At 35.3% G+C, this 72089-nt stretch overlaps 1 long non-coding RNA gene across 1 annotated transcript; it reads left to right on the plus strand.

Annotated features, from left to right (window-relative positions):
• Positions 1-8013: 8013 nt before the first annotated feature.
• Positions 8014-34971, plus strand: LOC125692810 (uncharacterized). Its single transcript, XR_007376856.1, has 3 exons — positions 8014-8029; positions 23186-23268; positions 34904-34971. It is a non-coding gene; the product is annotated as an uncharacterized LOC125692810 (long non-coding RNA).
• The last annotated feature ends 37118 nt before the right edge of the window (positions 34972-72089 follow it).

Here is a 72089-nt window from a genome sequence, read left to right on the forward strand (position 1 = left end):
AAGAAGCAAGGAGTCTTTATAGGAAGCAAGAGGGACATAGTCACCACCATGGATCCAGCGAGGTTCGTAGTTCAGTCTTTGATCCTCAGTAGCGGTGGGTCATCAGGCAGAGTTGTCCTGTTGCCAATGACTACGAAGCACGACGAGAGACGACCATGGTGATGATGGCCCCTTTTCAATGGTTTCAAAGTGGTGAAGTCAGCTATCTTTGGAGTGACAGCTCACATCCAAAGTGGTCGAGTCAGCTCTCCTTTGAGTGGCAGCTTCTGGCTCTGGGGCCTCAGCAGGAAACTCCTTTGTTCTTATCTTCCTGGCCTTGCCAGCAGATAAGAGGAAGCAGGGAGGCACCAACTTGCATCTTGCCTTCGCAGGATACAATGGTATCATCCCTCAGCCTTCCATACTTAGCTGGAGCGGTTTAGTCACAGGCCAGATCTTCCGCCAGTGAACACTCCTGAGCACTCTCTTCCGCTCTTCTACAGAGCAAGCAGCTCTGGGGGAAGGGGCTTGCAAATGTTCCCAAAGCGATATCGACTGTCACACAGTTAGCACCCATCAGTTGCCTCCTTGACAAGTCACTCAGAGTCTTATCACAAGAAAAACCTCAGGAAGCAAGCTTTGAGCCAAAAAAAAACTAAGAAGGATTCTCACAACTGGGGTAGGCTTGAAGGTTAAATTAATCATCAGTAGGGATCAGGTAAGTTTTATGAAACAGCACAGGAAAACTATTAAAAAAAACACACTAAAAATCTGTAAGATTCTTACTTGTTACTGTAGATTTTTAATCACCTTCTTAGGAAACAAACAAACAAACAAACAAAAAAACCATCAACAAAAAAACCCACAAAAAATATAAGTTAATACATACAAATGACTATGCTTAAAATATTTTTCCAGCAATCTACTAACCCAGTTTCCCTTCTCAACATAGAGTTTCAAAGGTGGTGAATGCTTCTATCTCCACCATTTTGTGCAACTAAGCAAGGTAAACTCCTCTGAGAATCTCCTGACTTTATATTTTATTTATTTGCACTATTTCTAAGACAGTGTTTTGGACTGTTCTTTTCTTTTCTGGTCAATTGTTTACTATAATGTTGTATCTATACATATCTACTGTATGCAAAATGATTGCCTTTTGGTTAGCTGTATGCCTACCTGGCATTTTCTGCCCATTTCTCTCATTCAGTACAGTCTTTTTGTTTGTTTGTTTGTTTGTTTTTCCCCACCCCTCATCCTTCAACATCGATGATTTGAAACTGTGGTTATATTACCATCTTATCAGTCATCATGAAATACTCTCGTTTGTCAGTTTACTTCCTCGTTTCCTTTTACCCTTATCATCAAGCACAAGAATTAACATAACAGACAGCCCTGTATATCCATCTTGTTTTTGTCTTTCATTTTGACATCTTTACTGCAGAAGACAAGTATTTTTTGTGCCAGTGCATTCTTGTCACTGTTAAAAATAAGCCTTTTCAAGGAATAGCAAGTCTGACAGCCTGCTCTAAAATCATCAGATCTAACCACCTCCAGTTATATTTATTACACAAATACAGACAGTGCTCAAGGGCCCAGGATCCTCAATCTTGATTGTGCTGGATTGATTTTTTTAAAAAGGTACTGCAAAAATAAAGTAGACCTTCTATGAAGTCCTAAGATTAGCATTACAGGAACGTACACACATCCATACCTATATAATCAAAATGAAAGTAATCATGAAGAAAAGGCAAGAGCAAACAGACCCCGCTAGCACAGTCAAACTTTTTTCTTAGAAACACCCCATGTTACAGAGAGGCAGAGCTCTCGGCAGAGGAGGCAAGCTGAATACAAGCCCTTCACACATTTCATACAGCAAAAAGAGCTTGTGGTTCTTTTCTTCCTATCTCAGCCTACTTAAAATTCAGAGTAGAGTAGTGGTAGATAACTTTTGGAGAGCAGGCCATTTGCTGCTATGTGAGAAAAAAAAAGCCAACCTTCCTACTTTCCTACTTTTCTAATGGCTTCCTCTCCAGACAATGCAATGAAAAACAGTAGTTGAAGTATCAGTGGGTGCCTAAAACTAGGAGACATACTGGTAGAAGTGCTAATAAAATAGAAGAATGAAGGTAATTCCCGATTCTAAAATTATTGGTCTAAAGAATAAGAGCTGATTGGTAAAAACTAAAAAGAAAATACAAAATAGAGAAATGCCAAAGGTCAAATTAATTAGCAGTAGAATAAATCCATAATAGCTCTGCTGAAGAAAAACAGCACATTAGCTTCCTGGATGTTTAATTTCATAATACTAGCTGGCCAGATGAAAAGATCAGCCATCTGATGATGGACAATAATTTTCAGATTTTATCTTATTTTTTCTTTTGTGACTGAGGAAAAATAGGGTTCTTACCTTCAAAACTCAAAAATGTTTCTTTAAATAATAAAATTCAGATGTCACGTTGATTCCCTTTGCAGGTTAATCTAAATTTGACCTTTGTTCTTCCATCACATCCCAGCTGATGCATCTGCGCTTACACTGGCAGCTGGGCTGTTTTGTGTTGTTTGTGTGACAAGAGAGACACATATCCCAGCTGTCAAAGATGTACAACTTCAGAAGGCAGCAGAGGTCCCTCTGTTCCTGTGCTAGCCAAAGCTCCTCAGGAAGCCTCTACCATGTGTGTTTAAAGGTATGCTTATGAATATTAAGAATTTTATGACCATTTTTTAATGATTTATCAGAAATTGTCTTGTGCCGTTCTATAACTTTTAGTTGATTGCGTTGGTATGTCTGAAATTAATACTACTTATTAGTCTTCCTTTTGATACTATGCTGGTTTCAGCTCAGACAGAGCTGATTTTCTTCATAGTGTCTGCTATGATGCAATGTTTTGGCCTTAGGAGAAAAACTGTTGATAGCACACTGCTGTTTTATTTGTTGCTGAGCAGTGCTACACAGAGCTGAGGTTGTTTCAGCTTCTCGTGCTGCATAGCTAGCAAGGGGGCTGGAGGACACAAGCAGCTGGAAGGAGACAGAAGCAGAACAGCTGACCTAAACTGGCCAAGGGAATATCCCATACCATATGTCATCATGCTGAACAATAACACTGAGGGGAGTTTGGCAGGGTGGAGTCTGCTGCTCAGGGACTGGCTGGGCATCGTTTAGTGGGTGGTGAGTAATTGTGTTGTACGTGACTTCTTTTGTAAATATATACATATAATCGTGGATATGATTATCATTACTATTTATCTTTTATGTCTTAGTAAATAGTTTTTATCTCCACTCACAAGCTCTACTTTTTTTTTCCTGATTCTCATCCCGCTGGGAGGAGGGGAAGTGAGTGAATGGCTGTGTGGTGCAGGACTGCTGCTAGGTTAAATCACAACAGACCTTTTAGTAGTCAATGTGGGCCCGAAGGACTGAGATAACAACAGATCTGACCAGAATAAGTTAAAAGCAAACTGTTACAAGCATTTTAGTACCTTAATAGCTGCCAACCACAATGCTGATTTTTTTTTTCGTTCACAATGTGATTTTATTTGCTTTCAAGGTTATTTTTCTTAATTCCTTTTGGGTTGTTTATCATCTCTGAGGGCTGGCCTAAGCTCATTTATGGTTTTGCTAGTTTGTATACAGCCCATGTTACACTGACCTTGGATTTAATTTGGTACTTTTACTCAGCATGAACATTTTCTCGCACTTCAGGAAGCCTACTGTGAAAACTCTTAGCAAGTACACTCTTCAGTCCAGGCAAGTTAAAATAGTTTTTGAAAATTTTGGATATTCTTGGGATGCTCAAACCAGAATGATCTTATTGCTATGTCTTTGCATGTGTTTCCATGCAAAGTTTTATTTATGTTAAGAAACTATTTAAAAATCAAACCCAGAAATCTACTCCAAAGCAGAATGGTTGTGGGTGGCAAGGTGTATGGACAGGTATTTGTTGTGATTGCCACCTCTGAGAGGTCTGGAACTCACCCCCGAACAAGTGAAGAATCCTAAAAAGCTGACAATGCTTTAAAAAGGTATGCCCTGGTCCTGGCAATGCTAGACAGTTTCAGCTGGCTATACTGTGCTGGGGTTTGGTTTGTACCTATCAAACACTATTCAACAGTATTTAGCACTCTCAAGAGGAAGAAAACGCCCAACGTCAAAATGATCCAACCCCTGTGACTGACAGGCTCTGAGGCTGAACCAGAGAATCAACCCCGTGCTGGTATTTGTCACCCCTGTCCATGAGAATAAATAATGGATTCAAAAGTCATCTCATTTAGGAAGTGAAGAAGAAGAAGCAAACTCATCTTGAGAACAGGAGGAAAAGCCAGAAGTCATAAAAGGGTCAGTAACCACCTGGTGCCTATCCCTAGATTAGCTGCAAAATATGAGGAAAGATTTCAGCTGTTGTCTAGAAGAGCACATTGTAACCTGGCTGCTCTGATGCTGCCGTAACAGGTGTGGTAGTCCAAATTCAGTGGGCATGGAAGCCAAGAAGCAGGGATTCTTCTCTAGGGAAGCGAGCATCAACAAAGTTATTGCAAAAAAATGGAAAATCTCTTCCCCTCTGGGTACAATTCCTCTCGGTTGTGAAGGAAAGATATCCTTACAAAGAAGATATTACGTGTCAGCCATATAAGTGGATCTTCATGCACAGAGGTATCCAATATCTGAGGAAATTAGCTGTGCTAGAAGACATGTATAATATTGATCTGAAAAACAATCAATTGTTCCCAAGTGCAGATGGCATCAAGCAGATGTGATCCATGTGGAGGAACAACAATTGTTGTATGCCAGCATACTGGCAATAATGACCTGTAAAGGTGGAGAGGAATAAATGGTGGATGAATTGGCAGTCCAACTTTAGCAATGTGAATATCCTTCCTGCAGGCCTATATCTCAACTATGGAAAAATTGATTCAGCATCAGAGGAGAGTAACTTTTCTCCCCAGCATGTGTGAACTGGTATTTCAGCTATTAGAAGTAAGCATTCCAGTGCTTGAGAGGGAGGATATAGTGGGTACACACCATGTATCATCTTGTGTTATAGTCATAGTCATACCTGCATGGAGAGGATATGTGGAATTGAAATGGAAAACCCATCGTGACCATAGTGTCACGGTGTGTAAGATGCAAGGGAAAGCAATCAGAAGAGAGAGTTCTTGCAGAAAAATGGTCACTACAGTTTCCAGTTCTCTAAAAAGAGTAGGTGATCTGATCTTGCTTCTGAGTTTGACAATGAGTCTTTTGGTTCGCATTCAGAAGAAATGAGTAACGAATACAATAACCAAAACTATAGGGGCCTTGCCTCCAGCCAGGTGGAGAAAAGGGACAGTCAGGCTTATTGGACTGTGAAGATTCAATAGCCTGTCATATCAAAATCACAGGAGTATAAGTCTTTAGTGAGCACTGGTGCACAATGTACTCTAACAGCATTGAGTTATAAAGGAGTCAGCACACCTGGAGTGCAGGGGATGAGTCTAGCCCTGGGAAAACCATCTGCCTGATAATGGTGCCTCTTCTACCCAGAAGTATAAAAATAAAAGGACATTTACTTTCATTTCTCAGTTACCCATAAGCAAATACACTGTAAACTGTAGCTGTGTTATAAATAAATAAGTAAAATAGATTCAAGTGAAACAAGTAAATAAGTCTAATCACTTGCTGTCACGTTACATCCATCTAATCAGAATTATAGTTCAATAATATAGAATATTATGGCTGTCATACAAATCTTTAAGTAAAAATAAAATAAAATCATACTTAAACAAAAAATGAGGTCTTGCAGAAGAAAGGTATACAACAGATATCTCTTTTCGATGTGCTCTTTACATACATAAAAGATGATTTGATCTAAACTCATATCTGCCTAGATCTGAGCTTAGAATGAATTCAGAACTGAAATCCAGTTATAAGTTATCAAAGGACCTCCATTTTTAATAGATCATTTTCAGATCTGAATATTTCCATTCTAAGTACAGTATCTTCTCTCTTCAGGGCAACTGAGGCTATATTTAATATGTGTATATCAGATAAACTTACAACAGGAGCAGCACTCCTGGGGTATGCTGTACTTCAGATAACAAGCATAAGGACATCAAGGTACTGAGTGGTAGCTTGTACACCAAATAGATTCTGGTCTGCATTAACTATTCTCTGTACAAATACTAGCAAGCTAAGACAGGCTAACAGAGGCAAAACACTGAAAAACTGAAATAACTGTGCATCCCATAAGCCGCATACCCTACTGGTTTAAATTAACATCCTAGCCCTTCATAGATGGTTTTTCCATTCACTGAGTTACCAAACATCATCTTCTTCTATTTTCAGGTAGGTCTGAGTTTTGTCTATGCTAGAAAAAGTGCCTGCATATATAGACCTGACTGCAGATACGTATTCAATAGGAGAGGTGGAGAAAGGTGAAAAAAGTTTTACTTTTCTCCTTCCAGCAGTGCATCATATTCATCAATGTACATTCCCAGCACAGGATTGTAGTTCCTCTTCTTAGCTCCTTTACATTGAGAGAGGAACAGTAACATTTCAGGTTTTCAGAAAGGACGTATCTATCCTCAGCTAAAAGATTACAGCAGAGCCCTGTCCCCATCACAAGAGCAATGCAAAATAGTACAAAGCCCCTCCATTCACAGCAAGGCCATCATGTTGCCAGGTTTAATACATTATATTAGAAATGTGAGATGATAACACAGTGGGGAAAAAGTTGTTAGGCTACAACATCATGTTCTGGAGAGGCTGAGAAAAGGAAAGATAATTAGATGCAGGAGTGATGCTGTACACTGTTTAGCAGAGAGTTATCACAAATATACACAAAAAAGAAGGGCATGGTAAAATGACCACTGATGAAATCGATTCCATTAAAAAAAAAAAAAAAGAAAACTGAAAGATAACAAAATAAAGAAATATAAAAGGAAACAAAAATTACTAGTAACTTTAATTCTCCAGCTCAGTTTTGGTTCCAAGTGCTAGCATTTTAAGAGATTGTGACTAAAACACTTCCAAACTGAAATAAGCACGTATATAAAATCACCAGGAGGAGCTTAAGAGATTCAGGAAGAGATCTCTTAAGCTCTTGAAAGAGAGATAGGCAGTACATTTTTTTTATGACTTATTATTGTGAAAGGACTATTTATAAACTAAATACTCACCCAAGCAAATGACTATTATAAAAATAAACCACTTTAGTTCAGAAGGACAATGGTTTCTTTGGGTATTTCTCCTGAGTCTATTATTAGATCCAGTGTGAAGTCAAAACAGATACTGTATACAATACCTATATATATTTTTTCAAATATTTACATAATCCAAACATTCATAACAGACTTTAGTCTTACCTATTTTAACTGTAGTAAATAGAAGTGCTTTATTATGTGTTTACTACTTCAAACTCATTCTGTCTACTGTTGTCACAGAGTTGACTAGATCAATCTATGTCTGTGACAGGGGCGACAGGCCTTTGCCCTCCCCCCCCCCACCCCAGTCCCACAAAATGGGAAGGAAGGAAGGGAGGAAAAGAACAGCGGCAACAATCTATGGAGGAAAACTTATTTTACTATAATATCGGAATACAAGATAACAAAATATAATACACTTTAATTGAAATTGAGATTAATAAACCAGACAAGATGAGAGAGTTCCCGGGACCGAGTCAAACCTGAAAAAGCTTGGAACGGCTAGGAAAGCACCCTCCAGCACCCACTGCCAGGCAGCAAGAGAGCGCCCCCCCCCCCCCCCCCACCCGGAAGGGCCAGATCCCATGACTGCTGTAATGTACAGGGATAGGTACATGGGATTGGAGCAGTGTCACTTTCATGCCCCGTACACTACATGATGTTTTGATGTGGAATACTGAAACTCAAAAACAAAAAACAAAAACAAAAACATAGAACCATGACAACTGTTCATAGTCAAATTGCATTATTGTAAAGTTTTGGCGCAATATATTCCATTGTTATTAATGCAGTCATTTCTATGTAGCTGTACTTGAATGGAGTTGTTTTGCATCCAGTATAAGAGAAGAAAAATGGTGTCACAGCATGACCATATGTAAGTATTTCTCAAGTTTATAAAATTCATTAGTCAGCCACATTCCCTTTGAAATGACTCTGTAAAATTATTTATTAGTAGAATTTCTGTGATAGTAAAAAATACTAAACACAGCTGTCAGATTCCACCACCTAATCTTTTTTTGGTCAGAAAATGGCTACAGTATGACCTTCTTTTTCCAAAGAAGAAAAGTATGTTGAGAAGACCCAAGAAAAAGAAAGAAAATTTCCCTTTAAGAGCTCACATTTTTTGTTTGCAAACTTAATGTAGCCTGTGTGATTGTATTCTTGTTAATTGTTACATATACCTCATTTTTAACACTATGCTGCACATATACTATTCCACTTGTGATTCATTATCTTACTATTTGAAATTGATGTATTGATCCTTTTACACTAAAATCTACGAAACAATGAATATTAAAGAATTTGTAATAAACTAACTTGAAATGACATTCTAACAGATTGTAATTGGCATGTAGGAATGTATTCTGCAGGAGTGGCAAGTTTTACAAGACTGAGATATTAATCATTAGCACAATGATCCATGTCAGAAGCACCTCTGTTTATCATAATCTCATTTCCTTAATGACACATGTAAGCATTTTAATTCAGCAGATACTCCAATATATCAGCATGATACTGCATCTGAATGGTGTCAGAAAGAGCATTACTTTTTTGGAGGAAAAGTTAAAACAGTTTCAGTAAACGCTATGAGAACAACAGAAGACTGTGCCATGATCTTGGTAGCATGATACAGTTAATAAATTAACTTCTAAGTTTTCTTCTTTACTTTTTACTCTTCATAGATTCACCTGAAGTGGTATAATGTATTTAATGTATTTAAACAATAACAGCAGAGCTGTATGCAAATAAGCATTTTTTCTCCTAAAATATGCTGGTCAGAGTCCTTTTGTATACTGGCTTAATGTATTGTGTGAGAAAAAAGAGCTGAGGGGAAACAAACTATCACTAAACATCAAAAGTAAGAGCTGTAGAAGGAACTGTCCATCTGCTCAGAGTCACTACGTACTCTAAAATAAGGTGAGAAGTTGCACTGGGGTCTGATGCTCAGAAAAGAAGGGACAATCAGACTGACAATTGAGATGTGCATACACAGAGCTGTATGGCTGACCAAAGTTAAGGTTTGTCACCAGTGATGCTCTGAAAAGAATCCATCATCCAAGACTGGAGAAACATCAGCCCTGCTAATAGGGCATACTCAGTGTGGGGAAAGACAAGTAGGCAAGACATGGTATGAGAGAGTGCAGGCCACAGCAAGTACAACAGACATGACTGGGGTAAAAAGCATACTTCAGTGACTCAATGAGACACTAAGGAGAGAACAGAGAGAACTATCCATCACAACGTGATGATTCTCTGAATATAATCACTTTCATATAGGTTCACACATTCTGAGATTGAATCTTTCAGCAAATAAAACTGACAAAATGTATGATAAAGGAAAATACTAATTTGGGGCTCTGAAGGGAATGTCATCTTTAGATTCTCCATTTTTATGTGTTTGGTTTTTTTATGGTTCACTATAATTGATACAATGTAGTATGATTTGTATTATTTTTTTCTTTGACTACTATGAGGATTGCTCTGAAATTAATGCCTCCTATTTTATTACGTTGGTTCAAGATGTCACAGTCAGATGTTGGTGGTGTGGCAGTAGACGCTGAACCTTCCTGCCTGTGTTCGTGCCATGTGACAAGTGGTAGCAGAGGGGCAGTCTGACAAAATGTTGTGTGACATGGAAGTGCATATGATGCAAAGGAGAGACATGGAATTCCTCCATATGGAAAAAATGTACCCCCTGATATTCAGCAATGCTTGCTTAACATGTATAGAGATCAAACAGTGGATGTGAGCACAGTGAGGTGATGCGTTGTGCATTTTAGCAGTGGTGACAGTGAGTCATTTCTGTTGCTGTAAATTTGTACTAGTGCAACATGCAGGTTCTTATCCATTGCTGGTAAAAATTCACAGCTAATGGTGGTGATTATGTTGAAAATAGTGTTTTGTAGCTGAGAATTTGCTCTATCAGATAGTGGTTTTGTGCTCTCTTGCAGATCCTTGGAAATAAATTGGAGGCATTACTTTCAGAGTAACCTGCATGAATAACAAAAACAATTTGATGGACCTGAATTGTTCCTAACCCTTTTCTTCAACTTTTTGTATTTTATATATATATATATGTATGTATACAAATCTGAAATTGTAGATTATTTACATATAGAAAAAAAAAAATCATCAGCCTGACGTATGTCAATTTGTCATTGCTATTATATATATAATATTTTTTCATCTGTCTTTACTGAGAATCATAATACCCTTTGTTTATTTCTCTTGCTTGAGAATGCATTTAATTTTGTAGTCAGAATTAAAATCAGAAAATATGTATAAGTCAGTTATTAATATCGAATGGCAGCTTGGCAGTTTCCAAAGTTGACTTACAAAAATCTTGGCTTGCAATCCTGTTGGCTTCAGTTAAGAACAAAAATTTCCTTGAGGAACCTCTAGAGATAGCCTTGTTAGGATCTCAACAGAAGATCCAAACACTACTAAAAACTTTCATACAATAAATCTCACAAATCAGGTACACACGACATCTCATGTTTTATTAAGCATGCTAAATTGTCATTGAACAGTTCCCACTGAAAAGATCAATAAGCTCTTTATATGGTCTCTCAATAATCTTATCAACAAGAAAAAACTATGTGAACAAGGATTTCCAATCTTTTGTGTCTGAAGACATGAATTTTCAAATCTCTGCATTGTATCAAATTATTTAAGCAAACTTTGCATTTCGGCTGGATGAATGCACAAGCACCAATTCTCTGTTCCTTAGAAACTAGAGTTTTAATAACAGAACTCAAACAATACATATTTTCTGCAGTATTCACATCTGTGCTCTTGGATGTTTAAACTTAGGGAGGCCATACAGACTGTCATCACAAGCTCTCCACCTGATTTTAGTACTTTGCTGGAAGCCTTGGTAAAAGTACAATCCATAAACTTTTGAGAGTACCATTTTATAAAAAACTTGTTAACTTGTAAGAAGAATAATCTTCCTGAAAATATAGTAAAATGAAATGTAGTTCAAAAACATGCCTTAACTGCTAGAGAATGAGTTAGAACACCACTAAGGTGGCACTTCCATTTTAATATGAAAATGTAAATACGAAACATCTATTTTCAATTGAGCATTATTTAAAGATTTATCTTTTTCTCTGTGTAGGTGATATTTAGCTGAACTGACTTGAAGAATAAACATGCACTTTTTTCTAAGTATGTGAAAGGAAGTAAATTATCTTTAACTATATTGTTTACCAAGTTGCCATTTTTTTCATCTACATTTTTAAAATGACTTAGATACATTGCTTTTGATACAATTTTGAATTTTAACATGTGGAAGCAGTTCTTGCTCACACTACCATTTTTTGCAAATATTTCATATAAGCTTACACAAAAATTACTGGAAATTGAACATAAATAAAATACACACAAAATAAAAAGAGATTCATTACTCTTCTCTGTACTCTCTGAAGCAACTCAGTACCCATCTTGTAAGGAGGGCCCAAAACTGAGCACAGTATTCAAGGTGCAGTCTTACCAGTGCCATATGCAAGGGGTTAATCAGACAAAGAATTTGTGATGGGATAAATGCTTATGGGATAATTCTCCCCATAAACAGTTAAGGATATTTCTTCACTGGAAAAATCTACCTGCAGCTCTTCAAATAGCAGCATCAAATAACACATTGACTGGTCAAGGTGTATTTCAGAATGTTTGTTCCTTAGAAAAAAATGTTGCATACTCAACAATCCTCTGCAATTGAGTCATAAAGTTTAACTGCATCTCAGATATCATCAGATATTTGCTAAGTGATTTCTGTTTGTTTAGAAAACTGTGAAACTAGGTAAAAAAGAATTGGGTTACAATTAACATTTTCACGAAGATAGATGAGATCTTGTTCCCCAGGAGCTGCGAGTGTACAGTCACATGTAGGAAGACCTTTCTCTTTGCAGTGCCTTTCGCCAGGCAAGTCTGTCTCTTTTTCTTCATTTCTTTTCTCTTAACTCCAGATGCATTTCATCGTGTGATTCTAACTTATTGACACTTCATTTTCAAACTGCAAAATTAACTTTTCATGTATTTGCTTTGGTCACAGGCAAGCCAGGTGTGATTGAGCCATTTAACACATAATAGCTTATTTGGTAGAGACACACAAACAAGTTACCACATTAAGCAAATTAAAAACATGCAGTTTGGGAGGTAGCCCAGAATAATAGTCAGTAATTATGCCTTGCAGGAAAAAAACAAAGTAGAAAACTCCTTTTCCAATGAACTTTTACCGTGATGTAAGAGCATATAGTTCCTATGGACTAGGTGATGTGCTGTAAACTGACGTTCTTACTTCTTGATCATGAGGTAGTTTGTTTGCATGCCCATTCCCTTAATGACTCTTAAAAAAAAACACAGTTCAACAGCTACTGCTGACAAAACAACAATAAAAAGACAACAGGCTGCTTCTGAGTGAGAACTTTCTTACTACACTTAACTATAAAACTGTTGTGTGTGACAGCTAATGGTGTTACTGTTGGCACAATGTCCTGGTTTCGTCTGATAGTTTTCTTCATGGTGACTGGTATGATGCTGTGTCGTGGAGCCAAGGACTGTTTTGTGCTGCCTTGTCAGTTGGAGTTGGAGGGGGCAGAAGGAGCTGGGAGGAGACAGAACCAGGATAGCCAAGCTAAACTGGCCAAAGGGATACTCCATACCATACAGCAGCATGCTGAACAATAAAACTGGGAGTTGGCCAGAAGTGGCTGCTGTTGCTCAGACTGGCTGGGCATTAGTTGCCCATTTCCACAGGGATTTCAGGGGGATCCAAGAGCTGGGACCAGGAAGACCTCTTTGTTTGCCCAGCCCTGCATGGGTACAATGACAGAACAGGCTTGGAAAGTGAGATTTTGGGAAACTATTTTTTTCTTTCAGTCCAGAAACTTCTTGGGTATCTAGACTGGAGTAATTCCATAATCAGATCTCATTGCCTATACCCAACATTAGTCATCAGGTGGTGAGCAGTAGCACTGTGTATCACTTCTTTCATATATTCTTGGCCCATCAGGAAAAGAAATATATATTGCCAATGACACAGTGCTTCATCAGTATGTGATTTGTATATGAAAAATGGATCCTTACATAATGTCTTTTGCTAATATAACTAACTTAAATTTTTTGCTTTAAAAATAGTCCATTCTGTTTTTGACCTCATTCTCAGTCTAATTAGAGTTCAGCTGTGAAGAAGTCTTAAAACAGTCCTGTTGTGCCAAACAGCACTTGTAGGTTGATGCTTACTGATGTCAAAACAAAGACCAGATGGTTGATTCTGGTCATGCCATTTGGGAAAAATATTATAACTGAACTGTTTTGCTACAGAAATGACTTCAATATATCTGCTCGCTACTGGCTCATTGAATAAGCAGATACTTCCTTTCCAATAGCCCCAGAAAAAGAATTAATGACCTGTGTTCAAGAAATTCAACTAAATCAAGCACTGGTCTTCAGTTATAGCTGCCAAATGTCTGAACTTTACCCTGGTTGATTTGCTAACCAAATATCATCCGATTTAAATTTAAATGTACCAAACTCCCTTGATATTCTTGCAAAGCAGAGTCCTTAAATATTAGCTGATGTATTTCCTTCTTGATAACTTCAATAAAGCAAGTAAAAATTCCATATACAATATAATAAGCTATCTGTAAGAAAAGTACATTTTCCGGAAGAAAATCTTTCATTGAATTCCAACACTCAAAGCGATAGATTTAAACCCTGTAAGGACACAGCATTTAACACCTGCAATAATCCATTGTAATCCCTTTTGTCAAGAAAATTTCTAAATACTGTTTTGGGGATTCATAATGTAAAAAACATGTTTCAAGTCAAGTGGATTAAAAAGACAAAACCATCCTTAAAACCCACTGATTTTCAAGTTATCCTAGAACAATGTTTCACATCTTGACTCTGTCATCAATTGCAAAACAAGAACGCGCCTTTGCATCCAGCAGTAACTGACAGCAAAAATGGGGAAAAAAATATACTGTATTTTATAATGTGTAATGAAGGATATTTCTAATTTACTATTCCATTCATTACTATTGCTGGCACTTCTCACTTATCTTTCTATTGCTCTCCCTTTGCTTTTCTTTTTCAACTTTTTATTCTAAGGGAAAGCTTTTTAGTTGTCGTTTATTGTTGCTGTTTCTATAAACTTTACAAGCACATTTGCCTCCTGATCCCCATAAGAAAGTATGCTTGAAATCCACTTATCTGCTTATCCCTTTTCTCTCTTTTGCCAGAGGCAATGCATAAAACAGTGAAAGAACCTTTAATTCTGACAGGTTTAGACCACATAGTGTTATTAGAATTCATATATCTTCTCTCTTTCCTTTCTGACAAGCAGAAACTTTAACAACTCAGAAGAAGTGACCCAATGCCAGTATCATAAATTCAGCCTAGTTATTCTTCCATCTTTTATGATGTTTTTTTTTTCCAAGTTTATTTGTTTGGGTCTGGTTTTTGTTTGTTTGTTTGTTTGTTTGTTCAAATTTTCCTCCCTGTGCTCCTTTTTATAAATCTGAGTTTTCTTCATGATCATCAGTTCATACTTACTGGTTTTATGCTAGGCTCTGTCAAAACTTCTGTGTATTTCCTTTCTTAGACTCATAGTTTGTACATAATCCTGTAATTTTAAGAACAATAAACAGCACTTAAACTGCATGTTTCATCTGTCTTTAAAATGTCTTCAAAATTATCGGATGGTTTTAAAAAAAGAGGAAAACTCATTTGTGAATGGTAACATGAACATTTTCTGTACCTGAAAGATCAATTTATAATGATCCTGATTCTCTCACATCTACATTTTGATAACAATATTTCCTTGCCTGTGGACTTCATATGAGAACAAATGTGTGGAGCCTTTGGGGGTTTGTTGTTATTTCAATCATTTTGATTTTCTAAATGCTATTGGGACCCACAGGCACTAACTAGAGAAAATGGAAAAAAATTCAAATAAGATCCTTTGCAGAATGATAAGGATTTTATTGATAGTAAACATAGTTCTTTACATTTTCTAGAACTCCATACTAATTCAGCCAATTTGGCTAATTTTTTTTTTTTTTTTTTTTTTTTTTAAATATCTATTGCCAATGTAGCTGTGTGTCAGGTTTCATAAAAGTCTTTTCTTGCTTATAGTTAAGGACGTACCTTAACTATATCCTTAATCCTTCTTTCCTCCCTTTTATTTTCTTTAAGCAGCAAATAGACTTTATCAAAAAGTCAGAAAATATCCAGACTAAATTTTCATTAAATAGAAGAGCTTAAAAATTTTACTGAATGACTTTTCTATCTGATTGATTGGTTTTGTTTTGTTCTTCTTTTTCTTTGTTTAAAGAGAAAACAGTATGTATGAATTAAAAATGTTGGAATTCACTTCTACAGACAAGACACATAGCTGATATCAATCAGTACAAGTAGGAGTGCTTTATCAATTTTGACCTGATAAAATGACCCCATGACGTTAAGAAAAACTTAATTTTCTCACTCTGTGCCTTGAATTCCTGCTAACAGTAATAAAGAGAATGAAAGCGTGCTTCTAACTAAGTTTTAATTTATCAGAGTTTAAAATATTTTGTAGAGATCAATGAAGAATTTTTATTTCATCTTTAAAAAGAAAAAAAGTCAACAGTGCTAGACCGTGTGTCCTAATTTTGATTTCTTTCATTGTATCTTGTCAACTTAATTCCTGTTGAATTATTTCAACAAGTACTCTACTTTCTATTGCATAGTATGACCACAGTTAGGTAAAGGATTGCTGGATTAACTGCTTTTCAGTAATTGCACATCTGCTTTGTTGAGATAATAAAACTTTACATTACTCAGTCTAGTATTAGGTTACATTGTTTCCTTTTTCTTAGAAAATTGATCAATTTCTGCAAGAACAGCAATCTTGTCCCTGTATGAACAGCTAGCCAAATCTGCCTTTGTGCTTTTAACATTATGAAAATGAAGTTAAAATTCTTAATACAATGAAATTTCACTATAAAATATGTGGGGAAAGAAATGATGACAAGACAAGCATATTTATAAGAGGGAGAAGCAGTTAACTTCACGTATATTTTTGCATTCTTCGTAACCATAATGTGTAAGCTTCCAAACAGGCTTTAAAAGTCACATATTAGCCTAATAACACTGTAATAAGTAAGTTTACATGTTGTTATTGTTTTCCATATATTTCTCATTGTCTTACACAAAGTTGAATTTCATTGGAATCAAGCATCTTTCTGAGGGTAGTTTTCTTCCCCTCTCAATCAAAATAATTTTAGTTCAAAAGATGGTCTTTAGGAGTAGTATGTATAGAAGAATCCTTTCTTCATCCTCTGCCTGGCTTTTGCTTGCCTGGTCTGCCAGGTCCTGAATCTCTTCAGATCATTCTGCAGGCTCTATGCCAGCAGAGGGTTCTGACATGCTAGTGGTGCAGTGGTGGCACAAGTGTCACTCAAGTCTCAGTTTCTTGCCAGAAACAATCAAAAAGAAGATCTGGCAAAGACTTTCTTCATTAGTCCCACTGGTGCCATTTCCCAGATAAAGTTAACTTTTTCAGTAGAATAATCTTTAAAGAACAATTTTACCCTTATTGATCTTGGTGAATTATATTCTAACTATAAAACAGTGAGTATGGAACAGTATAACAAGTCAAGCACAGCATGTAGTATTATCCTGTGCTGGTTGGTGAGACACGTAGTGAAGATTACCCTCTGGCTTTTCCTGATATTTTATAAGAAAAAGGCAATTACGATTTTACTCTACCTTCATACTTCTTCCTATTTATCAATGTCTTCCTTGCAGTGAAGTGACCAAAATCAGATGCTGTACTCTAGGTGATTGCTGAGCATGGAGGATAATTCCATCCCTCTAAGTATTAACTGGAGGGAGATTGGAGGCTGTTGGTCCTCTTTGCCTTGAAAGAACTGCTGTTTCACACTAAACTTGATGCCTGTGATATCCCCAGGAGCTTTTCTGCAAACTGCTCTCCCTAGCGCTCAGTCCTCTGTCTACATCATTACAAGGGACTCCTCCTCCTCAGGTACATCAACCGCCATTTGTCCTTGCTAAGTTTCATTAGGTTCCTGTTGGTGCATTCCAGCAGCCTGCACAAGCCTCTATATGGCTGCCTTACCTGCTGGTTGCCTCAGTTTGGTATAATCTGCAAACTCAATAAGCAAGCACTTCATTACCTCATGAATTGTAAAGCTGTTAAACAAGTCTGGTCCCAGGATAGACCTATGTGTTCATGTGCTCAAGTTCTTTTTGTCATAGATAGCAATCAGGTTAATCAGGCATGATTTAGCCCTCAAAAATCCATTATTTTGTCAGGGTATGAAAACAAAAATAGAACCGTCTCTGGTTTCCCATACTGATAAGTTGGCTTTTTGTAAAAATGTATGATATATATGCCTTTCTTCAGTCGTCTGAGACCTACCCAGTCTCTCCATTCAACTTGTTCAAAGACAGTAGAATAGAATAGAATCATATAATTGTTCGAGTTGGAAGAGACACTTAAAGGTCATCTAATCCAACTCCCCTGCAATGAACAGGCACATCTACATCTAGATCAGGATGCTCAGAGCCTGATGCAGCCTGACCTTGAATGTTTTTGAGGACAAGTAGACTTGCAAGGATCTTGTCCAATTCCCTCAATTTACTTGGATTCAGCCCATCACATTCCATCTATTTGCAGTGATCCGTGTGAATCCTACTACCAAGAACATTAACTATAGCATTAAAGTGGAAGCATTCTTATGAATATTTTCTCAAAAATATTAAATTATCTCATTTTTCTTGGTAGTTGATGACATAAATAAAACTACGAAGGTGTGACTGTTGTTGTATTCTTTGTTTTGCACTAGGACTGAAAGTGTATCAGAGTGGAATGTTGCTCCAGTATAGAGTCCCTTTTGTACTTGAGCTACTGAGGTGTATTATACTTTTTTCCTTGCTGACAGTATGTTAAGATTCATAGTTCATATTTGGATTCACTTTCTGTTATTTCTTAGTCCCTGTTTACAAGTATCAAAATAGAGATAATGCTGTGGTTCAGGAGAAAAATTACAGCAAGAGGCTGTTTTTACTGAACCGTGAACACGTATAGTATTTTTGAAATGATGGTTCTCAGTAGAAATCATCACATGCAGTACAGAGCTTGGCAGAAAATAATCGTATTTTGTAAGAACTTTCAAAACTTTCAACTTCATTTCTGCTTCACATCTCAGTAGCCGCAAATGTTCTAGCGAGAATGAAATTCTGTCAAAGATGGATCTTTTTTTTCAAATACATATATACTACCTGTGGTTTTTAATTAATCTCTTTTTCCTTTTCTTTTTCATTAGAAGTGACCAGACAGCTCTGGACGGTAGAAAACTTTCCTTTGAACGAATCACTGAAACCAATATGCCTCTCATGAGACACTTTGGTTTCTATAAAATTATATTTAGTCACAGCTGTTCCATCCGGTTTTAATATTGTAGGAATACTAATAACTGTTCAGCTTTTCTAGCATAATGATGGAGTTCTTATTTGTAAAAATTCAAAATTTTCAGACTAATGAGAGGAATAGAAGGTAGGGTAACAAGACAAAGAAGGTGGATTGAAACAGGTGAAGTTTTATCTGATTTCTAACATCAGATGTAAAAAAAAAAAAGGAAAGAAATTAATTGGTTTCTTTTTTGGGGGGGGAGTATGGGAGTGGTCTGTGGAGTATGAATGTGTTATATCTACAGGTTTATATATTCTAACTTGATTTTTCTGACATGATACAATTCTGAAGCTTTCAGCACTGAGAATTTTTATTTAATTTTTAAATGAAAAAAAGTAAGGAACAGCATCAAATACATGTTTCTTCATGTAACTGACAAAGTATTTGAACCATTAGTCTATCTGCTGCATAGAAGAAAATACCAGAATGTTTAACTATTATATGTGTAAAAGAATCTAAAAAAAACTTACCACACAACATGTTATCAGTATAGTCTAATTGAACCACTGGGAATGTTCTGTCTTATATGTATATTTGAATGTCAGTTCATACACTCATATTACTATAGCTCATTTATGCAAATGTAATTAAAATATATTTTTCTTTCTGTATCCATCATCAAAGAAAACAACTGATAAACTATACAGAATAGACACAGTGAATGATGAAATAATTATCTTGCAACTCTCCAATGAATGCCACATTTAATTCAATAAATAGTAGTAATTTTCATTAATTCTTTTTATCAGTTGTTTATTGGGAAAAATGTGCAGTTCTTTTCTAGTTATGTATTCAAATAAATACATATAAAGAAAGTAAATTCAGTAAACACTAGGGCATGACATGAATATTCTTGGCAATCAGAAATAGGAATCAGCTTGTAGTAGTCTTTTCATATAGCCACCAAAAATCTATTTTGAAGCAGAATCAAACAAATAAAAGATGGGTTTTCATCTAATGTTTTGCAAAGACAATTATGATTTCTACAATTTTTACAAGACACTCTGAGAACATTAAAAAATTGTCAGAGAGAGCCTTTGTGGAGTTACTAACAATTATCGTGCTTAGAAAATTTTCAGAGTGGACAATAATTGAAACTTGGAAAAATGCATTAAATATAGCATGTTCTCTTTGTTCCCTAGACAGTTCATAATGACCACTGTTGAATGATGAAGTCTTGGCTAGATGTACCTTCATCTGAACAACTACAACCATTTCTTGTATTTGGATATTGAATTAAAGGAATATTTCTTTTTCATTTCCTGTTTCTGAGAAATCTTTAAATATCAGTTTTATGTCATTAAGAAATAACCTTTTAGTTAAAGAATTTTTCAGGAAATGTGAATTTCACTCCATGACTTTTTTGTTTCATAGAAAACAGATTAATTCTGAAGAGAAGGGTATATTGTATATTAAACCAATGTTGCATATATATATATATATGTGTGATATTATATTGCTTTATAAGAATAAATACATTAGCTGTACAGGCTGACATCTTAGTAATCTGTGAAATTACCATAATAACCCATTAGCTAATGCTATTTAAATAGTGAACTCTACTTAGCACTAACTAGTTTACTTTTAGAATGGTAAGAAATTATGTGATTTTCCCCCATAAATTAAAAAAAAAAAAAAGAAAGAAAGAAAAAACAAGGAAGAACACTACTGTCTTACTTTGCATTCTTGAAATGAGAAATGGTGAGCACATGGTAACAATAAAACCATAACTTCAGTATCACCGAGCTTACAATGTGATAATGAAACAACATGAATGGACTGATTTGAGATTGTAGGGCTCAAGGCATGAGAAAAATTCTTCTGTGAGTATTTTGCCTTCACATTTTACACGAAAGATTGTGTAGTAAGAACCATTTTTGCCATTTTCTCCAAAAGAGAAACAACGGTGGATATGGAGGGAAAAATACTTTTTCCATATCTCTGTGTTGTGGATTTAATGACAGCCTGCAGATTTGACAAAAACATCTGAGTAGCAAATAGTATTTTTCATGATTTATTTATGAGATTGTTTTTCATTTCTGGATTATTAGTTGCCAGTAAGTCACACGCACAAAGCAAAAGTAATCTGCTTTGTCTTAAAAACTAAGATGAGTGCAGAAAACACACTGTGTTTTAAAGACCATGGTGAAACTCAGATTTCAGGAGAGCTGAAAGCAGTGGTTACGTTTTCCATCCAAGGAATATAATCCTTTTCAATTATTAATTAAAATTCAATTGTTTGGTGTAACTGATACCACCAAAGAGATATAAAAAGCCTTTTGGTAGCTATTAAATCAAGTGTGCTGTCTGGCCCTGGTTTTCAGAATAGGCTTTTTATAGTCTTTATTTCTTTTAGTCTGTAAATGTGCGATGCACAATAATGCTGTGCATATTCTGTGCTTTTCTTACAAATAGGTTTAAAATTTTAATGCCCTCCAAAAGCCATTAGAGGATCTTTTTATTAAGCAACATTTAAATAATACATTAATTCTTATTTTGAGGAAGTTTCAAGGGAAAATAAAGCCTTAATTCATTTCTACCACTCCTTCTTATAGTTTGCCACAATGTAGGATTAACTGCTTTACCATTTCTACTTTAGACACAGTAAAGAAAGGTGGAATGGTGGATGTATAAATCAGGTTTCAAGGTCAAAACTAAAAAACAAATGCATAAGAGTTTTTATCCTTCAAGGTCCTCCTCACATACACACATAAAAACAACAAAACAAAACATAAAAGTCTTCAATGTTTTGTATTTTTAAAGGAAATCTCTTCAGGTTTGAAGTATTTACTGTGACAAATCCCATTTAATGAAACCTGAGCAGAAGAGAAAAAGGTGCTAACAGTACTTTCCTTAAGGGCTCAATTGAACACCTCCCCCCCCCCCCCACAAATGTCTAAAAATCATTTTAAGATCCTGCTAGCCTGATACTGTGACTTCCTTCTGGCATGTTTATTAAATTATTTTTACAGGCACAGATTAGTTTCCAGTAGACTAGAATATTTTCTCTACATTTCAGGAATTTTGAGTGACAGGGAAGCCTGTAAGCACCCAGTAAGAGCCATCTTCTAAATAAAAGGTGGAACATGCCACTGGTGTCTAGCTGTGCTTGGTTTGTATGCAGAGCTGCAGTAAAATATCAGTACATACTCTTCTCCTGTACCACAGCTATCACCTTATGGGACAACACAGCTTACTTGCCAAGTAAGGGAGAAAAACAACATTGAGCATAACTCATTACATAATTAATGTGTTAGATAAATGATCCCACCTTTTTATGTTTTTCAGTGGAAAAAAAAGTAATTAAACAGTTCACTAGCTATGACTGTGTAGAACATCTGCAACCTTTCTGTGTCAATACACTGATGAGCAAGACACTCACTGAAAAGAATTTGCCAAATATTGCATCTAGATAGCTGCATCTTGTGAAGCATTCCTCCTGATGAAAGTCATCTTGAAAAAAGCTAGCACTAGATACACTTTTTACTGAATTGACATAAAAACATCCGCTCCTCTTGAGTATTGCAGTTTACATTTTTGTTACGGAAAATAAGAAAGTAACTCATGACCTGTACAAAAGTTTAACACTGTCTTGATACAAAACCATCACTGCTGAGATTACATTGCCATCCACAGTGGTACATGCAGAAAATTTAAAATCAGGAAAGCCTAGATGAAAAGGTAAATATGGACTCTACCAATTGTGGATTACTACTCAAATGGATGTGATTTTTGGAGGCAGATAGCATAAAATTGTTCCAGATTAATGTTTTATGGGGAAGAGGAATTAGATCTAATCTGAGAAACCTTGTAATCTACTATAATTGTCTGATTTGGAGAATGTTAATTCAGTCTGTTGCTTTACAGTGATATCCTAAACACATGCACAGTAATTCTTTGTCTGTGAAGAGAAAATAATCAGAGTTGCTAAAAGAATGGAGAGAAAACTCTACTTCTGATGTATACAAGTCTCTAGAACCTACATAGTTTAAGCAGAGCATAATTTCACCAAGCAACAGACAATGTTAAACTTTGTTGAAATTAGTTTAGTGGAGAAAGAAAAGTCGAGAAAGAAAAAATAGCAACCCGCTAACTTGTTGTGCATCCTTAGGATCACTAAATTGTGATCCTTACAAAAATCTACTTCAGGATTTGTAGCAAGTAAGAAATTATGCGACATTTGAAGATTCAAGCAACATCCTTTTGTCTAAAGAAAATAGAAGTCATTCATTTTTTAACAATCATTGTCATGGTTTTATACTTACTTCAGCTAGAAAGAAAGCTGTCAGACGCATGCAAAATTGCCAAACTGATGAATTTGCAGAAATTGCCTTATACAAGTAAATGGGATTTTATTCTGAACACAGTAAAATAAATGTTTTTTCCAGCATGTCTGTATATCCAAGAGAAGTGCTGTGAGTATAATCAAGACCTACCTATGGTGGAAATTTAATCTTGTTAAAACTTCAGAAAGTAAAAATATTTCAAGCACTCTGCTTCCTCAGTACAGCTGCTATAAGTATTACATCTTCATTTCTTCTCTTCATACAGGCACGAAAGTTCATGTTCTCCATCAGGAGATGTTTTTGAAGATCTGGTACAGCAAATGTAATAAGAAGTACTCACTGACACAAGTAATATTTGTTTTTATTTAACCCTACTTCTTAATATATTTATAGACATGTACTGTGGCATCTATAATGAAATACAGGATAGAGAGATCTTAAATTTGCAGCAGGTAAAAAATATTTAAAATAAAATATAATATTTTTAAAGAAAGTAACACAGATATTCAGTAGAGTCTATGAGGAATTTGTTGAACCCTGCAAACCATTGGAAATACTGGACTGAACTGCAAAGCTAGAGGAAAGGTTTTGCTTTTCAGGACAGTGAAGAGCAGTCTTCACTATAGATCTACCTGCAGGAAGATCTTGTTTGTTAAAATACTGAGAAGATAAATATCTTTTTTCAGCATGTTACTTATCTCAAATAAAAGATTAGCCTCACAATTTTGATGCTATGCTGTCTCTCTTTCACTCTCAAAAAAAGGAGCAAGTTTCCTTGTACAATTGAGGTGAGTGCAGATTATATATGGATATAAATAGGACTTGAATGGATTTCAGATACAGTAACATGATGAACGCTTACTACAATGGAAGGCACACAGGTGCTAAAAAGACTGTTGTTTATCACAATGATGTTAGTGATTTATGTCTTCAAGATAGGTACATTGTACTGTCAATATAATAAACACCACAATCCATGCAATTCATATTTTTAAGGAGCTAGATAGTCAGTGATGTGATCTAATATTTAACACTGAAATGCTACAGCATCATAACATCACTGTCATGACAAATGAAACATAGGTGAGAAAATAAGATTTTGTACCTGTTACACTTGAAGATGGAATTTTAATTGTTGTCAGATAGGGAGAATGAATGCAGAGCAAGAAAGTGTTTGAAGAATGAAAATATGAACATAATGAAGATGAAGAATTTGTTGGACCAAAATACATTCAGCAGCAGAGACCAAAAATAATTGTTTTAAATTATGAAAAATTATAAATTAGAATATACATAATACAGAATGGGAGAGATTATGAAATTCAAAATAAATATTTATTCTGGTGACATCTGATTTCATTTTTCAGATATCTGTAGAATTCTATAACTTGAGTCAGCCTCTGCTCTGTTCTTAAAGTTCATCTTCTCTGTTTCACTGAGGTGTAAATGTGCAAGTATTAGAAAAAGTCATCATGATTTGGAACAATCCCTTGAGACAGCATTTAGTGTCGGGAACTGTAAAACTAAAAGACCTTCTGGATCACTGAGTTCTGTTCTTATTTTACTTCTAACACTCTACCACATAATTTCTTTTATAAATGGCTACTGTTTCATCTTCAAACTAAAAAGATCATTTTTTCCTGCTGCAATGCTGGTCTGAATCCTCTCCGCTCAAATAAGTAGAATTTTTTTTCACTGTCCTTTATTAAATTTATGCACCATTACTTTATAAACTTCTACACTCTTGCTGACATTTATTTAATTTACATTTAGATAAAACATTAATATCTAAATATATCTAAATATAAACATAATCTTTTGCATGCTTCTTGAGGCATATACTGAAATAATGTGTATTTTTTTCAGTATTCACATCTCTTCTCAGTATTCCCTTTTGTAGAGTGGAAAGACTAATATCTTCATTTCTGTGTCATTTGAAAAGAACGTATGCCTGTTCAAGTGAATTATCATGATGACCAGAACAACATATAAAACTCCAGATGCCATCTTATAGAAACTTTTTCAAAGGAAAATGTCACTGGCATGTCCTTACTTATATCAGAGATACTCTGGAACATCCTAGCTTTGTCCAATGCATAATTACCTAACTTTTGAAACTGATAAACATCTTTCAATGAAATTGCATCTGTAGGTGCTTTCTTCCTTATCAATCTCCAGCATAAGGGTTTCTCAGCTTATAGAGTCTAGAACTAAGGTAAGGACATTAATGACACTCAAAAGCTTAGTCTGTTCATTCCTTGCTTGTACTTATTAGCAAATCTGTTCCGAGAAGCTGGCAGTTGTCCTCCTAATTCTTCTGTAATTTGACAGGGAGCTGGTGTCTCTTCTGATGTTCTAAAGAAACAACACAGACTTTTTTTTTTTTTTTAATTTGAATGCTCTTTTTACATATAATAGACTACTATGGTTTAATCCCATCAGGCAGCTAAGTACCACACAGACACTTGCTTACTGTCCCCAGGTGGAATTGGAAAAAGAATCAGAAACGTAAAAGGGAACTCACAGAATCACAGAATGGCCAGAGTTCGAAGGGACCTCAAGGATCATGAATCTCCAGCTCCCTTGCCACATGCAGGGCCACCAACTCCACATTTAATACTAGACCAGGCTGCCCAGGGCCCCATCCAACCTGGCCTTGAACACCTCTAGGGAAGGGGCATCCACAACCTCTCTGGGCAGCCTCACCACTCTCTCTTTAAAGAACTTCCCCCTGACATCCAACTTAAATCTTCCCTCCCTCAACTTAAAATCGTTTCCCTTCGTCCCACTGGTATCTACTCTTTCAAAGAGTTGATTCCCCTCTTGTTTATAGGCTCCCTTTAGGTACTCAGAAGTCACCCCACAGCTTCTTTCCTCCAGGCTGAACAAGCCCAACTCCCTCTGCCTGTCTTTGTAGGGGAAGAGCTTTAGTCCCCTGATCATCTTCATGGCTCTCCTCTGGATCCTCGCCAACAGCTCCCTGTCTTTCTTGTACTGGGGGCCCCAGACCTGAACTCAGTACTCCAGATGGGGGCCTCACAAGAGCAGAGTAGAGGGGGACAGTCACCTCCCTGTCCCCACTGGCCACCATTCTTCTGATGGAGCCCAGGATATCATTTGCTTTCTGAGCTGCAAGAGCACACTGCTGGCTCATGTTAAGTTTTTCATCCACCAGGACTGCCAGGTCCTTCTCCACAGGGCTGCTCTCAAGTATTGCTCCTTCCGGTCTGTATGGATGCCTGGGATTCCTCCGGCCCAAGTGTTGCACTTTCTGCACTTTGTTCCAAATTCTGCACTTTGCCGTGTTGAACCTCATTAGGTTCACCCAGGCCCACCTTTCTAGCCTAATGAAGTCCTTCTGAATGGCATCTCTTCCTTCCACCATGTCAACCGCACCACTCAGCTTGGTGTCGGCAGCAAACTTGCTGAGGGTGCACGCAATTCTGTCATCGATGTCATTGATAAAGTTGTTAAAGAGCACCAGTCCCAAGACAGACTCCTGGGAGACGCCACTTGTTAAATTACCTGCCTCCACCTGGACATAAATGTAAATTAAAAAATCGCCTAGATGTGATTTTTGGATTTTTGATGGATTTTTGGATTTTTTCCAGGTCGTTTGCAGCCTTGTGATTTTATGTATTCTATGTATTCTGTGTATATGGATGTGAATCTTCTGTGGTCTTCAGCTGATCTTGACAATGTCCAAGTAACGACAACTCAACAAACTGGTGATAATATTGCTGCATATAATGGCATGCCCTATTAAGAACCTTCTTAAAAAAAAGGAATTAACAATTTGTAACTTCTGGTCATTGCTTCCTCAGATCACTAAACGAAGACATTGAACTGATTACAGTCCTATTTTCATAAAATGTACAGATTTGTAAGAGAATTTAGTCATTGCACAATCCAAGCATTTCACAAAAGTCACAGCACTAGCCCCGCTCACCTTGAGAGTGGAAGCTTTCCAAGAAAACCTTACCCTTTTCTGTAGTCAGATAAGCCATGCTGGATACAATAACATTACTTAAGGATATGGCAGTATTCACAGACAGTCTCACAGTAAGCTGGAAACAAATCTCAGAAAAACTGCTAAAACCACTGCAGGGTTATCAAAATGGTAAATGTACCTCCTCCACGATAAGAACAGAGGTGTCCTGCACTTTTGCAGGTGTATTTAGATCTAGTAATGCAGATATTACTCACTAGTCTTGCAAGATGTGGTGTATGTATTCCCAACCATGCCATCTGAGGCAGCCTGCATGGTTCTCTGTCCTCCTTTATCACAACAATACTACAAGAATTTCTTGTTTGATTTTCAAGTTGTTCTATTCCATATCCTTTGGATGAAAAAGAAAACATTCCTTTTGCCATTAATGCTGTGTCCTTTTTTCTTCTAATATTTTCCCTGCTTTCCAATTTGAGTAAAACTGAGCTCTTGTTATCAGAGGAGAATACAGAAGCGGGCTAAGAATGCACTCCTTTTCAATAGGCTGACCATGTCAAAAGCAGTGCATATGTTTCACATGGAAGAAAAAGCAATGTCTCAAGACTTCAACATAGACTCACTCTACATGTCTTCAAAGTTGCTTCATGTAGTGAGATGATCAGCAGCATTAATTGACCCAGGAAGATACTTATTAAAAGGGAAGCTATTTCTGATCTTTCATTTGAATGATTCAGAGACTGCTTAGTCATATTTGCTCAACACTGATGGTACATACCATAACGTCACCTTAGAAATTCTGTTTGCATTAAGAAATTCATCTGAATTTTTCATCTGTTTGCATCACATTTGTGCAGCAGCAGAATTAGAAGGACACAAAGGCAATTTAAAGCACTCAACCGATATACCATCTTTGTTGCTCATTTCCACCTCATGCCATTGAGTATATTCAGCCATTTGCAGGTAAGGAAGAATATCTTTCCCATATTCCAAGTATAGGGATTATTTATATAAAACAGATTAGGAATCTCATTCTTCAGTGCTGTATTATTAATGTGTATCTACTATGGAGCATGGAATGATTGGGTGTGGCCAGAGGCAGGTTGCCTATTTGAACAAGCATCCGCATTTTCAGTGTTATTAGTAACCTAATTATATATTTAGATTTTGTTTGTGTATTGCACACAGAGGTAATAATGATTGCTCTCAAAACACCCTTTAGCATCTTTGTTTTGAATTTCAAAATTTGTTTTGAATTCCAAGCCAATTATTCATTGCTGCGGGTGATTAGACAGTTATATCATCACTTAGAAATTTTATTTGGAATATCTTTTTGTTAAAAAAAAAAAAGAGGAAATGATCACAAAACAGCATGTTTGCAGATACTGATAGATACTACAGAGACAGCATAATAAAGTGATCATAATTTTTAAAGATTTAATACAGCTCTGAGTTATCTCTAGCCAAAAACCATTCATTCTTTCTTCCCAGCAAGATTTTACCTTGGAATTCATAGCAAGCCTGACACTGATGTGGTTAGGAAGCTAAACATTGATAGAACAAGACTTTAATTCTAGAAGAACTACTGTAGTAGCATGCCGACAGTAGATTACACAGAATTTCCTTTCTTCTGTGTTTTCTTTCTCTCTAGTTCAGAAATAGTCCCAGACAGTTATAATTGTAAGAAATTAGAAAAATAGTTGTTTAAAATTCTGTAAAAGAGCATTCACTATTTCACAAGCATTATTTCACTCTGTCGTAAAAAAATTATCCAAGAACCTGGGTGATAGTATTCAACCTACAATGGCATTTTGAAAGATGGTTAAAACTGTTCAGTGGATATATTTCATTAGGTGCTTTTTTTTCCTTCTGAATCAGAACAGCAACAAAAAATCCTAACTTCTGAACCATTTTGAAAATCAAAAAGTCCATGAGGTAAAACATGCTGCTTTGAATGTTAGCCTCCTTATCATTTCTCTAGAATCATTTCTCTGTGAAAAAAAAAAAAAAAGAAAATTCTAAATAAAAACACTATCTTATCATTATGCAAATGTTCAACATATAAAAAATTCATTTCATTGACATCTTTATGACCCAGAAAATAGAAATCATTTTTGGATGTTGGCTAAAACTTATCTTGAACACTGCATCCATATCTTTGTTGGGAAAACTTTGCAAGTGAGTTTTTTTTAAAAGTAAAAATAGTTTTTCATTCAGTCCTTACATTTCTTTACAGATTGAGATTGATCATTTTAAAAATGGATTTTTAGGACTAGGATTCAACTTTATAAGTCATATTTAACTGTACTGACATCACATACGTTAAGCTTCATAAACTGGTATACTTTAAACTAATATTTAATAATATTGAACAAGAATCAGCTCTTTTTCTACTTTTCTAATTCAATTTCATTTTTGATAAGTAGATTGTTGCTCTTCTACAAATAAATAAATTTATCAGTTAATAATATTTTAAATCTGAAGCAGGTCTATGTAACCCAAATGCATCACTCTGAAATCACTGTATTATAATTTTAAAACTATTGTCAAATCCTTAGGTCTCTTGAGTCATTGATAATAATATATTCTTCAGAACTACACAGTTACACTTTATTTTCCGTGCAAATAAGAATCTAATAATTAACAGATAATTAAAAATTAACTAATAATTAAATAGAAAATAAATACAACAGGGCGTTTTAAGTGAGATGTGTGCATACAGGAATACAGACTTGGATTTCATTATTCATTGTATTATTTTAATCAGCTTTGTTGAGTATTATTAATAATTTATTTCATATTTAATTTAAAATGACATTGCTGTTGCGTTTTGTATCCTTTTCTTAAAGGCTATGTTTTACTCTGATGTTTTTACCTTTTTTTAAGGGTAAAAAACATAAGCAAAGTGAATAATTGTCTGCCCACCAATTTAGTGCCAGTGTTGCAACACAATTAAGAAAACCATCTTTCTGTGAATAGGCATACAATACAAAATACAAATACAATACAAAAACATGCACACACACAAAAAAACACGCCAGTGAAGTAAAGGGCACTAGAAAAGGTCAGGAAATTTTCCATAGAATCTTTTTTCTCTGGAAATGTCATTTTGTCAAAACTCAAATCATTTGCGTAGGGAGATTTGTTTTTATGAATCTTACATTTCAATTTTGTTATTCAATTACTTTTGACAAAGCTGAAACATCACATCTGTTTGATGAAGTGTGATATAGAAAGTTTTGGTTGTTAAATGCCGATTTCAGAATTAAAATTTTTTAGCGAAGATGAAAAAAAAAAAAAAAGAAACAAATTAGTCCCTTTTCAAATTAAAAAAGTAAAATTTTTCATTTATCTGAGGAAGTAAGTGAAGTTGATCCCCCAGATCTTCTAGACTTGAATCATAATGGAAGAAAGATCCTATGAAATGGGAGTTGCTTTTCATTTAGTCTGTGATGGATGAGAATGGATCTTAGAATCACCACTTGGTATGACTTCACTTTAAGAGAAAGAAGAGTACACACACAATTTCTATTTCAATTAGCTGATTTATTTTGTATTGATTTATTGATTTTTTATAAGGTGGAAATAAGTGAATATCACAGAAGTTAAAATAAAACAGAGAATATTGTGAGGAAATGATATCTCTTGAGAGGGCCAGGAGAAACTTAAAATCAAGAAAATTTTGGCAGTTAGGACCACAATTCATTAAAGAAATCCAAAAATCTTGTGTAATTTTTACCTAAAATTCTGAGGCACTGCAACTTAGGCTGAAAATCCATGCATCTGGCCCATAGGTCCTTTGATTCAATTATTCAAGAGGCAACATTCTCCATTTCAAATTTCCACTTTAAAATTTAAAACAACTACAGTGTTAACTTTGCATGCATAAATATTTGTATGTAGGTTGCTTCGAAAGTAATTCTTGCTTATTTTCGTGGAAACTACATCAGATACAAAGAGCACAATCACACTGTTTGGTAGCGCTACAGAAGAGCTACATAACACTTATTTTCAGCATACTCACTACTATTAGCTATGCAATTGTGCCAGCAAAGAACAAGATGCTTCATGTCACACTCATAAAAATTTACAACAGTGGAGGTGCATTGTGTCACAGCTGTGATGGCATCATTGCTGAAAAGCACTACCCACCACCTCACTGTGCTCACATCCACTGTTTGGTCTCCATAAACATTCAGCAAGTGTTCATGAATTACAATGGGTGCCATTTTTTCTACATGGAGGAATTCAGTGCCTCACCTTTGGTTCATTCACACTTCCACGTCAGACACCATTTTGTCAGCAGCCCCTCTGCTGCCAACAGTTTCGTGGCACAACGTACAATGGAATAGTGAGACAGCTCGTGGGCTGAGATAGGGAGATTTGTTATACTGCTAGTTAAAACAGATCGCAATTGGTGTAATGAGAAACAGAATGAAAACATTAAAAGAATACTTTCTCACATCTCAACTTCACCTCTTCACTCCAGATTCCTCTTTGCTTTCTCACCCTTAGTCCTGCAGGGGTATGGTGGGTCACCGTTATAAACACTGTCAGTACATATGATCAGTTCTCTGTGGTTTCTTCTGCCTCAGCATTAGGTTTTCCACTGGACTGTGGTGAATAATTGTACTGGAGCCAGGAAAGCCTCCTCCAACCTTTGTGATTTCTTTCGTTCCCTCCTTTCCTCTCTGTGACATTTCTTAAAAGCATTTTCCCCAAGGCGCTGCCATATTGGCAGTGGGTAGGTCCTGTGGTAGGCCCATTGTAGCCAACTGGAATCAGCTGCGTCAGACATGGGGCAGCCCTGGCCTCTCCTCACAGAGGCTCCAGCAGCCCCTGCTGGCATCTGAGCACAGACACACAGCGCAAACTAACAGTCTGGCTGATTTACAAAAGAGCCATCACTGCCTTTAATTTAACATTTCATGCTGCAATATGCTGTCCTGCGTACCTAGCTTAAAATCACTTTGACGATAACTTCTACTTCACTGCAGAAAGTCACAAAGAGCTCTACTATCAATAGCAATTCAACCTTGTTACCTGAATCACAGTCTGCTGTGATGGAATAGGCCACTCGCCCTTTAAAAAATGCTCAGCTGTAATGAGCTTGTTCATATGCAACACAATAGCAATTGTTCTTTCAAACCTTTGCATATAAGCATTGTGAATATGACTTTTTTTTTTTCAGGAATAAGAAAGTTTCATGTCTCATGAAAGATATGTGATAAACCTTACATAACATTTGACCATTTCCACTCCACCTAATCTGGTGCAAGAATCAGAAGACAAAGCTACTGAATGTTAAACCAAATGAAAGAGGTTTTTTTTTGTTTGTTTTGTTTTGTTTTTGTTGTTTGTTTGTTTTCATTTTTGTTTTCAGAAATGCCAGCTCATCATGGTAACAGCAAGGGGAAATAGATGTGGATTTTTTTTCCAAGAGGGCATATGATTTTTTTGATTAAAATAACTATCTCATTAACAGATATTTCCTTTTGCTGGAAAATTTCATTCTTTCTGTTTTCATCACAAAATAAATCACATGAACCAAAACCTTAAGTATGTATTTGAAAAGTAGTCTAATTTCTAGACTAGAATGCTGATAGCCCTGTAACTGCTCTTTTTGTTCTGAAATGGCATACAAATTTGAACTGCTCATTTGAACCTACTGTGCTGCAAGTTGTAAAGAATCTTATCTCAAAGCTGTCTGAATTAGAAGCTCAACATTGCATAAGATACACAGGTAGCAATGTTGCTACCTTGAGATTTTGTTTTTACTCAAAGATACCACTGAAGATGAGTAATTTTAAGACCTATTTATTTTTTTGTTACATGGAAAAGATGAAGCACTAAGCTGTGGGATACTTTTTTAATGAAGATATGGTGTCTGCCTCTTTAAGTGTGTTTCATTGTCAACCTAAAGCAGCTGCCAATCCAAATCCAATAGGCTTTTTACAGTCAAGGAAAAAAACAGATGTAGTCAGATGCCATATTTTTATTTGATTTCCTAAGCATAACCAAAGAATGATTACATATTGGAAATGTTCACAAACAAAATGTATTATTAGAAAATAATTGTTGACAAGCAGGGTAAAAAGAGATAAATTGTTTTCAGCCACAAGCATGGAGTCTTACTGTGGAATCTGCAATAAGAATATGGAAGACAAAATGTAAATATAACAGTCATTGTAACTGATTAGGGAAAAAAAAAAGAAAAAAAAAAGATATTTTTGCAAAACCACGATCCTTCTTTATTTTTCATTATTTTCTATTATGTCTGTAATCAGAAGTAATCAGCTTTTTCAGATGAAATATACCATATGTTAGATAGTTATGACTGTAATTTGTTTTCATTCAATGTATCTTAACTGCTGCTAATAAAGGATTTTTAACAAAAAAAACCTGAGAAAAGATGAGCAGTCAAGCAAATTTTGTAATGTTCATGAATAGAGTTGTAATTAGAATTATAGAGACTGATACTCTTCATTTCCTCTGTATGACATAGATTGTACTGTGATGTTTCTCTAAAAGTCTGAAACACAGAGGAGCTCACAAAGTGTGCTTTCAGTCTAAGACTTGAATTAGCCAAGTCCCAGGCTGAAACCTCTTTGAAATCAGTAGAAAGATGCTACTTATTACCTGCTGACCAGCAGTTCTGCAGAGGTTTTTGTGTGATATGGACATGTCAATTACTTTCCAGTGGCTTATGATTACTGAGTCATTACAATATTAGGTATCTAGTTTTTTACAGTGGTAGCCTGATGTCACAAGGAATTTGAAGTAGTCGGGTGGAGAAACTAGTCATGGATTCACCTGACGAATTACATGTGCTTCCATTTCTTTTAGCCATTGGATTCAGGTTTCCAATAGGAAGAAAATGAGATCTTACTACAGCGTGATTGTGCTCATCCAGATGAAAGACTTTCAATCAATTATTCTCTGAAGTTATTTATTTCTCTCAATTGATTATACTGGCGGAGTTTCAAGTTAAGAGTGATGAATTTTACTGCTGCTATCACATATCCTGTATAGTTCAACACCTTTCTAGCAAGAATTTTTTTCTTCAACTGCTTATAAATGTCAAACATTTTATAAATATTGAGAAGGGAATGAAGTGGAATGTTCCTAGAAAGTGCTTCTTGGCACTTCCTCCTGTAGGAAAGAATAGACTGGGAGGTAGATGCTTTCTACAGTAGAAATAGTTGTATGACATGGAGTTTCTAATATAGAGAGTTCAATGGTTTGCACAAGGGCAAATGGGACAAGCTCAGCATAGCAGATTTCATTGATTTTTAAGATGGGATTTACATATGAACTTAGCACATAAAGGCTGGTTGTCACCTCAGCCTCTCCAAAGAGTGGCAATTTGGCTTTCACGAACTAGGCAGTGGCTGCCTGTTCCTCTCACTTGATGGGTAAGCTTTCTCACTTTTCAGAAGGTAGTCATCTGAGTTGTAATGTCTGCCGGAGTTCTGTCTGTGCACTGCCAGTGTAATTAGCAATGGTTCCTGCACTTTTGTCCAAAAAATCTGCACATTAGCATTATGTTCCAAATAGAATGCTGCAGTATGAATAATTACATTATCCAACTTCAGCTGCTGATGGAACCTGTTGAAATTAGGAGAATTTTTCATTTCCAGTTAATCTTAATTTACTATCTATAAAATTGTCAAGTTTACAAAGGGAATGAGATAAGGTGAGGTGGCAAAGGCTAGTAGACAGGCATTTTGCTCATATACCCAGGAAGCAACTGTTTCGACGGCTGTTTTTGGCAAAGTGCACATCAGTGCATGTGACTCGTGATTGCATTAATCCAATTTATATCTGTATCATCTTAATGAAACTGATGAATTTACAACAGTGCAGAACTGGAACACTGCTGAAATGAATCATCCTCTTTGTTATGATAGCCCATCGAGGATCAGCTTCACATTACACCAGCCACTGGACAAATGAAGAATAAAAAGGAAGTTTCCACATTAAAGGAATTAAAGCAAAGACTCTGTATTAATTAATCATTGATTTATTTTTTTCCAGGGTCTAATTAGAACTTGATCTGAAGAGGCAATAGCTTTAAGATGAAAAGTAGTCTACAATAAACTGAGGTAGGTCCCTGTCTTAATCATTGTTTTACAACAACACATTTTTATTTCCCAATTTCATATTTCCTATGTAATTCATAAGGGAATAAAATAATATAAATCACCAGAGATGATCTCTTGGCCTTCATCACAATGATCACAAAACACAGATTGGATTGGAACACAGAACTGGATTTTTAGTTCATGCTGTTCACCTGTCTGCAGGAGGAAACCATCTGAACTCTGACATCACTGAGCTGGAAAGGTCTGCTCAGTCTGGAGAACTTCAGATTTATCTAAGCCACTTAAAAGATTGAAGCTGAGTTTACAAGTGAAAATGAAGATGCCTTTTTTTTTTTCCTGGAAAATTTGTGTCACAAATATCCAGAGAAATGCAGCACATATTCATAAAGCTATTAACTTTAGTAGAATTAATAGTAGTTTGCTTTGACTGCGTTGATTAGACATCACAAGATTTGTTTTCTGGCCACAGTCAGCAGTTACCTCATAAATATTTTAGACTGCTTTAACATAAATACATAACAAGGATCATTACTGACTTTTTGATAGTGTTAAAAAAAAAGAACAACTAAAATCTATTTTTAAAAGTATTATACATAATGTACACATTGAGGTGGCTTGCAGGTCTTTCTGCACATTTAACAAAGAAGCAATGGCATGCAATGTATAAAACAGCTTTTAGATGGCCACAGAGAGTAGCATGTGCTATCAATAAAAGAAAATTCAATAATGCATGCTTGAGAACAACATGAAAGTACTCTTTAAAAGCGACGTAATCTACAGAAGTCAGTAATTTTTTTTTCATTTAAAAAAAAGGAAAAAATAAGCTTTCTGTACAAAATCTTGAAGAATGCATAAGACAGCAATAGATGCATAACCAATAATAACTCCTAATGAGAGGTTACAAGGTGAGTAACAGAGCAGTTAAAAATCTAGAAGCAGTGTCTGAATTTAGGGGTATTTTATTTTACATACCCATGGAATAAACTAATGCTCTCATGACAGGAAAGACTTAAAGGGAATAAAGGTGCTCAGTTCCCCTCCTTAGAAAATAGAATTGCATAGAAATTATATATTTTGATATAGAACTAAAAGCAGATGTATTACCTTTATGTTTATTCAAAGAAATTTGAGAACATACTTATATGAACAAGGAGAGAAGCATGATTAAATCCCTGTTATTTAAATCTGAGAATTTCAGAGCGGAGACATGTAGAAAACTTAATGGTCTATATTTTTTCACATTGGTTATACTTAACTATTTTTCCTTACCTTTCCAAATACTGTTTCCTGTGATACTGTGAAGGGTATTAAAATTGTTATCCCATTATAAGGGGATACTTTTTATAATTCTTTACATGTCATAATTTCTTATGACATCTGACTTTATGATCAAGTGTTCAGAAAGAATGAAAATTCACTTTATGCTACCTGAGACATTGTATAAATAGAGTGCATTTAACATATTTTATTCCAAATAATGAGTTATAACATCAGAAGAAATGTTAGTAGTAATGCATGAAAATAAAGCTTCAATAGCAAATAATAATAATTTTTAAAAACTCTACAAAAATGCATCACATTAACAAATAGCTTTTGCTTATTGATCTGCTTAAAAGAACACATGCTAACTAGAAGCTTGAACTAAGTCTGTTAACCACATAGTGAACTCTGTTCACTGCATAGTGCTATGAAATGAAAATCAAGATAAGTACATCATTCATAATACCAGAATGTGTATATATAAAGATTTACATATCAGTGATATCTGACTGTACGGTAGATTGTAGATTAAGCAGTATGAACCTGCTGGATATCACCTTCATTGAACTGCTCTTTATTGAAGAGTTAAAAAAATTAATTCCAAAAAACAACTTGCTAAATAGAAATCTTCAGTTCATTTACATTTGATGTCTTGTATTATTTCTAAGTATTCAAACAGAGAGTTAAAATTAATTTTAAGGTGAACTGTTTAAAATATTACATGAGATGATCAACATAGAAATTCACCTTGTAATAAAAATCAGATTGGTCATTCTAAAAGTAATGCCTCCTCTTTATTTCCATGGAGACTACAACTGATACAAAGAACACAGTCAGCTTATTTGATAGATCAGATCCCAACTATATAATACTACTTTTTCATACAGTCACCACCTATGCATTTTTCCCAGTGATGAACAAAAGCCTGAATGCCATGTTTGTACAAATCTACACCAGTGGAAGTGACCCACTGTTTCACAGCTGCTATTACAGTATCATTGCTGAAAGGCACTACTCACTGCCTCACTGTTCTCACATCCAATGTTTAGTCTCCACAGATGTTCAGCAAGTGTTGATGTATGTCAGTGGGTGCCATGTTTTCCACATGGACGAATTCAATGACACACCTTTGCTCCATCCACACATTCATTCCAGACATCATTTTGTCATACTGTCCCCCTGCTGCCATCCATCACACAACAGTAAATAATGGAATATTGGTTAGAAGGTTCAGCCTCTACTGCCCTACCACCAACATCTGCCTCTGACATCGAAGGCCAGCATAATAACATTGGAGGCATTACATTCAGATCAGCCTCATACATGCTGATGTGCACAGCCATATGGTAGACACATACTCTTGTCTCTCCAGCTTCTAACATTTCAGATATATGGGTGCCTGTGTCCCACTTGAGTTGCTGGACTTCAGTGTTTGCACACACATGCATACAGAGTGAAAAGTCTCTCATCTAAGAAAATAGAAATAAAGTTTAAACAGGACAGACTGTAATGATTAGGAATAGACTATGGTGAAACAAGTGACCAGTTATATGTTTACATACAACTGATATTTTGAATCCCCTTTCTTCACTGTTTTTCCATGCTTGTTTCTCATACTTTTGATCCTTCCCCCCATATAAATCTTGTATAAGGCTCAAATGTTTTTCCCATTGCAGTCCTTATACATCCTTCTCAGACTGTCAGGTCTGAGCCTCTTCTGCTCAGGAGAGCCTCTTCTGTTATCTCCATTTGATGAGTGTCACACAGGGGATATAGGCTGAGACTTCCCTGGGATCATGTGGGGATGACCCAGCTCATGGACTCCCTTTGCTCCCATGAGGCTGTGGGTTCTCCCTCCTTTTGTTGTTCCTCCAAGCTCCTTTAGATTCAGAGATGTGCCCTAAACCAAGTAGTCTGACGCTCAGACCTCAGACTTTCTAAAATGGCTTATTCTTTCATTTCTCTATCTTACAGATGCCTATAGGGGGATAGATATACATCTATATCTAGAGATCTGTGTGATTATATGTATCATGTTTATGCAGCTGGACATACCAATACATATTCATGTGTGCACTTAAAATGTACTTGTATGCACATTTAATGTGACATATGACAAACAGTACCTGAACAATGTTCAGAAAATGATACTGCCACTTATTGATGCTGTGAAACGTGTGATGAGTCAAATCCACAGTATTCTGCAAATGTGACTCACTGTCTGCAGCCGTGGGAAGGGAGATTAAGGCATTTGGAGTGGGAAGAATGTGGTGTGTTTTAGAAAAAAATGATGAGATTAAGTCTGGAGCATGACAAGAAAAGTGATAACCATTCTGTGACACTTGGCTGACAGAAAACAGTAAAAACCATTTAGGCTGAGCAGGCTTTTCTTTTTCTTATTTGCTTTCCCTTTCCTTCTGAGTAAGAAAAATACCAACCTGCAATACAGGAAAGGAAAGAATTTGGGTCATGGATCCATCTTCCCAAACTATAAACTAAAAATGTAAAAACAGAAAATGTTAAAATTCAGTCTACTTGATTCAAATCACAAATCTAAACTCTTCCATCACCTTTTCTTTTTTTTCCTGTTTTTCTTCTTCTTTCCCTTCTTTTCCCTTCCCTTTTCCCCTAAGATGCCAGGAAAGAGTCAGATATACCACCAATTTAATTTTTAAACTAGTGAATTACCACACAACTTTTTAACTGGTGATTATTTTAATTTAAAAATTTTGCTGTGGTTTATTCTCCTCTGCTGACATTGGTCTTCAACATGCAATACTTTAATACAATGCAGTCAGTACTAGGAAGTGAAAAGAGAGGATAGAATCCATATGTTCTACATCCTAAACGAATGGCTTAACCCACGGGATGTGCAGTCATCCTAAGCTTGCTATCCAGATCAAGCACCAAAAAAAAGTATCTCTTTACTCTGTCAGTATTTATTCTTACACTGTCATGGATTTTTTCCATGACATCCTCTGTCAAACTTATTCCTGATTTCTCAAATTCTAGTTCACCAACATCCAATTTTCCATCACTCAATAACGATATCTTATGTCATTCATGTCATACCTCATCAGACATTTTAATTGTTCCACATCTTCATTCTCAGAAAGTACAATTTGCATTGTTCCTGGTACTTCAAAGGGGTCTAAGAATTGCTGTGACTTCAAAGTGTTTCAAATATATCCTCTTCACTGAACGCATTAGGGAAAAAACAGGACATTGCTTTCTGATTCCATTTTGTTGTACAATCACAGAATCACAGAACAATAGGAATAGGAAGGGTCCTTTGGGGATCATCTAGTCCAATCCCCTGCTAAAAGAGATTCTCAACAGTAGGTTGCACAGGAAAGTGTCCAGGTATGTGCTTTGTCACTTGAATTGTCATTTCATAGTAAAATACTCTAAAACTGAAATAAGCACTGTAGAAAATGTATTTTTGGAATTTATAAAAGCCTAACATGAGAATAGAAATGCATTTTCATTGTCAATCTTTTTCTGTTATTTTTATATATTTTATTATATATTTCTTTTATATTATTATTTATTTCTTTTGATAAGTCACTAAATACATTGTAAATAGTCTTTGAAAAATAACTAGAAATAATAAAGGGCAAATTCTGCTGGTTACTAATTTGCTGTATTAGATTTCATACATCAGACAGTTTGTATTGTTTGATGTGTTGAAAGTTTGATTTTGCTTAATGAGAAAGAAATTATATTTTCAGTTTATCTAATTACCATGCTTTTAATATAACAAGCTGAAAATACTTTGAGATAGGAAAAATCTTTAATTTGATATTAAAAAATAGCCAGCCTTTCATTATGTTCTAAAAAGTATGATATTTTTAAAAATATGCTTGCCAGAATAAGGTAAAGTATTCTAATATCATGGAATCATAGAAAGATTTGTGTTGGATGGACCTTAAAGATCATCCAGTTCCAATTCTTCTGCCATGGGCAGGGATAGCTCCAACTAGATCAGGCTTCACTTGTCCGCATCCAGCCTGGCCTCAAATGCCTCCAGGAAGGGGCATCCACAGCTTCTCCGGGCAGCCAGATCATCTTTGTGGCCCTCCTCTGCACCCACTCCAACAGCTCCACATTTTTCTTGTTCTGTGGGCCCCAGAGTTGAACATAGTAAACCAGGTATTATATGCCACTACAGTAAAATGCCATGAAATAATGTAATAGTAATAATGCAACATAAATGGAAACACTATGCAAATGCAATTGAAATATAATATATATTCTTAATAAAGATAACTCATTATTAAATTCTTTGAAATCAAGAAATTTGGAAAGTGTCACAGTTCATGAAAGAAGCAAAGAAATATTTCTAATATCAGAAATTGCCATGGAGTGAAAATCTTTACTATTAGTTAGTTCTTCCTGTTTGTAAAAATAAACTAGGAATATGTTAGTATTTTTCACCAGTAAAATAGAGTGAATTGAAAGTATGTGATGTAAGAAACCTCTGTATTGATTAATATCGAAATGATTATTGCACTCCTCTTGGATTATTTTCATTTACATTTTGAAATGAATATTATCTACTGACACTACTGAGATGAGACATCAGAAGTCTAATTTGCATATAACTTTAACACAGAATTGGAGTTTCTCTACTGCTTGGGTCAAGCTCACTGGAAAGTAGGAAGTATGATCTAAATTTCATGAAAAAAAATAAGGCAGAACATTGTTTTACTCTGATTTATCTCATAACTTATAACTCTCTCATAACTCTCATAATTTATAACTTCAGCTTAAATGATTTGTTTTGGTAGCAAAATGACCTGAGATTTCCTTAGTGTCAGTAAAAGGAAGGTTATCCTTCTCACCTCTTAGCTGAGCCTGAAGAGTCTGGCCTTTCTCCACAAGTCTCTGGAAAGTACTGGATTAGTGCCTGGTATTGACTTAGCTCCCTTATTTAAGTGCTTAACAATTACCTGGGAGGGAACAGAATGTCCCTTCATCTTTCTATATTGCTTTTTGGTTATAAAATAATTGTCATTAAACAAATAATCAAATATATATATTTATTTTAATAAGAATTTGAGGGATTGGATCCATATTCCATGATTGAGAAATCAACACTGACTGAGAGATACAGAATTTGCACTTAATTATAAGGCTAGAGAAGTATAATTTTTCTTTAATGGCAGAACATACAGATGCATATACTGACAAATAAATTCTCCGATCATTTTCCTTTCTTTATTTTTTCCAGTGGACATAACAACAGACAGAATCTAGAAGTCTGCAGACATTCCCCAGTGATTTGTAAAAGGAAGACATTTTATTAGAAGAACGTCTGAATGCTTGCCGAACTAGGCAGCAGCTTTTTGTTTTGACATCCTTCACAAAATGTGGTAAGTAATGTCTTTCAAGTATTTTATCAACAAGTGTCCACATCAAATACATTTGGAGCAACAGTAAAATCAAAATTCTCAGACATGCAACAAAAAGCATAAGACACACATTCCCAGCTTTCTGAAATGCTCATATTTTTAACTAGTTTTACATCAGTATCTAATTAGCTGGAGAGAGAGAAAGACCTAGAAACACAGAAAGAGAGAAAAACAGAGAGAGAAAGACAGAAAGAATAGGGAAAAGAATAGGAAGGAAGGAAGGAAGGAAGGAAGGAAGGAAGGAAGGAAGGAAGGAAGGAAGGAAGGAAGGAAGGAAGGAAGGAAGGAAGGAAGGAAGGAAGGAAGGAAGGAAGGAAGGAAGGAAGGATAACCTAAAATATGTTGTCCTGCAGACCATTAGATAGATATTAATATAATCAGTTATCCTGAAAAAATATGACTGTAGTTTTCATGCTCCATTTGCAGATCCTAATGGCCACACAGACCAAAATGTTTATTTAAATGCCTGGAAATGATATCACAAGTGAAAACAGTATGCGCTCAAGATACTTACTTTAATAATTTTATTGAATTTCATAGAACTTGTAGGCAAATAATCTTTTATGGTCACTGAATCATATTAATCATGTCATTCTCAAAATATCATAATACCTGTAAATATTCATACCCCAAAAATAGAGCCTTTGAAGGAGTGACTGCCAGGTGAGATCATCCTTCATTCCTGAAGTTTTACAAGAAGACTTTAAAATAAATATGTATATAAAACATGAGACTACATCTAAGATTAACACTTTTAAGAGACTGAAACTTCTTTTTTACAAGGAAGGCTTTTCTTCTTTAGAATCACTTCTTCCCAGTTACATATAAAAACATTGGCCACACACAGTAAACAATGTTGAGATATTTTTCATAGGCCACTTTTTCAGTCTGCTACTTCGCCATTTGCTAAATGAGATTATGAAATACACTTTGTACACATTAAAAACACTGCAATGACTGAATGAAACATTATTTAACTGAATAATTTGTAGAAACATTCAAATAAGTATGCGGTGTATCAGATGTGCAATTAGCATATAAAGGAATTTAATTTTATCCTTATCAGAGAGAAGAAACTCTTATTTTGTAAATTAAAAGATTTTATTTCAATGTATGAAAAATACTGAAGTGGAGTTATTCATTAGTGCTTTAATATTCTGAATGTCAGAGTACTCTGTTGCAGTGTGGGTATGTTTCCACTAAAAAGCTGTGTGTTTTTCAGGGGATTGATACAGAATTTAAGAACTTTGTTTTAGACCTGCAGTGTACTTTGACCTAGGGGAGCTGTTCAGAAACACTTTAACACAGCAGAGCAAACACTGCCTCAGACTCTAGCTGCTCCCAAACATTGACAAAGAGTGGAGGCAAATACAGTTGTCACAGGTCAAGAGAAGAGGAGCAAGATTCTTATTGTGGGTTGTGAAAGAACTTGAGTTGACTTCCCAATTTAGTAAGACAGCCTAACATCATCTTTTCTCTCAGGCACTTCTATCCAACTCTATGTGTATTGTCTTTGTAGCACCCAAGAGTTCTCTTTAAGAGGTAAAGCTACTGAGTAACATAACCATAAAGTTAGGAGGCAGGACTGGGTTCTGTTCTCAGTTACTGATTTTCAAGCCAGCTTTCTTGCAGTTTAGCAAATCCTCATTTCAGACTGGAACCCAAATTCTAACCATTAATATTCCCAAATAGGAAAACAGGAAAAAAGGAAAAAAGGAAAAAGAAAAAAAAAAAAAAAGGCAGAAGGCATATAATAGTGTTCTGTTTTTGTTTTTGTTTGTTTGTTTCCCTCTCTTTTTTATTAAGAACAGCTGAGCTATTAATTGTTCATCACAAGACCTGTACAAATCCGTTAGAAACCTCACTGCTGAAAATCAAATCCCTTGCCCATATATCACTGTTCCACATAAGCTATATAAAAAGTTAAACATATTCTTAATTCTGATTCTCTAGGTAAATGGAAACTCATTAGTTCTTCTTATTCTCCACTTTCTAGCTATAATAAAAGAACTAGATGAAGATCAGCATTTAGGTTTATTTCAGCATCTTTAACAGCTCTCTGAAAATACATGGAAGTGATATTGCGTCTTGCTGTTCAAGAATTCAGATTATTTTCCCTTTGCTGTGCTAATTATCCAAAGCACCTAATGCAGAGTTAGTTTTGTCTGAAAACGGGGCAGTGAGAAAAGTCAAACATCTTGCTCTACATGTGCCAAAAATGAAACAAAACTGGGAGGCAGGAATAGGGGGGGGGTAGTTTTAATAGAATGGAGGGCTGTGGTTTCTTGTTGTGATCCATTCACTTGGAAACCACAATATCATGGCTCCTAACTCTGATATAGTAACAGCTGAATAAAGTGTTTCTTCTTCTTTTTGTCCCAGAATCCTGTTGCAGGTGAATTAGATTTCTGAAGAAAGGAGTTTAGATTTGAATCAAGATCTTTGCTTGCCTTCATGTGTTTGAATCTTCAGTGAAATGATCTGTTACATTGTTATTACTGAAAACCTCATATAGATTATACAATATTTGTTTTATTTTACCATAAATGCTTTCTGGAGGCAGTTCAGGGAACCCATCCAGGCATTTGAGGACCATTGCATTAAGCATTATGCAAAAAATACAAGTGCTCAATTCCTAAGTCTTCGTGGGTGTAAAATAGCTATTGTGGCAAAGGCTTTCTAGATGAAGATATGTTAGGTGAAGTAGGAGCCATTCAGAATGATTTGCCATTAGCTGAACAGTAAGTTTTTCAATCTCAGCAATTCTGCTATGAGTTTCTTCAAGGGATGAAGGGAAAACATGTTTCTAAACAAATTTTGTATACTGAAAGAAAACAAAATCTGTAGCATCGTAATCAGTGCAGCTCTGTGTTCAACAGTGGTGAGATCTGCAGTTTATCAGCTCTGCTCACATGAATAAGTATCACTTCAGTCAATAGAAATTCTTATAAAGGCAATCTGCAGGTTTGCAGATAAATCAAGCAGCTAAAGAGGCATTAAAGTATGGAAGGATGGTGGAAGGATACAAGCCTTTTAGAATCTTTTTAGCTAGCATATAAAAGAACAGAGCTTGAAGCTGGCATGTTTTAAAGTGATGAATGCTGCAAGCATCCCTCTTATACTATTGCTTTAGTGATATGAGCAGGGGCTAGGAGATTTGAAAAACGGTGTTGAAATAAAAGGCTTTATATACATGTATATATTTAATTTTGTTAAATCTGATGTCATTTATGAAACAGCAGGTAAAGCACAGGGGGTTATTAATATATAAGCTATTGGCTTGTCCTTTTGAAGTGGCTTTTGACAACACTGTCAATCTTGAATAAGAACTGTGATTTTCTTACAAACTATAAATAAAAATACCCAAATGGTTTCATTTTGTTTTTCTTTTTTATCCAATGAAAGTAAGTAAAAGGATATTTAATAACAATTTAAAAGATGGGTGCCTAAATTGCATCATTTTTACATGCACAGTAACTGGTATATCTCATTTTTAATGTACTTGAATTTATTGTTTCTTTGTCATTTTCAAGCATTATCATATTAAAACACTGCCAGAAAATAAAGAGTTAATCAAAGGACTTGTTGCTCCTTATTTCCAGTATTTTCTTACATTTTAATGTGAAATGAAATGTAAATACTGAAGAGGAATACTTTTTTTCACATTGAAGGTCATTTTGTTGAGAAGTATGACCAGATCCAAAGTGAATAATCTGAGTGGAGACCTTGGAGTTACAGAGAGCTTCCATACCCTTACTGTGGAAATGCCACAAGTAAGCAAAGACATTAGGGAATGCTAGTATGAAAAGTAGTTTAAAAAATAATTGTTTAGTTTTGATTCTTCCATAGCTGATAACTTTATACAGTAATTCAGGTAGAACCATTCAAAATGAACCTGCATTTATTTTTGCTATAATGCACACCTGACAGCATTGTTAGATGTTATAGAGCAATTAAAAGATAGGTTAGTGAGGCAGATAAATCTCTAGTGAAACTCTAACACCTTTGATAGATGAACTAGGATTATATTTTCTCAGTTGCCATCTAGAAAAATATTTATTTTTCTTGAAGTAAGCACAAGTGAAGGTTAGCCAAGTATCTAGAGGGATGTTTCTGGAGAGTTAGCTTTTGAAGTACACTGCTAGACCATGCCTAAACAAATCTAAGAAATTGTATCAAAGAAAAGAAAAAAATATATAGGAAAAAAATAAAAAAGCAACAACAAAACAGTTTAGATATGTGAGCAGTGATTGTTGTTTATTTTGAACTTAATGAGTTCCAGAACTACATCATGAACAAACATACACCAGTATAGATAAGTGGAAAGTAAAGTGGTCTGAAAATAGATTGAATGGCCAGGCTCAGAGGATTTGATCGGCTGTATGAAGTCCAATTGGTGGTCAGACACTCGTTGTGTACCCAGGAGTGGACACCAGGATCGATGATTTTAAACATTAACAATCTGGACATCGGGATATCTTCAGCAATTTGATAGGTAGTACAAAACCAGGAATAAGTAATACATGAGAAAATTGTGCTTCCATTTAGAGGGACCTCATCTTTCTGGAGAAATAGGCTGAGAGCAGTAATCCCAGGCACTGATAGAAGCTGCAACTAGAAAGCAGCTCTGCAGAGAATCTGGAGGTTCTATTGCACAGTTTAAACATGAGCTATGAGTATGCTGGCAAAGGCATCCAGCAGTGTCCTAGTTTGATATGAGAAGAGCTTTACCAACAGGTCAAGGGAAGTGATTGTTTCCTTCTGTTGAAAGCCAGTGAATCACGTATGGAATACAGTGCTGTTCTCCCTAGGACAAGAAAGTGATACACATACTGGAAATAGTCCACGGAAATACCATGATTAAATGATTGAAGGATCTGAGCTATATAAAGGGACTGAGAGTTGGGATTGTTCAGTCTGGTAAAGAGAAAACTCAGGGTGAGCCTTATGCATGAGTATAAACACATGATGAGGAGCAAGCAGTAAAGGAGACTGACCAGACTCATCTGATTTACAACCAGAGACATGTCAAAAGGCAATGGGCAGAAAATAAAATACAATACATTCCTTGTGATCATAAGAAAAATTCTGTTTACTGTAAGGATGGTTGATCATTGTAATAATTTGCCCAGATTGGCTGTAGAGTCTCCATCCTTGGAGCTATTCAACACCCAACTGGATGAGGTCCTGCCCAACCTGATCTATCTGGCCTTGTTTTAAACTGGGTGTTGGTCTAGGCAATCACAGGAGGTACCTACCATACTGAACATTTCTGTAATTTGGTGTCCATTACAAGAGGAACCATCTCTTCTAGAACTTTTTTCCTGCAAGTGGCATGCCTCTGAATATGCTTTGCAATGTATACAGTTCAATTTTTATTTCAATTAGCATGGCTTATATTTTTTTTCCCAAAAACAATTGATCAACCCCCACTGTGACTCCAGATCCAAAACAGGCATTCTGAAATTTCCAAAAATGATAAACATTGGCCAGAATGATCCCTGCTTCACTTAAAATCCGTGAATTATTTTGGAAAGCTCTGCTGTATTGTTTGCATTTTCTGACTGCACTCTCTAGAGGTAAAGGAAATGGCGACAAAAAGCAGTGAATAAGTAAGTAAGAAGATCAAGCTGATTAAGATAATAAATTTTAGTATTTCACAACATGAATCCAATAAAAATAAGTTAAATAAGCGGTAGTTTACTGCACCTGCTTAAAAGGGATACTATGAAAATAAAATGTCTAGCAATAGTTCAACATTCAATAGTTTTCAAAAATGCAACAAGAGCAATAGTCAACTGTAATACATGTGTTGGGAGTCTTTGTGCATACTGGCATATCTCTTGGGATCGGTCCCAAATCTTGTTTGACACTTCCATCAATGACTGAGGCGAGGGAGCAAATGGAATATTAATGAATTATCAAATTACTCTGAACTGGGAGGAGCTGAGAATTCTAATGAGAGGATAAATGCACACAAAGAAAATGCAAAGCTGCTGATACAGTATGGTGGATTCTGCCAGATCACAAGCAGAATGTATCTCACTAGGCATTGATATTTATATTTGTAGAAAGCTTTCCAGTGGAGAGCTAGAAGAATGCAAAAGATATAAGAAGAACTGGACAAAGAGACAGATACAGAGAAAAAAGTGCAATATGAATCAGGAGAGAATGGCTGAAGGACTCAATGTCAGAAAAATAATAAACACGTATCACAATTGTGTTATTATTATTAAAACAATAATTATTATTAAAATAATTATTAAATAATAAGCTGTATAATAATTGTGGTCATATATATAATCATTGGTCCTTTTGTTCTTCTTGTAAGAAGTTTTGCATTCATTTTATTTGATTCTGTAACTGAAAATAAAACTTCTATAAAATAAAATCCTATAGTTATATCTTCTCAATGCTCAGATTTTGTTACTTCTATTCTTCATTCCTAATTGAACTTTTCTTTTAAAAAAATCATTAATGTTGCTATATTAACACCATTAACAAACTTAATATAACCTATCAACAAAATAGAATGTATCTAGAGCTCTTAATGGTTATGATTTTTAAGTGTAAAGAATATGATACCAGTAAGATACCAACTTACTGTTATCTGATACTGTTCTGAGGATCTCTAGATAGCATCTTAAGAAAGCAGAAATAGTGTGAAATGCAACCTTTTCAGAGATGGCCTATATGATGCTAGTAGGAGTAATTTAACTCTGCACCTCCAAAAGTAGTAGAAACAACTTGCTTCTAAACATCCTCAAACAATGCTCATGGCACATGCAGCTATTCAAACACCAAAGTTTTTCACATTCCTCCCTTAAAGAAACTTCAACTTGCAGTCAGTCCTTTGCCCTTCAGTCGACCACCTGTCTTCAAAACAGAATTCTGGTCACCTATGCATAGTTTCATGGTTTATAGTTTAACATATATGTATTTCATTCATGGTTAGCTAGTTTTATAGTTTTTTAAAGAGAAACAATTCCCTAGAATGCCAAAAGCTTGTTAATTATGCCTTCCCAATATAGGATCTTTTAATGTGAAGGGGTTTACTGTGACATCCAGCAAACAAGCATAAAAGAAGAACTAAACTGTGCAGAGAAGAGCTCTCCTTTGAATGTTCTTCTGGAAATGTTCTATTCTACCAAGAAGTTCCCTTTTGAAAATTTCCAGTTTTTGTGGAGTATATGAGGATATCATTTTTTTTCAAAGCAGGGCAGAAAACACATCAGTAGAGGTTGCACAAGAAAGAAAGAACACAAATACTCTGAGATTACTTTCTTGGAAATTTGTTGTCTAAGAAAATCCTATATGTTTTGCAACTGTTCCCCAAATGTAATACCTGAAGAATAATTCTTAATCTGTTATGCATCAAACAGAAATAGCAGAGGATCTTTGGGGCTGATAACAGATCAGAATACTTTTGCTAAGCTCAACATTATTAAAAAGAGGAGGGAGGTCATTTTTTAATTTGCTTGTTTTTGTCATTGTTATGTTTTGTTTTGCTTGTAATGAAAATCCTTTCCAAATAAAAAGTATCAAATTAGCTATTTTATTTTGCTGATTCTTTCTGAAATTATTTTTAAGTCATTTAGGGAACGATACAAAATCTCTCACTGTCTTCCTTTATCCTATATTTTAAGCATACAAGTATTAAAAGAAAAATTCATCATGTTTGAATAAATAAAATTTTATTATTACTGAAAAATATATGAGGGAAAACTAATAGTAAAAGTAGATGAAAAAGTAGCAGTGGACTTCTTTTTTGTTTCTTTCTTACGTTTAATATACTGAAGAAAGAAAAGATAGTACATTCTTATTGGAATAATACTCCACTTATGGACATGTCCAATTTTAGGTGGTTTGACCAGATGATTGATAAATTCAATTTCTAAAGCAATTTACTTTCAAAGTAGGTTACTTCATAAGTATGAAGTATCTACTTCATAAGTTGAAGAAAAGATTTCTCTCAAACCATGTTGGATTGAAGAAAATGGTTTGTCAGAAAGTGAATCAGCAACAGACAACAGACATAGAGTTTACATTAAAAAAAAAAAAAAAAAAAGGAAACGGGAAGGGAAGGGAAGGGAAGGGAAGGGAAGGGAAGGGAAGGGAAGGGAAGGGAAGGGAAGGGAAGGGAAGGGAAGGGAAGGGAAGGGAAGGGAAGGGAAGGGAAGGGAAGGGAAGGGAAGGGAAGGGAAGGGAAGGGAAGGGAAGGGAAGGGAAGGGAAGGGAAGGGAGTAATCTTATCTGTACAGACATGTTATTTTGGAAGTTTCATACGTGCTGCTCACAAACTTGCAGTGTATCTTTAAGACCATTTCAGTGGCATTCTTTTTTTGACTTCAAGTCACATTAGACTAGAATGTTTGGATATGAACAATATCCATTCAGGCCTTAGTTTTCCAACTGAAAACATAGTGATGCTTTTCTTCCATCATTGTGTGGTGAAGCAGTGTTCCTTGTAAGTAAGTAAGTAAGTAAGCCACATTCCTGTGGCACTTGCCATTCTGATTCTCCATCTCAGAATAGATAAAAGAGCCTCTGCAGACCAAACCCGTGGAAGCACAGACACAACAGGAGGCAATAACATTCATTTTTTGGAGTCCTGCTTGTATTTTTGACTTTTTTTAGACACAGTGATATCTTAAGCAAATTTTCATTTATTTATTTATTTATTTGAGAAAAATACTTTGAGGCTTGCAAATATTACAATGCTGTAAAGCAGTAAGGACTTTTAGTATGCTCCAAATAAATCTGACTTTAAAATTCCACTTCAGTTGATTTATTCAAATACATAAAATTACTTTTAAAATTGAACTCCTTGTCAGAATACTTTGTACTTGATGTTTAGAAGGACATTAGTTAAATAGGGCTACAAATATTCAAAGTCAGCAGAAGAATATTTTTTGCAGCCTTGAAGCTGAGCAGAAATACTTTCTACCAAAAAAAAAAAGAAAAATTCATTTCTGTACGAAGTATTTTTATCTTTAATTCCTAAAGAATGCTCCAGCAAAAAAACTCAAACTGTGGTAGGCCTTAGGCACTCCTCAAGCCAAATAACCTGGATTCAGGAGATTAAAAATTTGTGGTTATTAGAAAGTTCACATGAAACAAGAATTGCTGAAATGAATGTTGCCCTAAGCACTGTTAAACTTTAATGCTCTACGTGTGCATGCAGCCTAAGACAAGATTAAAACTCCTGAGACCAACTTTTAGGTAACCTGCATTGAAGACATAGTACCATAGACCTTAGCTCCAAAGCTAGGCTAAGAAGTTGGATAAGTAGATCTCTATTGAGATCCACATTGCCATGGGGACATAACTATTACTAATTCAGACAACCAAGCTAAACCTGTCTTAGGTATCCCTAGAAAAAAAATGTAATCAGATCTTTATTATGTCATTATGTCAACCATAAAACAGAAATAATGACTCACAGGAGAGTAATAATATTACCTAACTTAATATTATTACCTAACATTCAGAGCTTTAAAACATCATTAAAAAATCCTATTTAAATATGTAGAATTTATCCTGTACCTGTAAACTTTTTGCTTCTGTTTTTCAATAATTCAACAGTTTCAACACTCACTGTTCTTTAGAACAGTGTATTAGCAAAAAAGCACTGAAAAAAAGAACATCTAATCATGCACTCTTTTATATTTTAAGGACCTGGGAAACCTGTGGAGATCTTTGCTTGTTCTCTTTTTTTTTTTTTTAAGCCAGTCAAGAGCTGTGATTAAAGATAAAAAAGAACAAATGTGCTTATAGGAATTAAACAAAAGAGATGAAAGGATTTTTTATTCTGCTTATTTGTACCAAATCAATTGCCCAGCCAAAAATCAGATTTGGCATCAAGAGGTTCGATAACCATATAAGTGCTTTAGTTTTAGTGACTCTTGAGAGCAAGGAAATGAAATGAAAATTCAGGTCCAAAACAACCTATAAAGGATTTTGGTGACTAGATCATAAGCTGATCTATTTTGGACACTCCACAAGGCCTTTATGAATGGTTATTTGTACCACAAGGCACAGCAACAAAAAATCAACACTAATGTTTCTTTATATTAATGTATAATATAAATACATTATTTGTAAGATGGCAGTTAGAAACAGCATGATTGCTGTACAACATAAGCATATGAGAAATAACAAACGAGGGCTGGAAAATTATATCAAAATTATTTTCTCCAAATTTCTACCACTGATAATTAAATATTTAGATAAATCTTTTGGTTTTTTTTTTTTTTCTAATGATGTGTCATTTGACTTATAAAGAACCTTTGATAAATGCTATGCAAATGTCAACATAGCTTGGAATTTATGAAGTGAAATGTTTCTATCTGAAAAAGAGCTTTGGGAGCTCAGGAGCTTTGGAAATTCTGAATTTTTCTACTTAAATCAACATGGGCCAAGCCTCAGGGAACCTATTTTTTCCATTGATTATAGAAGCAAGGTAAATGAAAATGTCAGAAGCACATGTTTACACTTAGCTAGATGAACCCCTCTTTTTATGTTACTTGAAGTAGCATCTAAAACAATTTGACTTCTATCAGAATCTTGTATTCATTAACAGAACTGAAATCTGAAAAAAAAAACCCAGCCATTTTCGTAATTCTTCCATTTATTCAGAAAAAAAAAATTAAGGTAGACTGTGGGGATATTTTTAGTACGTTGTCAAACATTTGTATTCTGGAGAAATAAATATTTATCATCTGGTTATGTCTGGAATTTTCTCAAAGGAGTCCATATCTTTCTGACAGAAGTTTGCAATGTATGTGCATTTCTCACTGAAAACAATGAGTAAAGTAGAGAGGGGCTGATATTACCCGTATTTGTACTCATTAGATTATTATGATATAAATAAATGTCCAATTATTTTTTTTTAATAAACTGGAAATTATGTCTCTAAACACAGTGGAAGAAAAGAAGCCATAGAATATTCTCAGGAACTAGTCATAGAAAATTCATAAACGCACCTATATAAAGAAAATCTCTGTACTCTTCAAAGGGACTAAGTTGTTAAAAGAGCAGGTAATTGCAGCAGACAGTCACAGTGGGAATATATTCAGATAAGCGGTTTGCAAAGACTAGGCTGTATAGCAGCATCATTTAGTCTCCTCTTTCCCACTTATCTAAGAACATTTGGCATGCGTCTTGATCTTCAGTAGCTATCCCAGATCCTTTCATTTAATATCATCTGCATGTTTTATTAGCATTTTCATCTCTCTCATGTCAATGAGCATATTAAGTGGAGATCAGAACTCTGGCCTTTGGAGTCTGCACAAGATACCTCCCATCTACTTACTTCATTGTTAATATTCACTAGTCTTTGTTATGGCCTTTTAGCTAAATTTCAGTCCATTGACTTTGTTCTCTAAAGGATAATTTGTATAATTTTTTTCAGGAGAAATGTGATAATTTTCTATTGCATGAGTTCATATGTGCAGAAGCTCTTCTAAGATCAACACATACTAGCAAATCAAATCTACATCTCTGTGTCAAACACTTCATTGAGGTTAAAGAAAATTGTCCATGTGTATAATAATAAAATCATAGCATAATTAAAATATTTAATGAAATAGTGTGCCTAATTTTTATGAGTTCATTTGTTCCTAGTCATTGGTTCTGCAGATACTAAGATTCTTCAGCTTGAATTAAGTTCAATAGAATCGAGAATGCTCAGCACCGTAGCTAGACATGTAATGTTTTTTCTTTAAGAACTTGCTTAACTATGTGTAAAAGAACCATCCCAGAAATGAAAGAACCATTCAAGTATTCTCACTGAAGTTTTGTTACATACCTAGGTGAAGCCCTGATCTTCCTAAGTTAAACCAGCATATTTTCAATTCATTCAATAGAACTAGGTCAGTTCACTTCATCTAATGACCTGTTTTGTTTGTTTGTTTACTAAAGATATGATCTAGACCTAAGAGATTCTACTTTGAGAATAATTTCTTTCTTATTTTCCCAAAATATATTTCATATATTCATATGAATATATTTCATATTAGTTCATATATTTGTAAGTTTTTGACAATACTCTAATCACAGAATTGCAAGGGCTGGAAGGGGCATCTAAAGATCATTGAATCCAATTTGCCTGTAAAGCAGATAACTTTAAGTAGGTCACACAGATAGATATCCACATAAGTCTTGAATGTCTCTACAGGAGACTTCACATCCTCTCTGGGCAACCTGTTCAAGTGCTCTGTCATCCTTACTGTAAAGAAGTTTTTCTACATTTGTACTTAACTTCCTATGTTCAAGTTTTAGGCCACTGTTCCTTGTCCCATCGCTACACACCACTGAGAAGAGACTGGCCTTGTCCAATTTCCTCCTGCATTTTAGATATTTATAAACATTGATCAGATCCCCTCTCAGTTTTCTCTTCTCCAGGCTGAATAGACCCAGGTCTCTCAGCCTTTCCTTGTGGGAAATGCTCTAGGCCCTTTATCATCTTTGTGGCCCTCTGTTGGACTCCTTCTAGGAGATCCCTGTCTTTTTTGAACAAGTAAGCCCAGAAATGGACACAGTATTCTAGATGTGTCCTCATCAGGGCAGAGTAGAGGGGGGAAGATCACCTCCCTTTACCTGCTGGCCACTCTCTTTTTAATGCACCCCAGGATACCATTGGCCTTCTTGGCCACAGGGGCACATTGCTGGCTCATGGTCAATATGTGGTCCACCAGAACACCCAGATCCTTCTGTGCAAAGCTCTTCTTCAGCAGGTTGTTCTCCAACTTGTACTAATGCATGCAGTTATTTCTCCTCAGGTACAGGACTCTGTACCTGACACTTGCTTCATCAGGTTCCTCTCCAGCTGACTTTCCAGCCTGTCCAGATCCCATTGAATAGCAGCACAACCTTCTGGCATGTCAGCCACTCCTCCCAGTTTCAGATCACCAGCAAACATACTGAGGGTAGACTCTATCCCATCATCCAGGTCATTGGTGAAGATGTTTTTTTTTCCTTTTCAAGTACTTTCCCATACTGTTTATTTGTGAAAAGTAAAGAAACAAACAAAAAACAAGTTTTCATATCAGTCATTTTTCACAGCATTTTTGTTAAGAACTGAGCTTTGTATGGTATGCATGCTGGATCTGATCCTAACAGGCGGCGTATATCACTTAGCTACAAGGGGTGATTCTTGATGGCACATTTAGCCATCATCAAGACGTATTTTGATCCATTTTTCAGTGGAATGATGCTGTAAGAGGACTAAAGACAGTATGGAATGGATTAAATAAAAATTGTGCTTCAGAAATCAATTTTTTTTTCGCTTGTTGTCTGGTAGCTTTTATGAGCCCTCAGATATAGGCAGCAGAACTCCCAAGGCGCAAACCATGATGACATGACAAACTTGTTGTATACGTATAATTTAATTTTTTTATGCTAAAACCATTTTATGATTCATTTAAATAAACATAATACATTGCTAATTGAGAATAAGTTATCTTTTATGGGGTATATAATAAGGAAACAATGGGAACAAATCAAATATATGCTGTTCCACTGTATGCAAAATTCTGCTTAACATGTAGAAAAGTATATAAATAAAAGTTCTGACTTTAGAAGTGATGGTATTGCTTCTACAAGGGCTGTGAAATGTAAAATACCTTCTCAGCTCATCTGTTTTTATCATAATTTAATAATTATGGTGTTAATTCAGAAGTTCTCCAAATACTTTTAAAGATATTATAAATAACTCCTTTTGTAATGGAAAAGTGTACAGCTACGCTATTAACAGGAACATTTGCCCAAAAGAAGGTCTTTGCAGTAAATCCAACTTGCATTATGTATACCCAAAACCTTTAAGTTTATAGCATCAAGTCAAAAGGAGTCTTATTCATTTGAAATAATTGCCTCCAAAATAATGACTTGTCTGTGAAAATTTAGTTTTAATAACCAAGTATAATCTTTACATTACAAGCCAAATGAATTAATACGTAGAAAAATGCAGCAGATGTTATGGAATTAAAATTGTAGTTACTGTTATGAACTATTCTTGTAGCTCTTCAAAGGTGATCTTTCTGAAATAAAGGCAATGAACTTGTACCTTCTGTTTATTGAGGACTGAAAGGAGTGGAAGTACTGGGAAATAAAAGTTTCTGATGCAACTTGTCCATGTCTCATGCTCTGAACTCTTCTTGGGCTGAATGCTCTTGTTGACTTTAAGCACTCTGACTCCCCTTACCTAACCATGTGGCTCCTACAAATGTAGAAGCTGACCGCTCTCTGTATTCAAATGCTTTTAGCCTGCTTTCCTATGCGAAACAGGGAAGTTGCATTTCTACACAAGGAAATCCAGCAGAGAGTTAGAAGGGCTAAAACAGGCCTCAAAGAACTATTATTCATCAAGATCACCTAAATCTGAAAGAATGTGAGCGGGGTTACCTGTCCCTTTGCATTTGCCCACCCCCCTGTGCCTACTGTTACAAAATACTGTGTGAGTTACTGAGTGCTTTGTCAAACTTGTATGTGTGCAGCCCTGTGGCAGGGCCCAGAAACCAGCTTGACGTGGCTGTATTACTTAGTGATTTTATGGAAAACTAATGTAATGAGTTCATAGACACTTGGGATTGCAAAAGGTCAGTGGCACAGTTAAACACTGAATATATTTTACTAGTGCAAGCCTAAATGTATTAGCTGTATTATCCTGGTAGTAATGTGATATTTCTTTTCAGTTAAAAAGCCCTGGCTTTCTGCTTTAATGGCTTGTGTGCAGTTATAGCACTGATACGGCTAGACAGCCAGTGCAGCTGAAGAGTTAAAATTTGCATAGTAGAATAATGAGGGTTACTTAGAGGTGTTTTTTCCTGTTATGTGTCTGCCTCCTGAAACTACAGAAGCATTTTTATAGGCTATGAGGGTGGAAAATAAGATACCTATGCTCAGGTGACACAGAAACTAAATCGGAATTTTCAGCATTACTGCTTCTGGTTAAAAAAACTTAAAGTCCATCTAGGTGCCAATTCCATGGCCTGAATTATTTTTGTTACTGTTTTTTTTTTTTGTTTGTTTGTTTTCCTAATTTCTAATCCTCTGAGAGATTTCAATGCACAGCTTGCTAGAAAGTTAGTGTAATTGTTGATGGACGTAAATTGCTAATTTTCCCTGGCATAAGCCTGCTGCACAACTTCAAAGGCAGCAACTAAATTAAAAAGTTGAAAAAAGAAAGATGAATGAGGGTCTCAGCACATCAGTCTTCTATCAATCTTGTTTGCAGCCAACAAATCTTCACACAGACATGAAAACTTATTTTAGGACTTGGCTTATGAAACCTGTCTATTCATTTGGATCACAAATGAGAACCTGCAATTTTCTGTCTGATCCTTGCTTTTTGGGAAATGATTAGATTTTTCTGACCCTTCCTGTCAGATCTTAATTGTATGGTTATTAAATAAAAAAAATCATAGATTCATGGAATCATAGAGTCATTAAGGTTGGAAAAGAACTGTAAGATCATCCAGTCCAACATAAATGTTAATTACGGACATTGTCTGCTGCTTCCCTTAAAGGGAAAAAAATGAAAAGAAGCTGCTTCTATACATCTTTCCAGTAGGATTTCATGTTCTCACCAGCTGAATCAACTGTTGTAATTATATAAAATAAATCTTCTTTTTTTTTCTTCTCTCTAAGTTCTCTAAATACATCAATTTATAGGTCCTTAAATGACAGAATATATGGGAGCTGTATGCTGCTTACCCAGGAGTAGGAAGGAGAAAGGGGAAATCAAAGGAATCAGTGAACTGACAAACAGAGCTGAACTGGGATCTAAGGGTATGGATTTGTCACTTGTATTTGTCATGTTCCTTGCCAAAGTGAAACAGAAAGAGACAAAAAGTTTCTGCTGGGATAAAGCAAGAGTGCACTATATGCTGTAATTGGTGCTCTTATCTATGGGTTGATGTATCTAAAACTCACCATTTAACATGTTTTATACATAAAAAGTCAACATTTTTGACACAGTGTGAAACCTCTCTGAAAGAACAACTCAGATAAAATGAAGATTTGATCTGATATACAATTTTGGAAAACCAAAGCAACACAAATGGAAGCTTACCTGAATATATATCACAATGGAAGTTTATCTGGAAGCACTGCTCAGTGAGAGCTGAACTGCGTCTGTTCTCCTGTAGTAGTTTTGGAAAGAGTCAGAGATAAGTTGTCAACCACTTTACATCATAGTAACCTGTTTTGGGCAGCAGGTCAGAAGGCAACCACTGTAGATTGGCTTTAGACAGGATGCAAGTCAAAGACATTAGGTATACATGACAAATGAGGCTATTGAAAGGTGCTGCCAACTGGCTAAGTAAAAAAGCAATAGTACCAGCAGTAGCAGTCCCTTGGCTGGTACACATTCACAGAGATCAGCACCCTGCAGCAGGACTAGACCATGGTGGGACAGTCACTTATGGTTTCCAGGGCTCCACCATGACTCAGGATGCTCTGATCCCACTTCATTCAAGTTTTAAATGGTTGGAATACATCCTATGTGGGGCTTAGGACAGATCTCCAAACACAAATCAATATCCCTGCTACACATGCACAGCTTAGAAAATTGGCTTTAGATTTCAAGTCACTAAACGGAGTAGTTCTTTTCTTGCAGCTACCCCATGCTTCTCCACTCCCACTGCCTACGACAAACCTAAGAAACAACCAAGTGTCCACTGATAAACATGGTGGGTTTTGGGGGGAATATTTTATTATTATTACTATTGTTGTTATTGTTATTACTACTATTATCTTCCATAATATTTCACCTAGAGAATCAGAAGGATAAAGAGAACTCAAATGGGATTTTTAGTATATTGCCAATCTGACTGAGAGCTCAGTGCTAAAAACACAGTCCCAAGCCTTTCCTACCTTAATAGTACCATATCCTGCACATTTCCATCCAGTAGAGAGGAGTTAGAGAAGTTTCTACAATTGATATCAATTTAATAACACTTCATGAAAATCCTTCTTACATCTTATGTGGCAGAAATTGCTTTGAAGTACAAAGGTAGCTCATCTTTGAGACTTCTTGTTTCAGTTCCTTAGGATTAATGAAGCATCAGAGATGAGCAGTGCCATTTGATAGTTCATTCATAGAAATGCATGAATTCATACATCCTCCTCATTCGAACCTGTGGATGCCACAGCCTGTGGAGTGGATACAATTTCAAAGATATTGAGTGGATTAGGATAAATTAAGGAGAAAGTCTTTTTAAAATCACATCTATAAGAATGAAAAAATCTTTAAAAATGTGAATGAGAACAGTAAATGGATGTTCAAAATTGCACTTAGGGCAATATTTCAAACATTTTCTTTTAGTGGTCTAAAAGTGTTTTGGTGTCATCAGCTTAGTTAAGGGGAGAGAGATAATTAGATATTACCTCCAAGCAAAAAATTTCTAGCTAGTAATTAAAGGGTAACTTTCACTCCAACTTACAAACAGACTGCGCTTTGATTCTAGCAATGGTGAATTGTTTCACTTTCTGAACACACCAGAAAAAGGAGAAAAGTTAGATTTATTCATTCTTCTCACACTTTGAGAGAAACTGATCCCATGAAACCTACTCTCCACTCTCTTCTTTGACACTATAGTCTGACTAAATTTATCTTAATCAATGGTTTCAGAAAGGCAGTCACAGTCCGACGCTTGCAGGTACCAGTTCCTACCCTGTAGTTAGGTAAGCAATATGGGTGCTACTGGCTCCTCTTATAATGAAAGGAGAGAGGCTGGCTCTTTTGAAGACAATTCATCCTGTCTTAAATCAGAATCATACTCAATAAGTGTCAGAACAGCACATCGGATACATATATTCTAGCTTAGACACTGCAATTGCATGTCCAGAATCAGGTTTGATTAATTTGATTCTTAAAGGGAAGTTTGTCCAAAATCTGAAGGAAATATTCTTTTAGAGCTAGAGGGAAACAAATAAACAAACAAACAAAAAACAACCAGATACAATGATCTGAAACTCACAATTTGCATTCCAAGAAAAAATTAATTTCTTAAAATATATTTTTGTTGTGCATTGGAGAAACAACAAAAAAAAATTCCTTCTAATTTAATTACTTGTAAGCAATTATCTCTAATTTCTTTAGTCAGAGTTACCATCCTCATGTTTTTTCTTCTTCTTCATCTGTTCACTACAAGCAATTCATGTCTATATTATGTTTTACATTATTTGTTACATCATCAAATTGAGATAATAAACTCCCTGGGATAGTAGCTTTGTCATTTTCTTTCAGGAAGCAGATGGCGAAGCTGTCAGATTATCACTTACTCTGCACCACTGATGATGTCTCGTTACAGAGAAGCCCATTAAAAGAGAGCTTTACTACTTACAGGAGGTGACTTACTGTGACTGTGCGGCATTTTCCATTTTTGTATCAAGAAAAGTACAAGCAGTCAATGGCATAGCAAAACTGAAGTCTTTTTCTGCCAACCACAATAGCAGTAATATATAATCCAAATTTTTGGTTAATCAGTAGTCTATTTCCTAGTTACTGATCACACTGACTCACAATATTCAGTCTAAATACCATTATTCTGTGTCTATTCTAATCTAACAGGGGAAGTAACTGTGATGACAGCTTTATTTGTAAATTGTTTCAGAAGAACTTTCCCTGTGTCATGTACAAGTCATGGGAACTAGGGAAATGAATGCAATGAGACACTGAATTTTCCAAAATAATTTTCATCAACACTTTGATCTTACTCCTTTACACTACAACATATTAACATATTAAATCTAAATCTAAATTGGATGTCAATATAGCTCCAAATTTAATCATCGTGAGAGCTTTATCTGATTTCAATGATAGCTTCTTGCTGCACAAGTAATAATAGCATTATACTGCTGTTTCTAATTAACATAAGAAAATTAAATTCAGCTTTCAAAAAATATCATCTGGAATGAAGAAAAAAGCCAGAAAAATTGTAACCCACTTTTACTGACTTCCAATATAAAAGCTGCTACTGATTGAAATTTAAATATTTTGAAAATATTCTTATGGAATCTTGGATTTATATATGTATATGATGGTGGAATTGTAGTTTGAATACAATGTCACTATTATAGATGCTTTACTTGATTATTGCCTGCGACAAAATTTGCCACATGAATATGTATTTGACTTATGCAAATATTTTCATTTCATTCTGTATATGTTTGTTTTGCTTTGTTTGAACTGCAACATAATTTGTTTATATTATCAGCTTTCAAATCAACAGGAATGAATCAAAAACATCAAAAGATGTAGATTTTGTAGATTCTTCCTCTGAAGGAGGGCTTCAAAATATGTATTTTTAAGTTCTCAACATTTCTTTCCATACTCCATTCCATGCATCTGACAGGATCTTGCTGTTTGCTATGTGTTTTGTTTGTTGGAATTTAATCAATTCTCAAGAACAGCTGTTTTCTGAAACTGTTCTAAATATGAGAAAATGTAGTTTTTTCTGCCTGTTCTTTCAGAACTTGCACCAGTTTCAAGATGATTGCATGAATACATAGTCTCTGTTTTTATAAAAATGAGAAACCAGGTAATAGGAGCAGGATAGTTATAACCTCAGTTAGTTATGTCAGCTGCATATATCAGTTATATGTACATTTCAGTCTTGGAAATAGAGGAGGATACATACTTAAAATGACAAGTAGCAAGGGGATGGTGATAGTGGGGAAACTTCAAGGAAACATATGTTTATATGAATTTAAATTAAATTCCTAAGTTGTCATTTCTATAAATAAGCAGACCCTGAATAATTTTGCTTGCTAAGGTTTCAGTTTACCACCCTAATGTGTTTTAATTTGCCAGGCACCAAATTCCAGTGAGACAATTCTGTATTAATAAACAAATCTCCTGCTTGAGAAGCTTCCTGCTAGGACTGGACAAGCTGGAGAAAGATGCAAAGAGTGTTTTGTCACCAAAAATCTCTCCATGTGCTACAAATATTCTGATAGTAGAAAGTTTAAACACACCTCCACTGTAATATGAAGGTATCACCAGAGAAGTAATGAAAGATAAAACACAGGACATCTGAGGTTATTTTATGTATGATATTCTAATTAATATTTGAGGTCATCAGATGTAGATAAGACCCATTACTCTGTCAGGACTCAGCAAGTCATTTTACAGAAGAGAATGACTGTTGTAAGTCAAGAGAACCAAGAGCCTCTACTCTAATAACCAAGAAACAACAAACTCTCAGATGGGACTCTGAATTACACACATAGAAAGACTGCAGGAGAAGGAGGTGAGAAGAAAGGAGGGGATTGAACAGAAGGAGTAGATATTGCAAAATACAGCATTGATGATATTTTCAGAGGTTTCTTTCAAGTCCAAACTTTCAAGTTTTGTTTCTAATCTTGAAATTATTACTTTCACTAGATAAAAATAATACACTTCCAGAAGATCACCAACCCAATCTTACACAGCTGCTATGGCCTATAAAACTGTTACGTCTCCAGGTCTGTTGTCCACCTTCTAGAAAATAAGAAAACAGAGATTCTGTGCTGCAGTATTTTTAAAATCAGTTCTGTCTTCAGTCCTATGTGATCTAGTTGTATAATAGCCATGAATGGTCATATTTGACAAGGGAGGTGGTGGAGTCACCGACCCCGGGAGTATTCAAGGGGCGTTTAGACATTGTGTTGAGGGATATGACTTAGTAAGAGTTATTGGTGATAGATGGACAGTTGTGCTGGATGATATTGTAGGACGTTTCCAACCTTAGTGACTCTATGATTCTATGATTTCTCACCTGATTTGTCCTACATCACTGGCAGGACAGACACCAACATTAAATACCAGCTATGTTCATAAGATGACCTGAGAAAGCCACTAAGGATCCTATTTATTATGAACTTGATAAATCCCTTTTTGAATGTTTGGTCTTCTAAACATTTTGTCATACTAAATACCCTGTGTAAATGAACATAGAGTGCAGAGATACATGTCTGAACTGTCTGTTCAGACACTGACCACAGTTGTATAATTTATGATGCAGTTCACCTCGGCCTGAACTAGATTTCTAAAATCTAGTTATGCAAAGAATCCCTTCTATGAAATGCCTGTTTCTCTACACTGATGTAAAAGGAATGTAGAAAATGTCTGTAAGTCCTGAGTTATTTCTGTGAGAGAATGAGACATCTCATTTGTCTCAAATTTCTCATGAGACATTACCACCTCATCATAGAGGGCAGGAATACTAAACTTCATGATCTGTAAAATAGGTATAAAGTAAGTGATCTTGCACAAACATGTTATACCTTCCCAATCCCTTGATTTCATTGTTGCAGAGTGCAACAGTGTGTTTCACAAATGAATTATGAAGAAAAAATCCAGAAAATAAAAAATAAATGCAAAAGCTTCTCAGTTAAAGAGCCTTCTCCCTTTTTTTTAATGATTTCTACTAATTTCACTTGGTATCCTCACTGCATATATTGGTAGAAATGAAGGATGGTTATTGTCTCCTCATATTTTCTAAACCTTTCATAAATTGGGAGATCTCACGTTTCACGTACTTCACTTGTTTTAGAAAGTCTGTAGTTGACCCTTTTGCCTTCACCTGTGACTCGTGGAATTCTGTTCCAACTAGTTTGAAATAGCGTAACCAGAACAGCACACTGTTATGTTAGCTGAAGGTACTTCAGGGATTCATGCAGCAAAATAGCACAAGCCATTTTGTCTCCATTTTTTTCCTAATAACTCCAAATTTATCTGCCAGTTTAATCTCCTAGTGTTTAGAGAACAGATATTTTCAGAGATACATTCACAGTGACTCAAAGACCATGTTCCCAAGAGGTAACGGTTAATTTAGAGCACGCCAAAGTGTAAACACAGCTAAGGTTGTTTTTTCCCCGCTGTATATTACTTTGTGCTACTGACAGTGAACTATATCCAACATTTAGTTGCTAGTCATTCTCTATTGAAAATATTAGAAATGACTATCCTGAATATTTTGTATTATGAACAGTTCATTGCCATTTTCAAACTACGGAGAACTGGAAGTAAGAAAACAGATAAACATACTTCCTCTTTCTGGAAGTAACTGATTAACTGTCAATAACCACTTTGAAAAAAAAAATCATTCAAATTTTCAATCTGATTTTAAAAAGTTTCTGCAAGGCTTGACACATGAACATTGCTTCTATGGGCCGTTTTCCCTTCCTCTTCAAAAGGGATTTTTACTCCGGAGATCAAAGGGTGGCAACACAAGAAATGGTTAACTGAGTAGCATAGATGTAGCCTTCTTTCAGTTCCTTTTTTCCATATCCTTCAAATTTTTAAAGCGGTTTAGCCGCTCTGGAGCTCTCATAGGGAGTTACCTAGAGCCCAGTGAGGTAATATAACATTACACTTTGTGTACTTTTTCTTATCTGCCTTTCTCTCTTAGGATCCATGGTTCCATTAAACATATTCTAGGAGTTCCAAATCAGTGCCACTTTGGTATTTACTTGACTTGTTTTTGCATGAGGTTATATATACACATGGAAAGGATACAGCCATACGCAAATATCAGGAGCATACTAGAGGTCTTTCATTTTTATTCATAAATTATTACATTAATATTAATAGAAAATATCTTGAGGCCCACTATCATATATTTCTTGTTATTGGTGCTAGTGAGGCAGCTACATCCAAAATTAAATACACATCATTTCCCCAAGAGGGATAAAACAAATAAAATCTCCACAGTCTGTGGCTAAAATAATGCATGCCAAAAACTATAAATTTCAGATATTCAGATAAAAAAGAGTTATTTGCAAATGCTTTAGTGTAGAAATAGAATGGGCTTTCTAGACATATATAGTATGTAATTGTGGTTTAACACAGCATGACACAGCCGTTCACTCGTTTCCTCCTCTCAATGGGATAGGGGAGAGAATTGGAAAAAAAAGTAGATCTCATGGGTTGAGATAAAAACTATTAACTAAGACAGAAAAGAAAGGGGAAAATAATAGTAATGTTAATGGTACATACCTATGTTTACAAAACAAGTGGTACACAATGCAATTGGTCAACACCTGCAAACCAATGCTCAGGTAGTCTCTGAGACAGCTCCTCACATATTTATTCTTCAGCATTGTATTCAAGGTATGGGATATCCCTCTGGCCAGTTTAGGTCAGCTATCCCAGTTCTGTCCTCTCTCAGCTCCTTGTGCCCCCTCTCTGTCAGGAGCTCATAAGGCAGCACAAGAAGTTGAAATGTCCTTGGTTCAGTGCAGCACTGCTGAGCAGGAAGACTATCAGTGTGTTATCAATATTGTTTTTCTCTTAAATCCTAAAACGTAGCATCATACCAGACACTATAAAGATAATTAACTCCAGATAAAACCAGGGCAGTAATGTTCTTAAATTATTTGTATACATCCAACTGTAACAACAAGCTATTTAATTTGGGGAGAAAAAAAAAAGAAAAAAAGAAAACAACAACAACAAAAAAAATATTCATTGACTGACATTCCAAAAGTAGGATTGAGCAAATAAAAATTTGTTCAATTCAAAAGTTCAGAAAGAAAAATACATCTCTTTAGTACACATTTCTTAAGTGCAGTCTTCACAGGTTGATAATTAGAACATCTATCCATTCCTCTTCAAATATTTTTTCAGAGATGGTAGCAATGATGTTTCATCAAACCAAGAAAAATAAAAAATAAAAGGTACTGAGTAGGCCAAACCTACCTTTTTTCATTCCTAATTCAGGAGAATTCAAAAGGGAAGTGAAACTTAAAGCATATGAAAAGTTGGTGCTTGATTTGGTTGGTTTGAGATCAATTGACTCAATTGTTATTGAGTGTAACTAAATGTGTGATATTTTATAAAGTGATTAGGGAATGGGATAGGTATTATATATTGGTCTTTTCTTCTGTGTATATTCTACACATATGCTCATCTGTGTCTAGCGCTGACTCTTTAACTTGGTAGATCTGACAGAAAAAATCTGTTTTTATAAATAACATTAGAAATGTAAAGTCTACTCATCTGCCCCCAGAGTTTTCTTAGAATTGAATAGCAACATATTTCCCAGTGTCACAAAATACTTTCTGCATTGTGAGCCCTAGAATGAGCACATAAAATCTTATGCTTAAGCATATGCGTAATTAGCCTAAAACAGCATACCTATTTTGAAACTACTGCATGAATTCTTAAAAAATAGTTAAGTGGTCTCTAGAGCAATTCATCCTTTCTGTCTCTTCTGTACACTGCTTTCTGAAGCACAAAAAATATTCATCTTAAAATTAACACATGCATCTGAGTCTAAACACGCTCACCGTTTGAATTACAGCATATTTTTCTCTAAGAGAGTTTTTCTTTTTTGTGTGATTATATAACACCTGATACAACATCAGATAAGATGTTCCATGAATTGACCTGCAGATGATATGGTGATATATTGCAAAATAGATTAAGAAAGTATATAAGGATTGCTTGCTGGACATTTTTGAATAAAAGCAGAAAAGATCACCAAGTGAAGCCACGAATCCAAAAAACTACAAACTGAGTGGTTCTTCATGCAAAGGTTTTATGGAACAACTCTGATATGAATTCAGCCATTAAGAGAAAAAAAAGAAAGAAAAGAAAGAAAAGAAAAAAAGAAAAAGCAGAGTGGAGGAGAGAGGAAATGTATTGAAGTAGATACGTACTTCCATATTTTCAGATTAATTTTGCCAGGGTTGTTTTTTGCTGTTATTCTTTGATTATTTATTTTTTCCTTCAAATTAACTGAATACTTGATTTTAAACGGCTGAAATAACGGGCAAAAAGGCAGGAGCTTCTTAATGTTACATCAAAAAGCTTGCTCCCAGGCTTTCTTTGTTTCTCAGTGGATAAGAATGCAGTAACGTTCCCTTCTTGTCTTACACTTTAAATTCTACTACTATTTCAGAAAATAATTGATTCCAAATAATATTTATTTTGTCAATTGTGTAGTGTTTGGATTTAGTTTTATTATATTTTTTTACGATGACACATTCTGCTGGTCAGAACATATCATCCTTCCTTACCATACGAACAAGTTTTCTTCCTTTTTTTTCTGCTTCTTTCTTGCTGAACAAAGAGCAGCCTTCCATATCAATGCCTTACTCACATGAATGAATCAATTACAACTCAGTTATAAAGTATAGTAAAGAACTGTAATCATACCTAAGAAGTTGTTCATGTTTCTTTTATGAATTTTTCTATCTGTGGATGTAAGTTAATTGGAATTGAATCATTGTTTTCTGTGCTGGGTTAAGTTTGCAAGCTGAGTGTTACTACCCATCCAAACCTTTTATGCCATATAAAAACTGCATTGATTTACATATTCCTGTGGGCTACATGATGACTCCTGGTACTTATAATGCAACATTCTGAAGGTTCCCAACTTTGGTGACAAATCCTGGTCATTCATTTTTCGTTTTCATGGTCTCAACTCTCCACAACAATCTTTTTCTCTTTTTCCCCAAAATCATACTGGAGACATGCAATCTTTTATTTTTATTATTATTATTATTATTATTATTATTATTATTATTATTATTATTTTCTGATGCATTTGTTTCTACTTTCCTACTGTTTTCTTTGAAACTGTGTTTTATTTGGTCTGTATTACTCTTCTGAGAAATCTCTTTCTCTGAAATTTGGCTGTGAAGTTACAAGCAGAATATATTTGAGATTTACTATTCTATAATCTGGTGTGAAACCAAGATTCTCAACTTTTTTGTTTCAGCATAGCTTCAGTTAAAATTTAAAAAGTCTTACAAACTTGTATTTGGGCATTTCCCCTTTTTTTAAAACATAGAAGCAATTTTTATTTCCCACAGAACACTTGCGAATGTCAGTGTATATCGTTCAAATGCAGTTACAACTATGTGTTAAAGTCACTGATCACAATCACTGGATCTCTGATCTGTACAATATGAATAGAAGATCAAAAAAGAGCAAATTAGCAACAGATTTCAGGCAATATACAGAAAAAAGGACAAGCTTAAGTGTACGCATATACCAGAGAATAACAGTTTTCAAAAATAAAAGAATTCACAGAGCAAAAATAAATGTCATAAATGCAAATACTGCCATCAAATATTTTGGAAATACGTTCTATGTATCAACTAATTTATCCAAGAATCTCAACTCCTTCCCTCTTTTAAGAATGGACTTAAGAAAGGCCACAGGATCTTGAGGAGTAGACAGTGATCAACAGATAGTGATAATTCCTTTGGTATAAGGGCAGGGCAGCCTTGTCCTGTTAATGAACAATTAATCATTAGGAAAATGAATTTGCAAAGTAAGCTTTTCCAAAGTGTCAGCAAATAATTGACAGCCTTGATTATTTGTGAAATACTATACATCAACATAGGTTTGATTATACAATTCAATACACTTAAGAATTCCTTTAATATTACAAACTTTTCAAGTATTTATATATGTGTATATATATATATATTTTTTTTTTTACAATATGTGTTCATTACATTCATTGTGTTCCGATACCCAAGACATTTAAACAGATTAGGAAAATTAGGAGATATGAAAACTGACAGAATTATCAACAGGTATTAAATATCTTATAGAAATAAATACAAGAGAAACAAACTTATTTAGAATAGCTTCTGTTACTTCTTAGGGGATTATTTTCTTTGATATTTTAAAGTCCAAATGGAACTGAGTTTCTGTGGATAATCTGCATATACAGTAAGATGACTGAATATAAAAAAAGAATTGGCTTTAAAAATTCTGTAGGTTTTAGGATCATTCCTACAGAATTGTAATGTATTTTATTATTATTGTTTTAGATTTTTTAAAATAAATTTTTTTTTATTTCATTTGTGTAGATAGAAAAATACTGAATCAACTGCTCGGGAATGCATTGTCTGATTTTCCAGATTTTTGGTTTTTTTTTTACCTTCCTGGAGTTTTTAAACCCAAATTCTGCTTCTTGAGTAAGAAAGTAGGAAAAAAAATCTTTCTTGTTTTTGCTTCTTTTGCTACAAAATTTCTTTCTTGGTTTTAAGCTTCTTTTACTTTCTGTTGAAGGAGAGTTCTGAAAAAATAAGCAATCAAGACTAACTATAAGCAGAGACTATTCGGCTCCTAGGCAGAGGTCAATGAAGAAAATTGACCTTGTTTGAGTGTTGGGATTTCCACAGGTCACAGATCTTAAAGGGATGAATCATAGGCATCTGTGTGCATCTTTTTTTTTTTTTTCTCTCTCTCTCTGATGCTTAGAAAAAGATCCTAAATGACTTTATTGACCTCACACTAAATGAGACATTTATATGCCTCTGAGCTTGTATGCCCTAGGGATTTTGTTTGTCTACCCGAGATCCAATAAAGTATCAAAGCTGAACAGTGTCATTGGGATCAATTTCAGTGCTGCAGGGGCATTGAACTTGCTGGGCTTTGTACAACGGCCATATGAAACTTATGTGTACAACAGAACAGAGTCAATCCAAAGGGCTCACGTAGTCCTTGGAAACAAGCCTCGTTCATTTTGAAGTCTCCTTTTGATTGCTTCAGAAGGCTAAGTTAAAATGATTGTGTGTTTTGTCCACTTGCATTTTTCCTTCAATCTCTGCCTTCATGTCTTCTGCGCTGAAAGGTCTGGGCACAGAAGTTTATAACTAATTAGTGCAGGTTAACATCTTGGCACAAACCAATGGTCTCACCAATACCTGTATGTTTGTGCTGCTCTGAGTAGGGCTTCAGTAACAACCTTTCTGCCTCTGTTATCCGTGTGCTAGAGAGGTTTTGCAAGCCAGTGAATCTTCATGCTAGTCTGCGTGCAGTCGGCACAGTACCCTACTTGCTGTGTCCTTCTGAAGAAATGCAGTGGTCTGGATTTCCTTGCTAGTGAGGAATCACACTTTATGAATTCTCACATAAAAAATTAGCGCAGTTATGAAATGTACTTAGGAGAAGGGCATTAGGTCAGAGATCTTGTTAGAACTCTGTTGCTCCTGTTCATTGCAAGGGAGTTGGACTAGGTGATCTTTGAGGTCACTTCCAACTCAAAAGATTCTATGATTCTATGGTAGTGAGGCACAGAAAATGGCAAAAAACAATGGAGATGTGCCCAGTTAAAAATTTATTAGTGAATATTTTGCTTCATCTACAAAGGGGAATGCAACGAGTCAGGAGCTATGCATTGTGACTGTATCACTGTTTTTATATTAAAAAAAATATAACATTTTTACTGGTTCCTTTTTTTTTTGCCTGTTTCTGTATTTTGACTTACACATGATTTTGAGTTTAACACTTGATCACTTCCTAAAAGAGTATGAATTTAGGAATCTATAAATTCAAATGACCAGCAATGAAATGTAAAGTCTTCATTTTATATTTCAAATCCAGATAATTTCACAGGGAGAAAAGTTATTATTCAGTAAGTGGCTATTTAAATTAATCACCTAGTGAATGCGGTATAGATAATATTATCTTTAGTTCTTACGTTACAGTAAATTTAGCACCATGATAGAAAACATTAAGTACTAGATAAGTACAAGTTTGCAGGCAGTACTGTTGGCTCTCAAGGAATGAGAAACTGCAGAGTTACCTGGATACATCAGAGCATAGGACAATCAGCAATAGCTTGAAATTCAACAAATGAAAATGCCAGGTTCTGCATCTGAGGTGGACTAATTCTCAGCACATGTACAGAATTGGAAGATGCATGGCTGGAGAGCAGCTTGGTATAAGAGAAGCTGGGGATGCTGGTGCCATGAGACTCAACAAGAGCCAGCAATGTGCCACAACAGCCAAAAGAATAAAACACATTTTGGAATGCATTACACATAGTATTGCTAGCTGGTTAGGAGAGGTGATTCTCTCTCTATATTTAACATTGATTCGGCCTCACCTTGGAAAACTATGCAAATTCTCAGCTTCCCAACAGAAAAAGGATGTTAAGGACCTTGAAAGCATGCAGAGTAGTGCAGCAGAGCTGATAAAAGGTCTGGAATGGAGAGGTTGAGGAGATGTGGCGAAAAGGAAAACTTGTGGAGATGTTCTGGAGAAAAAGATGCTGAAAGATGATCTCATTGCTCTCTGCAACCTCATGACAAAGAGCAATGGAGTTGGAGGTACCGGTCTCCCTGATATCCAGTGATAGAATTTGTGCGTCACAAAGCTGCACCAGATGAGGTTCAGGCCAGACATTAGGAAAATATTCTTTACTGTGAGGTTGGCTAAACATTGGAATGGGCTTTCTAGAGAGCTGGTTGATGCCCTGTGCCTGACAGTGGTCAAGAGGCATTAGTACAATGCCCTTAATAATATCCTTTAATTTTTGTTTAGCCCTGAAATGCTCAAGCAGTTGGACTTGATGATTTTTGGGGGGCTCTACCAACTGAAGCATGCTATACAACGTTATGCTATGCTATTCATTTTTCAGCCTGAAATCACCAACCTTTTTAGCAGTTTATAACCTACTTAATTCACCTGTTAGTTGTCTTTTTTTTAATCTTCTCGTGATTTTGTTGTTTGCTTAAATGTTTGAATGGGAGATTAAGCAGTATTGAAATCCATCTCTGCTAGTTCGTTTACCTATTAATAAGTTCTTATTAGCTAGAAAAAAAAAAGAAAAAAATCATTGATAGTTTGACCAAGTGACTGAATTTTTAGCATTGATATCCTTGCTAATTTCTGTGTAAATTCTATAGACACATGTAGTGAACTTTGGAGGTTAGAAGGAATACTTTTTTCACAAGAACAAGGGGACTAATGTACATTCTTTTGCTAGATGTTTATACTTGGTTTAAATACACATGTTCTCTTTTCTTTGTAACAGACTCCAGTATAACATGTAATTTAATTCCTGAGGTTCTACTGAGTTAAAATACACATTCATTGGCTGGAGCTTGTTACTGGTGAGGCAGGAGCAGTTTAACCAGCATCTATTTTTTATAACTAATTATTGTGATCTTTCAAAATCCTTCTCTTTTTATTGCTACACTTAATTTCTTAGTGTAATTATACTTTTAGTGAATCTCTTCAAGAAATTAAATCACAGAATTATACATCTGGTAAGAAGTTCTTAATTTCTCTTATCTTGTTGAATATCATTTACAGTACTTATGTTAACGACATAATGTAATTAGTACATACTCTTAAAAGAAAGCTCCCATTCACAAAGGTATTTGTTGTTAATCTAATTTTCTATGCTTTTTTATTCATACTCTGGACAATAATCCATTCCATGCAGAGACTACTTATGACATACACGATAGCAAAAGTGTTTATGGAAAGAGAACCATGTTGTAGTGATTCCATATAATTTATCACATATACTTATCACATTAAACAATGTAGAAACAGTATGGGGCTTCAGATTAAATTTAAGGCAAAAATTAAATAAAGTACCACAACTAAAGTTAGCAAAAATATTCTGGATTTGTATTGCTGTAGATGACATCAGGATCTTTTACTATGGCTTTCCCAAATATGAAAGTGTGATTTTGACC

The sequence above is a fragment of the Lagopus muta genome, chromosome 1, assembly GCF_023343835.1.
Source record: "Lagopus muta isolate bLagMut1 chromosome 1, bLagMut1 primary, whole genome shotgun sequence".
NCBI lineage: Eukaryota > Metazoa > Chordata > Aves > Galliformes > Phasianidae > Lagopus > Lagopus muta.